This window comes from Oncorhynchus gorbuscha, linkage group LG13, assembly GCF_021184085.1.
Source record: "Oncorhynchus gorbuscha isolate QuinsamMale2020 ecotype Even-year linkage group LG13, OgorEven_v1.0, whole genome shotgun sequence".
NCBI classification, from domain to species: domain Eukaryota; kingdom Metazoa; phylum Chordata; class Actinopteri; order Salmoniformes; family Salmonidae; genus Oncorhynchus; species Oncorhynchus gorbuscha.
The window spans coordinates 12,331,398-12,391,397 of record NC_060185.1 but is presented as its reverse complement, the minus strand read 5'-3'; the positions used below and the strand labels follow the sequence as shown (position 1 = coordinate 12,391,397).

Genomic DNA, 60,000 nt, shown 5'->3' with positions numbered 1-60,000 from the left:
AACCCCAATCCATCCACCCCCACAATCCCTACACCTCCACCCCATTCCTCCACTCCTCCAGCTCCATATCCCTCCACCTCTACCCCTCCACCCCATCTCAACCCCTCCACCCCTACACCCCAATCCCTCCACCCCACCCCACCGTCTCTACACCTCCATCCCCACCTTTGTCCCTCCATCTTCACCTTTGTCCCTCCATCTTCACCTCTGTCCCTCCATCTTTACCTCCATGTCTCCATCTTCACCTCTATCCCTCCATCTTCACCTCCACGTCTCCATCTTCACCTCCACGCCTCCATCTTCACCTCCACGCCTCCATCTTCACCTCCACGCCTCCATCTTCACCTCCACGCCTCCATCTTCACCTCTATCCCTCCATCTTCACCTCTATCCCTCCATCTTCACCTCTATCCCTCCATCTTCACCTCTATCCCTCCATCTTCATCTCTATCCCTCCATGTCTCCATCTCTATCCCTCCATGTCTCCATCTCTATCCCTCCATGTCTCCATCTTCACCTCCATGTCTCCATCTTCACCTCCATGTCTCCATCTTCACCTCCATGTCTCCATCTTCACCTCCATGTCTCCATCTTCACCTCCATGTCTCAATCTTCACCTCCATGTCTCAATCTTCACCTCCATGTCTCCATGTCTACATCTTCACCTCCATGTCTATATCTTCACCTCCATGTCTCCATCTTCACCTCCATGTCTCCATCTTCACCTCCATGTCTCCATCTTCACCTCCATGTCTCCATCTTCACCTCCATGTCTCCATCTTCACCTCCATGTCTCCATCTTCACCTCTATCCCTCCATCTTCACCTCTATCCCTCCATCTTCACCTCTATCCCTCCATCTTCACCTCTATCCCTCCATCTTCACCTCTATCCCTCCATCTTCACCTCTATCCCTCCATCTTCACCTCCATGTCTCCATCTTCACCTCCATGTCTCCATGTCTATATCTTCACCTCCATGTCTCCATGTCTATATCTTCACCTCCATGTCTCCATCTTCACCTCCATGTCTCCATCTTCACCTCCATGTCTCCATCTTCACCTCCATGTCTCCATCTTCACCTCCATGTCTCCATCTTCACCTCCATGTCTCCATCTTCACCTCCATGTCTCCATCTTCACCTCCATGTCTCCATCTTCACCTCTATCCCTCCATCTTCACCTCCATCCCTCCATCTTCACCTCCATCCCTCCATCTTCACCTCCATGTCTCCATCTTCACCTCCATGTCTCCATCTTCACCTCTATCCCTCCATCTTCACCTCTATCCCTCCATCTTCACCTCCATGTCTCCATCTTCACCTCCATGTCTCCATCTTCACCTCCATGTCTCCATCTTCACCTCCATGTCTCCATCTTCACCTCCATGTCTCCATCTTCACCTCCATGTCTCCATCTTCACCTCCATGTCTCCATCTTCACCTCTATCCCTCCATCTTCACCTCTATCCCTCCATCTTCACCTCCATGTCTCCATCTTCACCTCCATGTCTCCATGTCTATATCTTCACCTCCATGTCTCCATCTTCACCTCCATGTCTCCATCTTCACCTCCATGTCTCCATCTTCACCTCCATGTCTCCATCTTTACCTCCATGTCTCCATCTTTACCTCCATGTCGATATCTTCACCTCCATTTCTAAAACTTCACCTCCATGTCTCCATCTTCACCTCTATCCCTCCATCTTCATCTCTATCCCTCCATCTCTCCATATTTCTTCTATTCCTCCAGACAAAACCTGTTCAGACCTACTGAATAATTGAGACTATGTGTTTTAATGAGCTGAAGGCAAACGTCACTTAGTACAGGTGTGTGTGTGTGTGTATATACATGCATATAGTATCATTTGGTTATATGTGTGTGTGTGTATATACATGCATATAGCATCATTTGGTTATATGTTTGTGTGTGTATATACATGCATATAGTATCATTTGGTTATATGTATGTGTGTGTGTATAAACATGTATATAGTATCATTTGGTTATATGTGTGTGTGTGTATATACATGCATATAGTATCATTTGGTTATATGTTTGTGCACAAGTAGAATGAAATGATGTGTTAATATGTATGAGAGATAGAAGGTATGCCGTTCATTGGAGCAACAACAGAATTCTTCATTATTCACTGAACCCTATACTGCAGTCTGACATAACTATCTGCAAACCAGTATGTGAGTTCATATCTCTAGTGCTGCCTGCAGTGTTTAGTACGCCTGAGAGAGGGAGAGAGAAAGAGAGAGGGGGGGGGGGGGGATACAGAGCAGGCTTCCTAAACGATCCACGATCCAGTTTTAATCCAGTCTGGATGGATCAATAAGTCATCAACATTTAGTACAGTATCGCACTTCAGCAGGCCTCAATCGATTAGCCTCCCTTGTCATAATCCTCCTCTCGATCTCTCCTCATCGCTCCTCTCATTCGGTCTTCCCTCCCCCTATCCTCTCTGCAGTGGCTCCAACAGCCTGTGGGCTTAAAAAGGAGTGTTTCTGTGTCCCAGCTATAATTCCTGGAGGGCAGTCAGGCAAACAAACCCAGCCTGCCTGTGCCCGTCGCATGACTTCCATAGCAGAGAGAGGGAAGGGGGAGGAATAGAGAGATGGAGGGGGGAGAGAGAGGAATAGAGAGATGGAGGGGGGAGAGAGAGGAATAGAGAGGATGGAGAGGAATAGAGAGAAGGGTGGGGGAGAGAGAGGAATAGAGAGATGGAGGGGGAGAGAGAGGAATAGAGAGATGGAGAGGAATAGAGAGATGGAGGGGGAGAGAGAGGAATAGAGAGATGGAGGGGGAGAGAGGAATAGGAGATGGAGAGAGGAATAGAGAGATGGAGGGGGGAGAGAGGAATAGAGAGATGGGAGGAGGAATAGAGAGATGGAGGGGGAGAGAGAGGAATAGAGAGATGGAGGGGAGAGAGAGGAATAGAGAGATGGAGGGGGAGAGAGAGGAATAGAGAGATGGAGGGGGAAGGGAATAGAGAGATGGAGGGGAGAGAGAGAGGAATAGAGAGATGGAGGGGAGAGAGAGAGGAATAGAGAAGGGTGGGGGAAGAGAGAGAGGAATAGAGAGATGGAGGGGGGAGAGAGAGGAATAGAGAGATGGAGGGGGAGAAGAGGAATAGAGAGAAGGGTGGGGGTAGAGAGAGAGGAATAGAGAAGGGGTGAGGACAAGGAAGGGAAAGAAGAAAAATAGGGAAGAGAGGAGTCCGAGAATTGAAGAATAGAAAAGTAAGGAGGGAGAATAGGAAGAAAAGGTAGAAGACAGGGAAGGGAAGAGCAGAGGAGAGAGGAAGGATATGAGGACAGAGGAGGAAGGAGACAAGGACAGAGGAGGAGGACAGAGGAAGAAGGGAGGAGGAGAACAGAGGAGAGAGGAAGGAGACAAGGACAGAGGAGGAAGGAGACAAGGACAGAGGAGGAAGGAGACGAGGACAGAGGAGGAAGGAGACGAGGACAGAGGAGGAAGGGAGGAGGAGAGGAGGAAGGGAGGAGGAGAGGAGGAAGGGGAGGAGAACAGAGGAGGAAGGGAGGAGGAGAGGAGGAAGGGGAGTAGAACAGAGGAGGAAGGGGAGGAGAACAGAGGAGGAAGGGAGGAGGAGAGGAGGGGGGAGAAGAGGAGGAAGGGAGGAGGAGAGGAGGGGGGAGAACAGAGGAGGAAGGGAGGAGAGGAGAGGGGAGAAAAAAAGGCAACCTGCACAATCTTGCATGCACACGAGGAGAACAGACACGCAGCTTTAAGGAGGCACGAAGAGAGATAAAATAACTCCTCCCTTAGTTTCTTTCTCCTCCCCCTTTCCAGCCTGAAGAGCAGAGCTCAGCACGACAGACTTACACGACACAGTAACCAGAGACAGAGGAGAGAAAAAACGAAAGATAGCGAGAGGGGGAGATATAGAGGAGCGTGTATAAGGGACAGGCGATGCTACAGCAGAACATGAGCTGTAAAGAAAAATGAACCCGGGGGGGATGTGAGAAACAGAGAGGGTGATGTAAAGAACAAGAGAAAGCGTGATAAATGGAGAGGAATTGCAGGTTTAAATGAGCTGTTAGATAAATCTGATAAAACATCACTACTGAGACTTATGTTTTTTTGTTGTTCAAATAAATCAAGTAGAGGGAAGATTGGCCAAGGAGCTTTTGGTTAGATGGGATCCAGGAGAGGAGAAGAGGCCTGCTGTTGTTCCCTCAGCACGCTGCCTCCAGGCTGGGGAAGGCTGCTTCCTCTGCCTGGCCTGCTCTCTGGAGTTCTGGACTCCATTAACCTCAGAACACAGGCACTCTGGGGAATGGGGGAGAGACGCAAAAGAGGAGGGAAGAGGGAGGGGACAGACGAGGGAAAGAATAGGAAGAGAGAGAAGGGGGATTGGTGTTGAGAGTAAGGCCGGGAAGGGGTTGACAGGGAAATTATTTTGCCTCCACATGCTTCAAATGAGAACAGGGTGACCAGACAGACACATGAAACCATAAATCATGGTTTTCTGCTATAATGTATCAAATATCATGCATAACTATACTATTTTATACAATGGGTGGGTCTTAACCTGGATGCTGATTGGATAAAACTGCTTTCCAGCCAGTGTCTATGCCACAAGGCTATGACATTGAAATGCCCATTTCCTGTTCCATCTCACTGCGCAATACACGGTCTCATCAAACCAACCAGGAAATGTATAAACCTAATCTCCACCGTAAAAGCATCTAGACATCATCTCCCCTTACTGTAAGACTTGCATTTGGTTTTCAACCGTGGAGGTATAGGTATAAACCTTGCTTTCAGAATGAGACAGACAGCTTTTCTCAGCCAGTCAAAATCATGAATCAGCATCATTTTTCTGGATATACTGTATACAAAGATTTTTTTTTTTTTTAAACAGCTCAAATGAAACAAAATGCAGATAGTTTGCAGTCTTTCCAGCTTCAGTTTGAAAGGATTGTGTTAACGTTAGCTGTATAGTCAGCTAGCGCCTTTGAACAGTGTCCTGGCGAGTGAGCACATTTTTTTATGCCAGGTGAAATAGCGTCTGCACTGTTTGACTTGACTGTGTTAGCCGTAGTTGGCTAGCTATCAAGCAAGGGATAAGAACGCTGGCAACAAAACATTTAGAACGTCTGGGTCGAGTCCATAGATATCTAGAACACGACTGGGTCAGGGCTCTGGCAACCTAACCAATAGAACAAACGACCAGCCGCCTTGGGTAGAAACCCTAGATTTGTGTCGGGACTATATCTCGTGGAAAGATGAAATAGTGTGAATAAATTCATTAAATTTCTTATTTTTTAAATGAAAACATGTCAATCACTGTTTTAATATGTCGTTACCCGTAGATTGTCACGATTTACCGGCGCTCTACGAAATGTATCCTCAAAACACCGGCATCTCCGGTATTATCACTAACACCAAATAGCATTACGGCTTTAAATAAAGGTTGCTGAGGCTGTAGAAATAGTGTAGTCAACTGCCAATTAAATATTAAACTTGGCAATAAATCACCCTGGACAGTTCAATGATTTTCTATTTTAGATTCTTTATTTACTCAATGTTACATTAACTAACATAAATAAACATTTTTATGAACAAAAGGCACGCAGTTCAAAAATAAACAAGGAGAACATATGTACAGCTTGTCTCAGAAAACATGTCTGCCCTCAGAGAGAGAGAGAGAGAGAGAGAAAGAGAGAAAGAGAGAGAGAGAAAGAAAGAGAGAGAAAGAGAGAGAGAACGAGAGAGAAAGAGAAAGAGAGAGAGAAAGAGAGAAAGAGAAAGAGAAAGAGAAAGAGAAAGAGAAAGAGAACGAGAGAACGAGAGAGAACGAGAGAGAGAACAAGAGAGAAAGAGAGAGAAAGAGAGAGAGAACGAGAGAACGAGAGAAGAGAGAACGAGAGAACGAGAGAGAGAGAACGAGAGAGAGAGAACGAGAGAGAGAGAACGAGAGAGAGAGAACGAGAGAGAGAGAACGAGAGAGAGAGAGAGAGAACGAGAGAGAGAGAGAGAACGAAGAGAGAGAGAGAGAGAGAGAACGAGAGAGAGAGAGACGAGAGAGAGAGAGAGAGAGAGAGAGAGAGAGAGAGAGAGAGAGAGAGAGAGAGAGAGAGAGAGAGAGAGAGAGAGAGAGAGAGAGAGAGAGAGAGAGAGAGAGAGAGAGAGAGAGAGAGAGAGAGAGAGAGAGAGGGAAAGAGATGGGGGTGTTAGGGGGTTTGGTTTTTAACAGAAACGTTATGTTGTCATGCCAACACTGAGTCTCAGTGACACTGTCCACTGCTCAATTCCAATGTGAATCCCAAAATGTGAATCCAAAACACCAAAGCAAATATCTATTCTGGGTCCAAATGAAACTCCATCTACAGTCCAGTTTAAGAAGCCTCAGAATGGCAGCCCCATAAGCCAGGACTTCAAACCAACAGAATACAGACGGGAGCTGCTGTGGATGCCCGGTGTTGGGAGAAACCACGGTACATATATCCAGAGTCTTGGTTGTTTGGTTCCTGGGCTCAGGTCTCAGATACTGACAGTACTGGTTAATATCTCATACTGATGGTGAAGTACGGGGCGTCTCTGATTTGGTTCAGTCTGGTCTGTTCTCATATAGTCACAGTACTGGGTTTGGTTCAGTCTGGTCTGTTCTCATATAGTTACAGTACTGGGTTTGGTTCAGTCTGGTCTGTTCTCATATAGTCACAGTACTGGGTTTGGTTCAGTCTGGTCTGTTCTCATATAGTTACAGTACTCGGTTTGGTTCAGTCTGGTCTGTTCTCATATAGTTACAGTACTCGGTTTGGTTCAGTCTGGTCTGTTCTCATATAGTTACAGTACTGGGTTTGGTTCAGTCTGGTCTATTCTCATATAGTTACAGTACTGGGTTTGGTTCAGTCTGGTCTCCTGTCAGATAGCCACAGTACTGGGTTTGGTTCAGTCTGGTCTGTTCTCATATAGTTACAGTACTGGGTTTGGTTCAGTCTGGTCTCCTGTCAGATAGCCACAGTACTGGGTTTGGTTCAGTCTGGTCTCCTGTCAGATAGCCACAGTACTGGGTTTGGTTCAGTCTGGTCTGTTCTCATATAGCCACAGTACTGGGTTTGGTTCAGTCTGGTCTCCTGTCAGATAGCCACGGTACTGGGTTTGGTTCAGTCTGGTCTGTGTCAAATAGCCACAGTACTGGGAACCTCTTCGTATTGGATGATAAAGTAGGGGTAGCTCTGGTCGTCGTTGAAAATAACGTAGATCTGGGGGTCTACCCAGTTGTCTACACACGAGTCGTACAGGTCACTGGAGGGGTCCCGGGGGCTGAGTGGGGGCGGCCGGCGCATGGAAGGGTTCCCCACTGTAAACCTGGAGACACAGGAAAGAGGAACAAGAAGTTCTGCCAGTCAGAGTGTTGTTAATGGTGTGATTATGTCTCACCAAATGGATCTATCATGAATGACTAACCAGCAGTGGTCTAGTGTTTATTGGAAGTCTTTTCATTAAACACATTTCTCTGTTTTGTGAAGAGTTACTGTGCTGTGCCCCATAAAGACTACTATCCTGTCAGTGAGGACATAGTAATCCCATAAAGACTACTAACCTGTCAGTGAGGACATAGTAATCCCATAAAGACTGTCAGTGAGGACATAGTAATCCCATAAAGACTGTCAGTGAGGACATAGTAATCCCATAAAGACTGTCAGTGAGGACATAGTAATCCCATAAAGACTGTCAGTGAGGACATAGTAATCCCATAAAGACTGTCAGTGAGGACATAGTAATCCCATAAAGACTGTCTGTGAGGACATAGTAATCCCATAAAGACTGTCTGTGAGGACATAGTAATCCCATAAAGACTACTAACCTGTCAGTGAGGACATAGTAATCCCATAAAGACAAGTAACCTGTCAGTGAGGACATAGTAATCCCATAAAGACTGTCTGTGAGGACATAGTAATCCCATAAAGACTGTCAGTGAGGACATAGTAATCCCATAAAGACTACTAACCTGTCAGTGAGGACATAGTAATCCCATAAAGACTACTAACCTGTCAGTGAGGACATAGTAATCCCATAAAGACTAGTAACCTGTCAGTGAGGACATAGTAATCCCATAAAGACTGTCAGTGAGGACATAGTAATCCCATAAAGACTGTCAGTGAGGACATAGTAATCCCATAAAGACTACTATCCTGTCAGTGAGGACATAGTAATCCCATAAAGACTGTCAGTGAGGACATAGTAATCCCATAAAGACTGTCAGTGAGGACATAGTAATCCCATAAAGACTACTAACCTGTCAGTGAGGACATAGTAATCCCATAAAGACTGTCAGTGAGGACATAGTAATCCCATAAAGACTACTAACCTGTCAGTGAGGACATAGTAATCCCATAAAGACTACTAACCTGTCAGTGAGGACATAGTAATCCCATAAAGACTACTAACCTGTCAGTGAGGACATAGTAATCCCATAAAGACTGTCAGTGAGGACATAGTAATCCCATAAAGACTGTCAGTGAGGACATAGTAATCCCATAAAGACTACTATCCTGTCAGTGAGGACATAGTAATCCCATAAAGACTGTCAGTGAGGACATAGTAATCCCATAAAGACTACTATCCTGTCAGTGAGGACATAGTAATCCCATAAAGACTGTCAGTGAGGACATAGTAATCCCATAAAGACTACTAACCTGTCAGTGAGGACATAGTAATCCCATAAAGACTGTCAGTGAGGACATAGTAATCCCATAAAGACTGTCAGTGAGGACATAGTAATCTCATAAAGACTACTAACCTGTCAGTGAGGACATAGTAATCCCATAAAGACTACTAACCTGTCAGTGAGGACATAGTAATCCCATAAAGACTACTAACCTGTCAGTGAGGACATAGTAATCCCATAAAGACAGTCAGTGAGGACATAGTAATCCCATAAAGACTGTCAGTGAGGACATAGTAATCCCATAAAGACTGTCAGTGAGGACATAGTAATCCCATAAAGACTGTCAGTGAGGACATAGTAATCCCATAAAGACTGTCAGTGAGGACATAGTAATCCCATAAAGACTAATCCCCTGTCAGTGAGGACATAGTAATCCCATAAAGACTGTCAGTGAGGACATAGTAATCCCATAAAGACTACTAACCTGTCAGTGAGGACATAGTAATCCCATAAAGACTGTCAGTGAGGACATAGTAATCCCATAAAGACTACTAACCTGTCAGTGAGGACATAGTAATCCCATAAAGACAGTCAGTGAGGACATAGTAATCCCATAAAGACTGTCAGTGAGGACATAGTAATCCCATAAAGACTGTCAGTGAGGACATAGTAATCCCATAAAGACTGTCAGTGAGGACATAGTAATCCCATAAAGACTGTCAGTGAGGACATAGTAATCCCATAAAGACTACTATCCTGTCAGTGAGGACATAGTAATCCCATAAAGACTGTCAGTGAGGACATAGTAATCCCATAAAGACTACTAACCTGTCAGTGAGGACATAGTAATCCCATAAAGACTGTCAGTGAGGACATAGTAATACCATAAAGACTACTAACCTGTCAGTGAGGACATAGTAATCTCATAAAGACTACTAACCTGTCAGTGAGGACATAGTAATCCCATAAAGACTACTAACCTGTCAGTGAGAACATAGTAATCCCATAAAGACTACTAACCTGTCAGTGAGGACATAGTAATCCCATAAAGACTACTAACCTGTCAGTGAGGACATAGTAATCCCATAAAGACTACTAACCTGTCAGTGAGGACATAGTAATCCCATAAAGACTACTAACCTGTCAGTGAGGACATAGTAATCCCATAAAGACTACTAACCTGTCAGTGAGGACATAGTAATCCCATAAAGACTACTAACCTGTCAGTGAGGACATAGTAATCCCATAAAGAGTCAGTGAGGACATAGTAATCCCATAAAGACTGTCAGTGAGGACATAGTAATCCCATAAAGACTGTCAGTGAGGACATAGTAATCCCATAAAGACTGTCAGTGAGGACATAGTAATCCCATAAAGACTGTCAGTGAGGACATAGTAATACCATAAAGACTGTCAGTGAGGACATAGTAATCCCATAAAGACTGTCAGTGAGGACATAGTAATCCCATAAAGACTACATAGTAACCTGTCAGTGAGGACATAGTAATCCCATAAAGACTGTCAGTAAAGACTGTCAGTGAGGACATAGTAATCCCATAAAGACTGTCAGTGAGGACATAGTAATCCCATAAAGACTACTAACCTGTCAGTGAGGACATAGTAATCCCATAAAGACTGTCAGTGAGGACATAGTAATCCCATAAAGACTACTAACCTGTCAGTGAGGACATAGTAATCCCATAAAGACTACTAACCTGTCAGTGAGGACATAGTAATCCCATAAAGACTACTAACCTGTCAGTGAGGACATAGTAATCCCATAAAGACTACTAACCTGTCAGTGAGGACATAGTAATCCCATAAAGACTACTAACCTGTCAGTGAGGACATAGTAATCCCATAAAGACTACTAACCTGTCAGTGAGGACATAGTAATCCCATAAAGACTACTAACCTGTCAGTGAGGACATAGTAATCCCATAAAGACTACTAACCTGTCAGTGAGGACATAGTAATCCCATAAAGACTACTAACCTGTCAGTGAGGACATAGTAATCCCATAAAGACAGTCAGTGAGGACATAGTAATCCCATAAAGACTGTCAGTGAGGACATAGTAATCCCATAAAGACAGTACATAGTAATCCCATAAAGACTGTCAGTGAGGACATAGTAATCCCATAAAGACTACTAACCTGTCAGTGAGGACATAGTAATCCCATAAAGACTACTAACCTGTCAGTGAGAACATAGTAATCCCATAAAGACTACTAACCTGTCAGTGAGGACATAGTAATCCCATAAAGACTACTAACCTGTCAGTGAGGACATAGTAATCCCATAAAGACTGTCAGTGAGGACATAGTAATCCCATAAAGACAGTCAGTGAGGACATAGTAATCCCATAAAGACTGTCAGTGAGGACACAGTAATCCCATAAAGACTACTAACCTGCCAGTGAGCACTTTGGCCAGGAACATGGAGTGGATCCCTTTAGGAGAGCGCTTGGAGAAGTTATGGGAGTAGACGGCCTTGCGGGCGAAGTAGGATCCTTGTCCGAACATGGTGGCGTGTTTGCCACTGACACGCGGGTCAAAGTTGTGTTTGCAGATGCCCTCTACCACCTCAGTGGAGGTGCCGTGGAACAGGTGACGCTCGCTCAGCATCCTGTCCATCTCCGAGAGACGACGAGACATGTACTCCTTCTTCCTGTTAGGGGGAGCGGAGGGGGGGGGGGGTGATGTCTTTAGGTCTAGTAATTGAATGTTTACACTTTGAACAGGATACAGTGAAACAGATTGAAGGTTTTACTCTATAGTCCAGTCTATATGATTCACTGCTTCTACCAAGTAGGAAACACTCACACCCACCCACACCACCAATCAACACCTTCTCACTAGGTGACTCATCCTCACCTTCTGCCGTATCTATGACAACCGGATGTATAGTGAACCTGTGTAATAACGGTATGATAACTCACCTCTTGTATTTCTCCCATAGGAAGGGATTCTGGACGCGGAGGATCTTAAGGATGCGGAACTTGGTTTCAGACACCGTCTTGTGGAAGAGGGTGTAGACGGTCCGATAACTCCGGTCGTCACAGGATACCGGAACCTGCAGGAAGTCCTGGCTGGTTGTCATGGGTAACCAGGTCTCTGGGAATACGCTGGGAGTGTTGGTGGAGGACGGAGAGAGAGGCAGAGAAAGGGACAGATCCACAGTGGAGGAGGGGGAAAAGGAGGAGAGGCCCCCAAGAGTCCTACAAAAGAGAGGGAGAAACAGATTTAATCCTAGTAAAAATTCCCTTTTTTAGGTCAGTTAGGATCACCACTTTGTTTTAAGAATGTGTGCTGTCAGAATAATAGTATAGAGAATGATTTATTTCAGATTTTATTTCTTCCATCACATTCCCAGTGGGTCAGAAGTTTACATAGACTCAATTAGTATTTGGTAGCATTTTATTTAAATTGTTTACTTGGGTCAAACGTGTCGGGTAGCCTTCCACAAGCTTCCCACAATAAGTTGGCTGAATTTTGGCCCATTGCTCCTGACAGAGCTGGTGTAACTGAGTCGGGTTTGTAGGCCTCCTTGATCGCACACGCTTTTTAAGTTCTGCTCATACATTTTATATAGGATTGAGGTCAGTGCTTTGTGATGGCCACTCCAATACCTTGACTTTGTTGTCTTTAAGCCATTTTGACACAACTTTGGAAGTATTCTTGGGGTCATTGTCCATTTGGAAGACCCATTTGCGACCAAGCTTCAACTTCCCGACTGATGTCTTGAGATATTGCTTCAATATATACACATCATTTTTCCTAACTCATGATGACATCTATTTTGTGAAGTGCACCAGTCCCTCCTGCAGCAAAGCAGCCCCACAACATGATGCTGCCACCACGTGCTTCACGGTTGGGATACTGTTATTTTGCTTGCAAGCCTCCCCCTTTGTCCTCCAAACATAAGTGGCCATTATGGCCAAACAGTTTAATTTTTGTTTCATCAGACCAGAGGACATTTCTCCAAAACGTACAATCTTTGTCCCCATGTGCAGTTGCAAACTGTAGTCTGGCTTTTTATGGCGGTTTTGGAGCAGTGGCTTCTTCCTTGCTGAGCGGCCTTTCAGGTTATGTCGATATAGGACTCGTTTTACTGTGGATATAGATACTTTTGTACCTGTTTCCTCCAGCATCTTCACAAGGTCCTTTGCTGCTGTTCTGGGATGTAGTATGTTCGTCTCTAGGAGACAGAACGCGTCTCCTTCCTGAGCGGTATGACGGCTGTGTGGTCCCATGGTGTTTATACTTTTGAACAGATGAACGTGGTACCTTCAGGCTTTTGGAATTTGCTCCCAACGATGAACCAGACTTATGGAGGTCTACACTGATTTCTTTTGATTTTCCCCACGACTTCAAGCAAGGAGGCACTGAGTTTGAAGGTAGGCCTTGAAATACATCAACAGGTACACCTCCAATTGACTCAAATGACATCAATTAGCGTATCAGAAGCTTCTAAAGCCATGACATTTTCTGGAATTTTCCAAGCTGTTTAAAGGCACAGTCAACTTAGTGTATGTAAACTTCTGACCCACTGGAATTGTGATACAGTGAATTGTAAGTGAAATAATCTGTCTGTAAACAATTGCTGGAAAAATGACTTGTGTCATGCACAAAGTAGATGTCCTAACCGACTTGCCAAAACTACAGTTTGTTAACAAGAAATTTGTGGTGTGGTTTTAATGACTCCAACCTCAGTGTTTGTAAACTTCAGACTTCCAACTGTACATGGGATGTCTTCTAGAATTATAAACCACATCCGGAATCATCCAATAATGTTTCATTTCATAATAACCTATGCTAATGATGAATAACCAATCAAACTGAAGCTCCACCACATCCTGCATTAGAAACAACACGATCCCTGTCACCGATGATGATGTCATAGTGCTAGAAGCAGGCGATACTCTACTGCAGCAGTCAAGGAGAAGCCAACGAGCCAACCTCAGAAATGAGGAGCTGACACAGGATGAGAAAAACACAAAGCAATAGCATATCAGGAGGCTGTCAGAGAACTCACACAGAGAGAAAAGAAAAGCGATGGCCTGTCTGGCATTTTAGTCACTAACTGTAGGATCGCTGTCATGTTATTCTCTCTGGCTCAGACTACATGTCTTAATGGTGTTAGCCTTATCTCGGTGTCTGTGTGTCTGTGTGTGTCATTCTCTGTGGCACAGTGACGGTTTCTTTCTCTCCCTCCTGAGTCTCATCTTTCATCTCAGTTCTGTCTCGCTCTGTTTGAGTGTCAAGCTGAAATCTGTCCCCACAAATCAGAAGCTTTATATGTGTTCTGAGAATATCACAGGGAAGAGAGAGAGAATGTGAAAGAACCAGATTGCACGAGGGAAGATAAAGAGATGGATAGATGCAGGGAAAAAGGACAGCAGATGGGATAGATGCAGGGAAAAAGGACAGCAGATGGATAGATGCAGGGAAAAAGGACAGCAGATGGATAGATGCAGGGAAAAAGGACAGCAGATGGATAGATGCAGGGAAAAAGGACAGCAGATGGATAGATGCAGGGAAAAAGGACAGCAGATGGATAGATGCAGGGGAAAAGGACAGCAGATGGATAGATGCAGGGAAAAAGGACAGCAGATGGAAAGATGCAGGGAAAAAAAAGGATGGAGCAGATGGAAAAATGCAGCAGATGGAAAGATGGAAAAGGACAGCAGATGGAAAGATGCAGGGGAAAAGGACAGCAGATGGATAGATGCAGGGAAAAGGACAGCAGATGGATAGATGCAGGGGAAAAGGACAGTAGATGGATAGATGCAGGGAAAAAGGACAGCAGATGGAAAGCAAGAGGTGAAACATTGAAGGGAGACTGTGTTTAAGACAAGGTGAACGGACGGACGGACGGACGTGAGAGAGATGTATTTGCCCAAGTGAGAAATAACTTGCAAGCAGCTCAAGAGCCACAGTGTCATTCAAGCTAACGACTTCCACCTCTGTGCTCAGAAGCACTCCAACACACAGGCACACACACTGAACTCAAAATAAACACAGTAAGATTGCATGTGTTTTAGTCATATCGTGTTCAACTGTTTACAGCTAGAGAAGAGGAACACACACTCATGACACACACACACACACACACACACACACACACACACGGTGACACACACGGTGACACACACGGTGACACACACACACACACGGTGACACACACACACACACACACACACACACACACACACACACACACACACACACACACGGTGACACACACACACATGGAGACTCATGACAAGGTGCAGAAGGGGATCTCAAGACACACACACGGTGACTAGAGAAGGGGATCTCATGACACGGTGACAAAGAAGAGGATCTCATGACACGGTGACACTCATGACACGGTGACAGCATGACAGTGTCTGAGAATGTGATATGCGGTGACTAGAGAAAGCTCATGACACTGACTCTCATGACACGGTGACTAAAGAAGAAGAGACTCTCTCATGACACGGTGACCAAAGAAGAGAGAGACTCTCTCATGACATGGTGACGGACTCATGACACGGTAGAGAAGAGACTCATGACACGGTCTCATGACACGGTGACTAGATGACGGTGAGAGAAGTCTCATGACACGGTGACCAGAGAAGAAGAGACGGTCTCTCATGACACGGTGACTAGAGAAGGGGAGACTCATGACACGGTGACTAGAGAAGAGGATCACATGACACGGTGACTAGAGAAGAGGATCTCATGACATGACGGTGACTAGAGAAGAGGATCTCATGACACGGTGACTAGAGAAGAGGAGACTCTCTCATGACACGGTGACTAGGGAAGAGGAGTCTCATGACACGGTGACTAGAGAAGAAGAGTCTCAGAAGAGAGGAGTCTCATGACACGGTGACTAGAGAAGAGGAGTCTCATGACACGGTGACTAGAGAAGAGAGAAGTCTCATGACACGGTGACTAGAGAAGAGGATCTCATGACACGTGTGACTAGACACGGTGACTAAGAGATCTCATGACACGGTGACTAGAGAAGAGGAGATCTCATGACACGGTGACTCATGACACGGTGACTAGAGAAGAGGATCTCATGACTCTGACCCATGACACGGTGACTAGAGAAGGGGAGACTCATGACACGGTGACTAGAGAAGAGGATCCGGTGACTAGAGAAGAAGAGACTGACACGGTGACTAGAGAAGAGGAGACTCATGACAAGGTGACTAGAGAAGGGGATCTCATGACGGTGACGGTGACTCTCTCATGACACGGTGAAGAAGGAGACTCATGACACGGTGACTAGAGAAGGGGATCTCATGACACGGTGACTAGAGACGGTGAAGAAGACTCATGACACGGTGACTAGACTCAGAAGAAGAGACTCATGACACGGTGACTAGAGAAGAAGAGACTCATGACACGGTGACTAGAGAAGAAGAGACTCATGACACGGTGACTAGAGAAGAAGAGAATGACAGACTCATGACACGGTGACTAGAGAAGAAGAGACTCATGACATGGTGACGAGAGAAGAAGAGACTCATGACACGGTGACGAGAGAAGAAGAGACTCACGACACGGTGACGAGAGAAGAAGAGACTCATGACACAGTGACGAGAGAAGAAGACTCGACACGGTGACTAGAGAAGGAGAGACTCTCTCATGACACGGTGACTAGAGAAGGGGAGACTCATGACACGGTGACTAGAAGGGGATCTCATGACACGGTGACTAGAGAAGGGGAGACTCATGACACTGTGCAATTAGAAGAGGAGAACAGAACAGTCAAGCAGCAGCCGTAGATGTAAAGAAGGAAAAGGATGAAAAAGCCCAGGGGACAAATCCCTTGCTCGCATTCCAACTCCTCAGTCACATTTCACACTCGTTCAGTCATGCTGCTGCCCCTGTCTGGAAGCCATTTACACCTCTCTTTCCCCATTTTCTTTTCCATCCATTCCCTTTTTCTTCTGTCTCTCCCTCTTCCTTGTTCTCTCTCTCTTCCTCCTCTCTCTCTTTCCATCTGTTTGTTCCAGGTCTGGTTGGAACAGCACAGTCTAGTTCCTCCATCTGGGACTGGAACAGCACAGACTGAGTTCCTAGTAGCAGTAGTACTGGACTGATAGGGGACTGGCAGGGACCGGGCAGCACTGTGTTCTGGTAGTTAGATCAATTTGCCACATTACACTAGGGATAGACTGCTACTAGCAGGGAAGACTGACTGACTGCTACTTCCAGGGAAGACTGACTGACTGCTACTTCCAGGGAAGACTGACTGACTGCTACTTCCAGGGAAGACTGACTGACTGCTACTTCCAGGGAAGACTGACTGACTGCTACTTCCAGGGAAGACTGACTGACTGCTACTTCCAGGGAAGACTGACTGACTGCTACTTCCAGGGAAGACTGACTGACTGCTACTTCCAGGGAAGACTGACTGACTGCTACTTCCAGGGAAGACTGACTACTTCCAGGGAAGACTGCTACTTCCAGGGAAGACTGACTGACTGCTACTTCCAGGGAAGAAGACTGACTTCCAGGGAAGACTGACTGACTTCCAGGGGAAGACTGACTGACTGCTACTTCCAGGGGAAGACTGACTGACTGCTACTTCCAGGGAAGACTGACTGACTGCTACTTCCAGGGAAGACTGACTGACTGCTACTTCCAGGGAAGACTGACTGACTGCTACTTCCAGGGAAGACTGACTGACTGCTACTTCCAGGAAGACTGACTGACTGCTACTTCCAGGGAAGACTGACTGACTGCTACTTCCAGGGAAGACTGACTGACTGCTACTTCCAGGGAAGACTGACTGACTGCTACTTCCAGGGGAAGACTGACTGACTGCTTCTTCCAGTGGAAGACTGACTGACTGGCTCTATGGAACACTGTTTCACAATGACACTAGCTAAGCAAGAGAAGAGAGTGTGTGGTCACTGTGCTGGCACATCATGTCCAACCACAGTGTGCCGTGCCCTGGTACCATCCATACAAGACAAGTTGTTATGGTAGCAGCAGGCTTCGGTGTACTATGCCATGTAAAATGTTAACAAGACAGTTCACCTCACAATCACATTTTGTCAGACTTTTTCAACACTCAAGTGGGAGATTGCTCATGGGGAGCTCTTGATATGAGCGTGTGCTAAATATAATTGACTACATAAGTGGTATAGTATAGTAGTAATGGAGTAGATGAGTGGTATAGTATTGTAGTAATGGAGTAGATGAGTGTTATAGTATAGTAGTAATGGAGTAGATGAGTGTTATAGTATAGTAGTAATGGAGTAGATGAGTGTTATAGTATAGTAGTATATAAGTGTTATAGTATTGTAGTAATGGAGTAGATGAGTGTTATAGTATAGTAGTAATGGAGTAGATGAGTGGTATAGTATTGTAGTAATGGAGTAGATGAGTGGTATAGTATAGTAGTAATGGAGTAGATGAGTGTTATAGTATAGTAGTAATGGAGTAGATGAGTGGTATAGTATTGTAGTATATAAGTGTTATAGTATAGTAGTAATGGAGTAGATGAGTGGTATAGTATTGTAGTAATGGAGTAGATGAGTGGTATAGTATTGTAGTAATGGAGTAGATGAGTGTTATAGTATTGTAGTAATGGAGTAGATGAGTGGTATAGTATTGTAGTAATGGAGTAGATGAGTGTTATAGTATTGTAGTAATGGAGTAGATGAGTGTTATAGTATAGTAGTAATGGAGTAGATGAGTGTTATAGTATTGTAGTAATGGAGTAGATGAGTGTTATAGTATTATAGTAATGGAGTATATGAGTATTCTAGTACAGTAGTAATGGAGTAGATGAGTGTTATAGTATTGTAGTATATAAGTGTTATAGTATTGTAGTAATGGAGTAGATGAGTGGTATAGTATTGTAGTAATGGAGTAGATGAGTGGTATAGTATAGTAGTAATGGAGTAGATGAGTGTTATATTATAGTAGTAATGGAGTAGATGAGTGGTATAGTATTGTAGTATATAGGTGTTATAGTATAGTAGTAATGGAGTAGATGAGTAGTATAGTATTGTAGTAATGGAGTAGATGAGTGGTATAGTATTGTAGTAATGGAGTAGATGAGTGTTATAGTATAGTAGTAATGGAGTAGATGAGTGTTATAGTATTGTAGTATATAAGTGTTATAGTATTGTAGTAATGAAGTAGATGAGTGTTATAGTATTATAGTAATGGAGTATATGAGTATTATAGTACAGTAGTAATGGAGTAGATGAGTGTTATAGTATTGTAGTATATAAGTGTTATAGTATTGTAGTAATGGAGTAGATGAGTGTTATAGTATAGTAGTAATGGAGTAGATGAGTGTTATAGTATTGTAGTATATAAGTGTTATAGTATAGTAGTAATGGAGTAGATGAGTGTTATAGTATTGTAGTATATAAGTGTTATAGTATTGTAGTAATGGAGTAGATGAGTGTTATAGTATTGTAGTATATAAGTGTTATAGTATTGTAGTAATGGAGTAGATGAGTATTCTAGTACAGTAGTAATGGAGTAGATGAGTGTTATAGTATTGTAGTATATAAGTGTTATAGTATTGTAGTAATGGAGTAGATGAGTGGTATAGTATTGTAGTAATGGAGTAGATGAGTGGTATAGTATAGTAGTAATGGAGTAGATGAGTGTTATATTATAGTAGTAATGGAGTAGATGAGTGGTATAGTATTGTAGTATATAGGTGTTATAGTATAGTAGTAATGGAGTAGATGAGTGGTATAGTATTGTAGTAATGGAGTAGATGAGTGGTATAGTATTGTAGTAATGGAGTAGATGAGTGTTATAGTATAGTAGTAATGGAGTAGATGAGTGTTATAGTATTGTAGTATATAAGTGTTATAGTATTGTAGTAATGAAGTAGATGAGTGTTATAGTATTATAGTAATGGAGTATATGAGTATTATAGTACAGTAGTAATGGAGTAGATGAGTGTTATAGTATTGTAGTATATAAGTGTTATAGTATAGTAGTAATGGAGTAGATGAGTGTTATAGTATTGTAGTATATAAGTGTTATAGTATTGTAGTAATGGAGTAGATGAGTGTTATAGTATTGTAGTATATAAGTGTTATAGTATTGTAGTAATGGAGTAGATGAGTGTTATAGTATAGTAGTAATGGAGTAGATGAGTGTTATAGTATTGTAGTATATAAGTGTTATAGTATTGTAGTAATGGAGTAGATGAGTGTTGTAGTATTGTAGTAATGGAGTATATACGTGGTATAGTATTATAGTAATGGAGTATATCTGAAACTAGTATAGAGGTAGTCCTGTACTCACTGTAGATGTGGCGTGAGGACCATGGAGGACAGGAAGAGGGGGCGTTTCTTGATCTGGCGCCTGAAGCCGAACACGGCGTTCTGCTGGAAGCCCTCTCTGATGTTGAGGATGTACTGGTTCTGTAGGGTGATGAAACGGACCTCCTTCAGACCACGACCACTAGCTTCCTCTATCAGACGCACTACCGGCTAGAGGGAGGGGGGGGGGGGAGAAAGAGAGGGGAGGGAGGATCGACGTTTAATTTGAGATATTATTTGTGGTGATTTACTCATCAGGAATAATAATGTGATTCACCTAATATTGTTTCATTAAGTTATTTTACGTTTCTAACCAACAATGCGCCTATGCAAAGTCCTCACTCAGTCACTCAGAAACTTCTTCCAGTGTCAGTCAGCCTGCCAGCATTTCATTTCACGTTGGGTTTGTTGCCAGTGTGTGTTTAGGCTACCTGCCCCTCCCCCCTTCAAACCATAGGCTACTGTACTGACGTTACAAACATGATTCAGAAATTAGCGAGAGATGTTTTATATTACAGAATAATTTATTCACTTCTTCAATGCTAGTTAAGAATACTATACGTAGTTATCACATTTCACGTTGGGTTTGATTAACTACAAAAAGCTAAGACTTGTTTTTATTTGAATTCTGTTGCCGCTCTGCAAACATAAGCTTGTTAGCTAGCTAGCTCTGATCCATCCAACTCTCGGAAGTTCAAAGTTCTTCCATAGAAACCACTCCTAGGCATAATTCTGTGGGCCCAATTCAGATAATACATGTCATATCAAGATGGTCAGAGCTTCTTGAAGCCTCATCCTCCACCAACACCCATGCCCTATATACTTGTCTGTCCATCATGCATCTAAACAACTAGCTTGCCCGCTCCATAGCAAGTTGCTCTATTCCGCGCTGACTGAGGTCATTTAATGAACTAAAATGGAAAAAATGGAAGATTTCACAGGTCAAAAGAGGAAACAGAAAGGAGAGTTCAAAGGTTAAAAGAGGAAACAGAAAGGAGAGTTCAAAGGTTAAAAGAAGAAACAGAAAGGAGAGTTCAAAGGTTAAAAGAGGAAACAGAAAGGAGAGTTCAAAGGTTAAAAGAGGAAACAGAAAGGAGAGTTCAAAGGTTAAAAGAGGAAACAGAGAGTTCAAAGGTCAAAAGAGGAAACAGAAAGGAGAGTTCAAAGGTCAAAAGAGGAAACAGAAAGGAGAGTTCAAAGGTTAAAAGAGGAAACAGAAAGGAGAGTTCAAAGGTTAAAAGAGGAAACAGAAAGGAGAGTTCAAAGGTTAAAAGAGGAAACAGAGAGTTCAAAGGTTAAAAGAGGAAACAGAGAGTTCAAAGGTCAAAAGAGGAAACAGAAAAGAGAGTTCAAAGGTTAAAAGAGGAAACAGAGAGTTCAAAGGTTAAAAGAGGAAACAGAGAGTTCAAAGGTCAAAAGAGGAAACAGAAAGGAACGATATAAACCGATACATTGTTTGGAGTTCGACCGGTTCAGAAATGTATTTTCTTGGTCGGAACAGTGGAACGGAACGAAGATAATCGTGGTTCTGTTCAGAGAAAAACTTTTCGAAAATATTTTTGTTTCCAACCCCTGCTCTGAACACACACTCACCTCAGAGTATTCTCTCCAGCCGAAGTTGTCTCTGCAGTAGTATTTCCACACTGTGTGGCAGTTAGGGGTGGGGTTTGTGTTTGGGGGCGGGGCGGCAGGGCTGGAGGGAGTGGTCAACCGTCTGACACGGTCGAACTCCAGGTCACATACACGCATCGTAGTGAAGTCTAAGGAAAACACACGACCCCTAGGAGAGAAGAGAGCACATGGTCAGTACACACAGCCAATTTCACTTGACGGTCACATTCATCATGCAACATCACATAAAACCGCCAGATATCACACACTGCGGTCAACTGAAAATGTGCTATCTAGGTCAAGATCAGCCTTATATAATGATAGATCACGAGAGAGAGCGAGAGAGAGAGAGCGAGAGAGATCTGGGGTCTGCTCACAAAATGGGACAAACACCAAATTGAGACTGCATTCAGAATTCTGCAAAAATATCCTCGGTGTACACCGTAGAACACCAAATAATGCATTCAGAGCAGAATTACCCTAATTATCAAAATCCTGAAAAGAGCTGTTAAATTCTACAACCACCTAAAAGGAAGCAATTTCCAAACCTTCCCGAACAAAGCCATCACCTACAGAGAGATGAACCTGAAGAAGAGTCCCCTAAGCAAGCTGGTCCTGGGGCTCTGTTCACAAACACACCCCACATTTGAAAAATGTACACAAAAAAAAATGAATTTGAAGACAAATCCAATTTTGATAAACTCCCAGATCTACTGGGAGAAATACCACACCATATTCCATATTGACAACAAAAGGGCAACCAGTGAAGAACAAACACCATTGTAAATAAAACCCATATTTAAGTTTATTTATTTTCCCTTTTGTAATTAAACTATTTGCACATCAATATAACACCGTACATATCCATAATATGTCTTTCTTCTTTGGAGCCTTTTGTGGGTGTAATGTTTACTGTTCATTTTTATTGTTAATTTCACATTTGTTTATTATCTATTTCACTTGCTTTAGCAATGCCAACAAATGTTTCCCATGCCAATAAAGCCCCTTGAAATTAATTGAATTGAGAGAGAGACCTCTGTCTTTGTCTGTGCTAGTCTGGGTCAAATCCTACCACCCCGCCCCCTACCACCAACCCACTAGCACCCCTCGGGGCCCCTGGCAAACTCTTTTCTGGGTCAGACATGCCCCATACACATGCATGAGCAACGCATGCAGGCATACACATAAATATGTCATGCACACACACACTGTAGGCTAGCTGTGCTGTAGGCTAGCTGTGCTGTAGGCTAGCTGTGCTGTAGGCTAGCTGTGCTGTAGGCTAGCTGTGCTGTGGCTGTGTTAATGGGCTGATTGATCGTGGCTGGGAGACTAATGGAATTTGAGGTTAAAGGAGTCTGGACAGGCAGAGACAGAGAGGTGTCACAAGCTGTGTGTGTGTGTGTGTGTGTGTGTGTGTGTGTGTGTGTGTGTGTGTGTGTGTGTGTGTGTGTGTGTGTGTGTGTGTGTGTGTGTGTGTGTGTGTGTGTGGACAGTTAAGGCTCCCGATTTTCGACTGTTCGGGCACACAACATTTGTTCTGGAGGCAAGCCGAAGATCGGAGCCGAAGTCTAAGCCCCTTCGTCTGTGATTGGTCAACAGTAGGGATTCTGTGTTTTCATGCACATTTTCTTATTGAGAAATACTGCCCAAAACATCTTCGTTGGATGTAAAATTGCGTGACTAAGATCTCGTCGGCAAAAACGTCAAAATTAATGACAGATTTGAGTTATTCATTCTGACTATTTTGAGAAAGTGTATACTGGCTATGGTGTCTCAAAATGGACAAACAGTACTATTGCCACGTTTTTCAAGCAAAGGTCTTTTAAGGGAGTACGCAAGCAAATTCAATCGGTTCGGCTAGGGGCCAGCCGAGTTCTGCAGGGGCCAAGTTCTGCAGGGGCCATCGGTTCTGCTAGGGGCCAGCCGAGTTCTGCTAGGGGCCAGCCTAGTTCTGCTAGGGGCCAGCCGAGTTCTGCTAGGGGCCAGCCGAGTTCTGCTAGGGGCCAGCCGAGTTCTGCTAGGGGCCAGCCGAGTTCTGCTAGGGGCCAGCCGAGTTCTGCTAGGGGCCAGCCGAGTTCTGCTAGGGGCCAGCCGAGTTCTGCTAGGGGCCAGCCGAGTTTTGCTAGGGGCCAGCCGAACTGAAGCATGCTGACGCCTTTGGTGTGTGTTTTGGTGACCTGTGTGGGATGTGTAGCATACAAGATAAATTGTCCTTCACAGCTCAGCTAGCCACTAGACTCTAGTCCTCTGTCCAGTACATAGTTCACTGCTCAGCTACCTATGCTAGCCAAAATATCACATTTTAATTATAAACAAAGAGGCAGAAGAATGATCTGTCAAAATGAATACAGAGGCCACGCAAACACACCATCCTATGCCCAGCTCATCCACACATGACTCTACAGTTATGCGTTCAATGACTCACAACAGCTGAGAGAAGTGAAACTCACTTTACCAAAAAGTGTCAAGTCATAGTTTTACCCAATAAACGAATCAGTCAGCGGTTTTCTGAGACACACACACATTGCTACACTGCTCTTGAAAACATAGTCGTTGGTTTTACAGAAATGTGAATACATTTCTCACACACATTTCTCACAGATTGATTACCGTTTCTGTTAACACTAACTAGGAGTGTGGCGGTCCGTGTGAGGAACTGAAATAGGGATCTGTTACTGCTCTCTCATGCTTCACAACCACCAGCCTGCTATCTATCTATTTCTATCATATGGGTAATGCTAAAGTCATTGTAGGTTCTGGTAAAGAATAAATGCTTTTGTTCACTTTTCAAGAACAAAATGGTTTGTTAACGAAAGAGTTGTTACAGGTATTTTGGGAAATATATATATATATTTTTTAATGTTTGGACCAGCAACATACATGATAATACGACTAATGAGAGGTGAGAGAAGGAATCAGGAAAGGAGGAAGAGGAACAGAAAGAGGAAGAAGAAAAATACAGAGAGAGAACAGGAGGGGCAGGAACAGGCTGCATTGTCAAAGTAGAGTATGTTCCGTTCTCTCTGTTCTCTCCTCTTCTCTGTTCTGCTCCCTCGGTTCTCTTTCATTCACTGTCTTCCCTCATTCGACTCCTCTCTCTGTTCTTTCTCTCAGTACAGAACTGTCTCTGCCTGCCACAACACTAACGAGAGAGCATGGCCCTCTTTTTAGGCTCGGGCAGTATACAGATGTGTTCATAGCGTCATACCGTCCTTGTCTCATCCCTGGATTTACGGTATTACCGGCATAGCACACAAGGGGGCGTTAAAATGCAAGAAAAGCCCATTGGGCTTCTATTACCAGAATGCTAACAAAATTTGCACAAACTAATAGCAAAATCACAGATGCTGTTCGCTAAATGCTAACGAGCAAAAATGAACAAACTAATTGCAAAGAAAGGCAAATCCAGCTCATAAAGTTATACAAGCATAGCTAGTAGCACTACCATAGCTAGTAGCACTACCATAGCTAGTAGCACTACCATAGCTAGTATGTCATTTTCGGTGAGTGTGGAAATCTACAAGCAAAAGTGAACAAGAGAAATTATGCAAAAGAACAAAGTTGTGATCCATGCTTTTTGGGAAGGAACAGCAGCATGTGTACATGGACCAGATGGGACAAGAACAGAGGAGAAAAGAACACACTAGTAGGAAGCACAGGGAGGGTAAAGAACACACTAGTAGGAAGCACAGGGAGGGTAAAGAACACACTAGTAAGAAGCACAGGGAGGGTAAAGAACACACTAGTAGGAAGCACAGGGAGGGTAAAGAACACACTAGTAGGAAGCACAGGAGGGTAAAGAACACACTAGTAGGAAGCACAGGGAGGGTAAAGAACACACTAGTAGGAAGCACAGGGAGGGTAAAGAACACACTAGTAGGAAGCACAGGGAGGGTAAAGAACACACTAGTAGGAAGCACAGGGAGGGTAAAGAACACACTAGTAGGAAGCACAGGGAGGGTAAAGAACACACTAGTAGGAAGCACAGGGAGGGTAAAGAACACACTAGTAGGAAGCACAGGGAGGGTAAAGAACACACTAGTAGGAAGCACAGGGAGGAAGAACACACTAGTAGGAAGCACAGGGAGGGTAAAGAACACACTAGTAGGAAGCACAGGGAGGGTAAAGAACACACTAGTAGGAAGCACAGGGAGGGTAAAGAACACACTAGTAGGAAGCACAGGGAGGGTAAAGAACACACTAGTAGGAAGCACAGGGAGGGTAAAGAACACACTAGTAGGAAGCACAGGGAGGGTAAAGAACACATTAGTAGGAAGCACAGGGAGGGTAAAGAACACACTCGTAGGAAGCACAGGGAGGGTAAAGAACACACTAGTAGGAAGCACATGGAGGGTAAAGAACACACTAGTAGGAAGCACAGGGAGGGTAAAGAACACACTAGTAGGAAGCACAGGGAGGGTAAATAACACACTAGTAGGAAGCACAGGGAGGGTAAAGAACACACTAGTAGGAAGCACAGGGAGGGTAAAGAACACACTAGTAGGAAGCACAGGGAGGGTAAAGAACACACTAGTAGGAAGCACAGGGAGGGTAAAGAACACACTAGTAGGAAGCACAGGGAGGGTAAAGAACACACTCGTAGGAAGCACAGGGAGGGTAAAGAACACACTAGTAGGAAGCACAGGGAGGGTAAAGAACACACTAGTAGGAAGCACAGGGAGGGTAAAGAACACACTAGTAGGAAGCACAGGGAGGGTAAAGAACACACTAGTAGGAAGCACAGGGAGGGTAAAGAACACACTAGTAGGAAGCACAGGGAGGGTAAAGAACACACTAGTAGGAAGCACAGGGAGGGTAAAGAACACACTAGTAGGAAGCACAGGGAGGGTAAAGAACACACTAGTAGGAAGCACAGGGAGGGTAAAGAACACACTAGTAGGAAGCACAGGGAGGGTAAAGAACACACTCGTAGGAAGCACAGGGAGGGTAAGGAACACACTAGTAGGAAGCACAGGGAGGGTAAAGAACACACTAGTAGGAAGCACAGGGAGGGTAAAGAACACACTAGTAGGAAGCACAGGGAGGGTAAAGAACACACTAGTAGGAAGCACAGGGAGGGTAAAGAACACACTAGTAGGAAGCACAGGAGGGTAAAGAACACACTAGTAGGAAGCACAGGGAGGGTAAAGAACACACTAGTAGGAAGCACAGGGAGGGTAAAGAACACACTAGTAGGAAGCACAGGGAGGGTAAAGAACACACTAGTAGGAAGCACAGGGAGGGTAAAGAACACACTAGTAGGAAGCACAGGGAGGGTAAAGAACACACTAGTAGGAAGCACAGGGGAGGGTAAAGAACACACTAGTAGGAAGCACAGGGAGGGTAAAGAACACACTAGTAGGAAGCACAGGGAGGGTAAAGAACACACTAGTAGGAAGCACAGGGAGGGTAAAGAACACACTAGTAGGAAGCACAGGGAGGGTAAAGAACACACTAGTAGGAAGCACAGGGAGGGTAAAGAACACACTAGTAGGAAGCACAGGGAGGGTAAAGAACACACTAGTAGGAAGCACAGGGAGGGTAAAGAACACACTAGTAGGAAGCACATTGGGAGGGTAAAGAACACACTAGTAGGAGGTTGAGTGTGTTTGGGAGAAAAAAGTCAGCTGTACAGAACTCATCCAGAGCTCTCTGACTTCTGGCAGAAAAGCCATTATAAGATATTTGATGGCAAACATTTAGTAGTGAATTGCAGACAAGTTTAACTTCATTACCTCGTGAGCCACACAACAGAGACTCGTACTTAGATTTAGAACGTTATGGATTGCAGATATTAACTTAAACATTTGCTACAAATATTAACATTTATTGAAAGAATAAATCGTTTTGACAATAAATTAAAAAAAAAACGTTCTCAAATACTCCAGTATACGGTATAGCGCCCAAGACTAGTGTGTGGACATCTCTGCTCATGCTCTCTGTGTATCGCAGGGAAGGACCCGTCAGCCAGCATTTCATGTTGGTCTACACCTGTTGTTTATCAAGCATGTGACAGATAAAATAGCATTTGATTGAACGATGCTTAAGGGGAATAGAAGTCATTTTGCCAGTCCCTACGAGGAAAAATATTAGGGTTTTGGGTTGGAATTGGAGTTAAGGTTAGGTAAAAATAAGATGTTTAATATGAATCAATTGTGTGTGTCCCCACAAGGTTAGTAAAACAATAAGTATATAAATAAATAAATATATGCCATTTAGCAGACGCTTTTATCCAAAGCGACTTACAGTCATGTGTGCATACATTCTACGTCCATGGGTGGTCCCGGGATCGAACCCACTACCCTGGCGTTACAAGCGCCATGCTCTACCAACTGAGCTACAGGACCACCTGAGGAATGTGTGAACTGTCACATTTATGAGCAGAATGGAACGACAGCCAATCACGCTACACTCCATCTCACCACAAACACACACAACCTCCAACTAGAACACTCCTCTCATTCCAGACATCACACTACCCTTCATTACAGAGCCCCCCCCTTCTGATTATATAACACACCTAGAGCAGCTACAAGCTGAAAACAATGGCTTATAACAAGTTAATTACAATATACCATATATATACTCTCTCTCTCTCCTCCTGTCTCCCTCCAGCCCGTCCCCACTTTCTCTCCCTCCAGCCCTTCCCCTCTCTCTCTCCAGCCCTCTCTCTCCCTCCAGCCCTTCCCCCTCTCTCCCTCCCTCCAGCCCTTCCCCTCTCTCTCCAGCCCTTCTCTCTCCCTCCAGCCCTTCCCCCTCTCTCTCATTCCCTCTCTCTCTAGCCCTTCCCTCTCTCTCTCTCTCTCTCTCTCTCTCTCTCTCTCTCTCTCTCTCCAGCCCTCTCTCTCTCTCTCTCTCTCTCTCTCTCTCTCTCTCTCTCTCTCTCTCTCTCTCTCTCCAGCCCTCTCTCTCTCTCCAGCCCTTCTCTCTCTCTCTCTCTCTCTCTCTCTCTCTCTCTCCCTCCAGCCCTTCCCCCTCTCTCTCCCTCCAGCCCTTCCCTCCAGCCCTTCCCCTCTCTCTCCCTCCAGCCCTTCCCCTCTCTCTCTCCCTCCAGCCCTTCCCCTCTCTGTCTCCCTCCAGCCCTTCCCCTCTCTCTCTCTCTCCAGCCCTCCCCCCTCTCTCTCTCCCTCCAGCCCTTCCCCTCTCTCCCTCTCCCTCCCTCCAGCCCTTCCCCTCTCTCTCTCTCTCCCTCCAGCCCTTCCCCTCTCTCTCTCCTCCAGCCCTCTCTCCTCTCTCTCCCTCCAGCCCTTCCCCTCTCTCTCTCCCTCCAGCCCTTAGCCCTTCCCCTCTCTCCCCTCTCCAGCCCTTCCCCTCTCTCTCTCCCTCCAGCCCTTCCCCTCTCTGTCTCTCCCTCCAGCCCCCTTCCCCCTCTCTGTCCTCTCAGCCCTTCCCCCTCTCTGTCTCTCTCCCTCCAGCCCTTCCCCTCTCTCTCTCTCCCTCCAGCCCTTCCCTCTCTCTCTCTCCCTCCAGCCCTTCCCCCCTCTCTCTCTCCCCAGCCCTTCCCCTCTCTCTCTCCAGCCCTTCCCCTCTCTCCCCAGCCCTTCCCCTCTCTCTCTCCAGCCCTTCCCCTCTCTCTCTAGCCCTTCCCCTCTCTCCCTCCAGCCCTTCCCCTCTCTGTCTCTCTCCAGCCCTTCCCCTCTCTGTCTCCCTCCCTCCAGCCCTTCCCCCTCTCTCTCTCTCTCTCCCTCCAGCCCTTCCCCCTCTCTCTCTCTCTCTCTCTCTCTCCCTCCAGCCCTTCCCCTGCCCTTCTCTCTCCCTCCAGCCCTTCCCCTCTCTCTCTCCCTCCAGCCCTTCCCCTCTCTGTCTCTCCCTCCAGCCCTTCCCCTCTCTGTCTCCCTCCCTCCAGCCCTTCCCCTCTCTGTCTCCCTCCCTCCAGCCCTTCCCCCCCTCTCTCTCTCTCTCCCTCCAGCCCTTCCCCTCTCTCTCTCTCCAGCCCTCCCCTCTCTCCCTAGCCCCCCTCTCTCTCTCCAGCCTCTCTCCAGCCCTTCTCTCTCTCCAGCCCTTCCCCCTCTCTCTCTCCAGCCCTTCCCCTCTCTCTCTCCCTCCAGCCCTTCCCCCTCTCTCTCCCTCCAGCCCTTCCCCCTCTCTCTCCCTCCAGCCCTTCCCCCCCTCTCTCTCCCTCCAGCCCTTCCCCCCTCTCTCTCTCCCTCCAGCCCTTCCCCCCTCTCTCTCTCCCTCCAGCTCCTCCCTCCAGCCCTTCCCTCTCTCTCTCTCCCTCCAGCCCTTCCCCTCTCTCTCTCTCTCCCTCCAGCCCTTCCCCCCTCTCTCTCTCTCCCTCCAGCCCTTTCTCCTCTCTCTCTCTCTCTCTCTCTCCCTCCAGCCCTTCCCCTCTCTCTCTCTCTCTCTCTCTCTCTCCCTCCAGCCCTTCCCCCTCTCTCTCTCTCTCCCTCCAGCCCTTCCCCTCTCTCTCTCCCTCCAGCCCTTCCCCTCTCTCTCCCTCCAGCCCTTCCCCCCTCTCTCTCCCTCCAGCCCTTCCCCCCTCTCTCTCCCTCCAGCCCTTCCCCCTCTCTCTCCCTCCAGCCCTTCCCCAGCCCTTCCTCCAGCCCTCTCTCTCTCTCCCTCCAGCCCTTCCCCTCTCTCTCCCTCCAGCCCTTCCCCTCTCTCTCTCTCTCTCCCTCCAGCCCTTCCCCTCTCTCTCTCTCCCTCCAGCCCTTCCCCTCTCTCTCTCTCTCTCTCTCCCTCCAGCCCTTCCCCTCTCTCTCTCTCTCTCTCTCTCTCCCTCCAGCCCTTCCCTCTCTCTCTCTCTCCCTCCAGCCCTTCCAGCCCCTCCCCTCTCTCTCTCCCTCCAGCCCTTCCCCTCTCTCCCTCCAGCCCTTCTCTCTCTCCCTCCAGCCCTTCCCCCCTCTCTCTCTCTCCCTCCAGCCCTTCTCTCTCCCTCCAGCCCCCTCTCTCTCTCTCTCCCTCCAGCCCTTCCCCCCTCTCTCTCTCCCTCCAGCCCTTCTGTCCCTCCAGCCCTTCCCCTCTCTCTCTCCCTCCAGCCCTTCCCCTCTCTCTCTCTCTCTCCCTCCAGCCCTTCCCCTCTCTCTCTCTCTCTCCCTCCAGCTCTTCCCCTCTCCCTCCAGCCCTTCCCCTCTCCCTCTAGCCCTTCCCCTCTCTCTCTAGCCCTTCCCCCTCTCTCTAGCCCTTCCCCTCTCTCTCTAGCCCTTCTCCCTCTCTCTCTCTCTCCCTCCAGCCCTTCCCCCTCTCCTCTCTCTCTCCAGCCCTTCCCTCTCTCTCTCTCCCTCCAGCCCTTCCCCCTCTCTGTCTCTCCCTCCAGCCCTTCCCCCCTCTCTGTCTCTCTCCAGCCCTTCCCCTCTCTCTCTCTCTCCCTCCAGCCCTTCCCCTCTCTCTCTCTCTCCCTCCAGCCCTTCCCCTCTCTCTCCCTCCAGCCCTCTCTCCCTCCAGCCCTTCCCTCTCTCTCTCCAGCCCTTTCCCTCTCTCTCTCTCCCTCCAGCTCCTCCCTCCAGCCCCCCTCTCTCTCTCTCTCTCCCTCCAGCCCTTCCCCTCTCTCTCTCTCTCTCCCTCCAGCCCTTCCCCTCTCCCTCCAGCCCTTCCCCCCTCTCTCTCTAGCCCTTCCCCTCTCTCTCTAGCCCTTCCCCTCTCTCTCTAGCCCTTCCCCTCTCTCTCTAGCCCTTCCCCTCTCTCTCTCTCTCTCCCCTCCAGCCCTTCCCCTCTCTCTCTCTCTCCCTCCAGCCCTTCCCCCTCTCTCTCTCTCTCCCTCCAGCCCTTCCCCTCTCTCTCTCTCTCTCAGCCCTCCAGCCCTTCCAGCCCTTCTCTCTCTCTCTCCCTCCAGCCCTTCCCCTCTCTCCCTCTCTCTCTCTCTCCCTCCAGCCCTTCCCTCTCTCTCTCCAGCCCTTCCCCTCTCTCTCTCTAGCCCTTCCCCTCTCTCTCCCTAGCCCTTCCCCTCTCCCTCTCTCCCTCCAGCCCTTCCTCATTATCCTCCTCTTCCTGTCTCACTTCCAGTCCCCCCCCTTCCCTCTCTCTCTCTCTCTCTCCAGCCCTCTGTCTCCCTCCAGCCCTTCCCCTGTCTCTCCCTCCCTCCAGCCCTTCCCCTGTCTCTCTCCCTCCAGCCCTTCCCTCCATTCTCTCTCCCTCCAGCCCTTCCCTCCAGCCCTTCTCTCTCCCTCCAGCCCTTCCCCTGTCTCTCTCCCTCCAGCCCTTCCCTGGCTCTGTCTCCCTCCAGCCCTTCCCTCCAGGCTCTCTCCCTCCAGCCCTTCCACTGGCTCCCTCCCTCCAGCCCTTCCCTGTCTCCCTCCCTCCAGCCCTTCCCCTGTCTCCCTCCCTCCAGCCCTTCCCCTGTCTCCCTCCCTCCAGCCCTTCCCCTGTCTCCCTGTCTCTCCCTCCAGCTCTTTCCCCCTCTCCCCTCCAGTCTCCCTCCAGCTCTTCCCCTGTCTCCCTCCAGCTCTTCCCCTGTCTCCCTCCAGCTCTTCCCCTGTCTCCCTCCCTCCAGCCCTTCCCCTGTCTCCCTCCCTCCAGCCCTTCCCCTGTCTCCCTCCAGCTCTTCCCCTGTCTCCCTCCAGCTCTTCCCCTGTCTCCCTCCCTCCAGCCCTTCCCCTGTCTCCCTCCCTCCAGCTCTTCCCCTGTCTCCCTCCCTCCAGCCCTTCCCCTGTCTCTCTCCCTCCAGCCCTTCCCCTGTCTCCCTCCAGCCCTTCCCCTGTCTCCCTCCAGCCCTTCCCCTGTCTCCCTCCAGCCCTTCCCCTGTCTCCCTCCAGCCCTTCCCCTGTCTCCCTCCAGCCCTTCCCCTGTCTCCCTCCAGCTCTTCCACTCTCTCTCTCTCCTCCGTCTCTCTCCAGCCCTCACCATTTCTCTCTGGGCCAGATACGTAGCTTCATTCTAAAAATAAAATTCCGCTGGTTAAATGAAGTGCAATGAGTGAGTCTGGGAGTTCATTAAGAGAGCCAATCAAATGCCAGACACAGTCCAAAGACACACCCCTTTTTGGTAGAGACAGCACTCAAAGCATGGCTTAAAATGTGGCCTTTCCAGAGGTGCAAAGACACACCCTAACTGAACAGTCACACACACACACACACACAAATTCATTTCAGGTCATACCCTGAGAACAGTGAGAGTGGCTGAGAACTGTTTGTTCATTTGAGAAGACTAAAAAGTAATTTAGCCCTGGGGTGAGAGAAGAACAGAAAGAGTGAGAGAGAGATGGGGTTGAAAAGAGGAGTGTGAGAACAAGAGATGGAGGGAGGTAGGGAGGTACAGAGTGAGTAGGAGGAGTTTGAGTCAGTTGGAGATGTGACATCTTGGAGGAAGGTCATGGTTACAACACCCTTTGATGTCCCAACGGACCAATCACAGAGCAGTACTGGAATCACCACGGTAATGGGCAACGCCTAGCCAACTATGGAGATGCATTATTGTCAGGTGAAACGATTAGCTCACACACACACACACGCGCGCACGCTCACACACACACGATACACAGACGACCTTGAATGCAGGGCACAGTCAACTGAAGTTAGGATTGACACAGCCAGACACCCACAACAGACAGACAGAAAGACACTGTAGTTGAAATGACAGATGTATTGAGTTCAAGCCTGGAGTGTGACAAAGAGACAGAGGGTGGCCTCTAGATCCAGCCCTATACCAAACCCTCTCTCACCCACAGACATCAGCACAATTTAAGGCAGCTCACACTCGCTTGTACACACCCCATGACTTACTTACAGTCACACCTGCATGCCCACATCAGTCACGCTCCCGAGAGCGTCACTGACTAGAACCAGATAAATTCACACGCAGTCACACACACACAAGCCAGTGAACCGACCTTACTGAGGTTGATGTGGGCTCCAATAGTTACACCATGACACACATACATAGAAGAAGTCCCTTTGGTGAGGAGGACAAGGTGGACACACTGGGTCATCCTCCCTTCCTTATCTAGAGAGATTAAACACTGTTCCTTCTCCTGTATTTGGTTCAGTTTCCCAGACACCACAACACACTCACTTCACTTCCCTCCATCACTCAGTTTGTGGGGAGAGGTTGATGAGAGGTAAAATTTGAGAGAAAACAAGAGATGAGGATAGGTAGAGAGAAAACAAGAGATGAGGATAGGGAGAGAGAAAACAAGAGATGAGGATAGAGAGAGAGAAAACAAGAGATGAGGATAGGGAGAGAGAAAACAAGAGATGAGGATAGGGAGAGAGAAAACAAGAGATGAGGATAGGTAGAGAGAAAACAAGAGATGAGGATAGGGAGAGAGAAAACAAGAGATGAGGATAGGGAGAGAGAAAACAAGAGATGAGGATAGGGAGAGAGAAAACAAGAGATGAGGATAGGAGAGAGAAAACAAGAGATGAGGATAGGGAGAGAGAAAACAAGAGATGAGGATAGGGAGAGAGAAAACAAGAGATGAGGATAGGGAGAGAGAAAACAAGAGATGAGGATAGGTAGAGAGAAAACAAGAGATGAGGATAGGGAGAGAGAAAACAAGAGATGAGGATAGAGAGAGAGAAAACAAGAGATGAGGATAGGAGAGAGAAAACAAGAGATGAGGATAGAGAGAGAGAAAACAAGAGATGAGGATAGAGAGAGAGAGAAAACAAGAGATGAGGATAGAGAGAGAGAGAAAACAAGAGATGAGGATAGGGAGAGAGAAAACAAGAGATGAGGATAGGGAGAGAGAAAACAAGAGATGAGGATAGAGAGAGAGAAAACAAGAGATGAGGATAGGGAGAGAGAAAACAAGAGATGAGGATAGAGAGAGAGAAAACAAGAGATGAGGATAGAGAGAGAGAAAACAAGAGATGAGGATAGAGAGAGAGAAAACAAGAGATGAGGATAGAGAGAGAGAAAACAAGAGATGAGGATAGAGAGAGAGAAAACAAGAGATGAGGATAGGGAGAGAGAAAACAAGAGATGAGGATAGGGAGAGAGAAAACAAGAGATGAGGATAGGGAGAGAGAAAACAAGAGATGAGGATAGGGAGAGAGAAAACAAGAGATGAGGATAGGGAGAGAGAAAACAAGAGATGCTGGAGGGAGAGAGAAAACAAGAGATGCTGGAGGGAGAGAGAAAACAAGAGATGAGGATAGGGAGAGAGAAAACAAGAGATGAGGATAGGGAGAGGGAGAGAGAAAACAAGAGATGAGGATAGAGAGAGAGAAAACAAGAGATGAGGATAGAGAGAGAAAACAAGAGATGAGGATAGAGAGAGAGAAAACAAGAGATGAGGATAGGGAGAGAGAAAACAAGAGATGAGGATAGGGAGAGAGAAAACAAGAGATGAGGATAGGGAGAGAGAAAACAAGAGATGAGGATAGGGAGAGAGAAAACAAGAGATGAGGATAGGGAGAGAGAAAACAAGAGATGCAGGAGGGAGAGAGAAAACAAGAGATGCTGGAGGGAGAGAGAAAACAAGAGATGCTGGAGGGAGAGAGAAAACAAGAGATGAGGATAGGGAGAGAGAAAACAAGAGATGAGGATAGGGAGAGAGAAAACAAGAGATGAGGATAGAGAGAGAGAAAACAAGAGATGAGGATAGGGAGAGAGAAAACAAGAGATGAGGATAGGGAGAGAGAAAACAAGAGATGAGGATAGAGAGAGAGAAAACAAGAGATGATGATAGAGAGAGAGAAAACAAGAGATGAGGATAGGGAGAGAGAAAACAAGAGATGAGGATAGAGAGAGAGAAAACAAGAGATGAGGATAGAGAGAGAGAAAACAAGAGATGAGGATAGAGAGAGAGAAAACAAGAGATGAGGATAGGGAGAGAGAAAACAAGAGATGAGGATAGGGAGAGAGAAAACAAGAGATGAGGATAGGGAGAGAGAAAACAAGAGATGAGGATAGGGAGAGAGAAAACAAGAGATGAGGATAGGGAGAGAGAAAACAAGAGATGAGGATGGGGAGAGAGAAAACAAGAGATGAGGATGGGGAGAGAGAAAACAAGAGATGAGGATAGGGAGAGAGAAAACAAGAGATGAGGATGGGGAGAGAGAAAACAAGAGATGAGGATAGGGAGAGAGAAAACAAGAGATGAGGATAGGGAGAGAGAAAACAAGAGATGAGGATAGGGAGAGAGAAAACAAGAGATGAGGAGAGAGAAAACAAGAGATGAGGATAGGGAGAGAGAAAACAAGAGATGAGGATAGGGAGAGAGAAAACAAGAGATGCTGGAGGGATAGGAGAGGAAATTGCTTCAGAATAGGCGTACGGAAGCCTGCAGGCACGAACACTCACAGGCCACAAAGAAAGAGAGTGAGAGAAGGTAGAGACTGAGTAATGAAAGGCAGGGCAACACAGACCTCGCCCCAGTGAATCATTTCATAGGCAGTCTGACACGTTATCTCCTCACACACGTACACACACACACACGCAAGTAGCACACACACATAAGCAAGGAAGCACACACACACACGCAAGAAAACATTCACACACACGCACAAAGGTAACACACACACACAGGTCAGGCTACACATTGTCTGAGAAATTATATATTCTGACAAACAGTGGCACAAGGACACACACACAGGCAGTTGTGCACATGGACAGAAGCAAATCACACACCTGGTGTCAGGTCACTCTGTCCTTGGTGCTCAGTGACTCTGTCAGTTAATGACGTGTGAACCATTTACTGTCTGTCCAACAAAAGGCTCTCACACACACACACACACACACACACACACACACACACACACACACACACTACATAAAATATTCCTGTCACGTAGATGAGGGTAAAAAGCAGATCACACACTAACTCTGCTAGATCAACTGGACATTTTTGCTATACATATCAAAAACGCCTCCCTGCAGTTTATGTCTGAATTCAAATCAAAACCAGTCATTCTCCAGTGCCACTTTGTTTAGATTGGGGATCCAGTGGCCTGGATAAGATTATGCTTCTTTTTCAGAATGAGAACGAGTTGACAATTCCTTATATAAATGTGTATTTTTATGCTCAATGTACATTTATAAAACACAGACTCGACAGCTAGCATTTAAATCTGTGGCTACAATGCTAGCAGTATGTGGTACCTACCATGCTGCTAGCGGTATGTGGTACCTACCATGCTGCTAGCGGTATGTGGTACCTACCATGCAGATAGCGGTTTGTGGTACCTACCATGCTGCTAGCGGTTTGTGGTACCTACCATGCTGCTAGCGGTTTGTGGTACCTACCATGCTGCTAGCGGTTTGTGGTACCTACCATGCTGCTAGCGGTTTGTGGTACCTACCATGCTGCTAGCGGTTTGTGGTACCTACCATGCTGCTAGCGGTATGTGGTACCTACCATGCTGTGCATGACAGAAACTGATAGTTACATTATCCACAATCGTATTTCTTGATACTCCCATTTTAGAACGGTCTCTGGTCTACATTTCAAGAGTCGTGACATAAAAACGGGGAGGTATCATTAGAAAGGATATTTGGGATGTTGGCAAAGAAGCCCTTTATCTACTTCCCCAGAGTCAGATAAACTCCAGGAAACCATTTGTATGTCTTTGTGTCCAATATGAAGGAAGTTAAGTGGTAGTTTTGCGGGCAAATGCTAACTTGCGTTAGCACAATGACAAAGTCAATCAATCAATCAAACGTATTTAATAAGGCCCCTTTTTTACATCAGCTGATATCTCAAAGTGCTGTACAGAAACTCAGCCTAAAACCCCAAACAGCAAGCAATGCAGGTGTAGAAGCACGGTGGCTAGAAAAACTCCTTAGAAAGGCAGGAACCTTGGAAGAAATCTAGAGAGGAACCAGGCTCTGAGGGGTGGCCAGTCCTCTTCTGGCTGTGCCGGGTAGAGAGGAACCAGGCTCTGAGGGGTGGCCAGTCCTCTCCTGGCTGTGCCGGGTAGAGAGGAACCAGGCTCTGAGGGGTGGCCAGTCCTCTTCTGGCTGTGCCGGGTGGAGATGAAAGTAATGAAATAGCATTCTTAGCAGTATCCCTTTAAGTGTTCCTCTGTTATATCACACACACAGAGATATCTGACTGCTGATGGCTCACTGTCACAGCACGAGGAACAAAAGACACCCCTGCTGTGTACCGACAAACTGGCCATTTCTACTTGTAGAATCACAATGCTCGTCACCGGCTGAGAACATGACTTTGAGACAATTAAAGGGCAACGAACCTTGACGCTGGGGAGACGACAGAAGTCAAATCAAATTTTATTGGTCACATACACACGTTTAGCAGATGTTAATGCGAGTGTAGTGAAATGCTTGTGCTTCTAGTTCCGACCGTGCAGTAATATCTAAGTGACAACAAAAAAGATGTCACCTTTCCTGGTGTAAACCACTCCCCCTCGAGTCACAATTGTTATAACTAAAACAATAAAACATAAATTGTAATTCATTTGATATGTCGCCCAGCCCTACTGGAGGAGTGGAGGTGAGGAATGGGACTTGGTGAACACTTTTACAGCCCAACCTCTGGTCACTAGTCCTGCATCACACGCACTGACTGACTGACAGTCAGACTCCAATCCTTCACATACTGTATCGGACATAGAAACATGTTAAGATGGTAAACACAGACACACATACAGAAGGAATGATTAACTCCCTCTCCCATGTTCACAGTCACACACATGCATGCCCTCTCTCACACCAGACAGGTCACCCGCGACACAAGTCATTCTTCGACGTCCATCCATGTCTGAGGACTTCGGGAGATGACGTGGAAATCGTCCACTAAGCCAACAACGTGCGCTGTTACCTCCAAGATGGTTCCAGGTTTGCTCGGGCGTTGTGGACAGGGACAGCAGATGGCTGTGGTTCAAAAGTTTGCATGTTCGAATCCAGCGACCGGAAGTTGTTTTTGATATTTTTGTCTTTAGCCTATAGCAAACCCTAACCCTTAAACCATTCAGAGTTAATGCCTTACCTTAACCATTCAGAATGCCTATAGCAAACCCTAACCCTTAAACCATTCAGAGTTAATGCCTTACCTTAACCATTCAGAATGCCTATAGCAAACCCTAACCCTTAAACCATTCAGAGTTAATGCCTTACCTTAACCATTCAGAATGCCTATAGCAAACCCTAACCCTTAAACCATTCAGAATGCCTATAGCAAACCCTAACCCTTAAACCATTCAGAGTTAATGCCTTACCTTAACCATTCAGAATGCCTATAGCAAACCCTAACCCTTAAACCATTCAGAGTTAATGCCTTACCTTAACCATTCAGAAATGCAAACCCTAACCCTTAAACCATTCAGAGTTAATGCCTTACCTTAACCATTCAGAATGCCTATAGCAAACCCTAACCCTTAAACCATTCAGAGTTAATGCCTTACCTTAACCATTCAGAATGCCTATAGCAAACCCTAACCCTTAAACCATTCAGAGTTAATGCCTTACCTTAACCATTCAGAATGCCTATAGCAAACCCTAACCCTTAAACCATTCAGAGTTAATGCCTTACCTTAACCATTCAGAATGCCTACCCTTAACGATTCAGAGTTAATGCCAAACTTAACATTAAACACTTTGAAATTTGGCATGTGAGAAACATGGATGAACGTTTAATTCTCCCGTGAGACTGAGATCTTGTTCCACACACACAAATACTGACACATGCCAGCCAACTTTCACTCCATCACACACACACACACACACACACACACACACACACACACACACACACACACACACACACACACACACACACACACACACACACACACACACACACACACACACACACACACACACACACACACACACACACACACACACACACACGGCTGCCAAATAAGTCTGTTGCCATATTGACGGCCTGGCTTGTTTTGTCCTCTGCTGCTCTTCAGATAACAGCTGTTATCAACTGCATTCAGTTACTATGGCAACACAACATCACCCAGGGTGTGTGTGTTTAATGGTGGGGGGGGGGGGGGAGATCTTCCAGATCCACATCTGATAAGACTGGAAATTAAGTACCGTTTTACTTGATTAAATGTGAATATAAATTCCGAGCATGTCGGGACCATGTCGGGACCATGCCGGGACCATGCCGGGAGCGTATTGGGGGCCGTTGTTGGAAATGGGATGGTCACAACAGTAAGTAATAAAGAAGAAAACAAAAACCCGTAAAAAAGACTAATGGGACGTATTTGAAACTTAAAAACAAGTCCAGCAGTCTGTCTATATACTGGACTGTTACAATGTCTACTTTGGTTTTCTGAGAGAAAGTAAGAAAAGGTTTCTTAACTGTATTTACTAGTCTGGTACACAGCCATTCTATAGGGGATTAGACTGGTACACAGCCATTCTATAGGGGATTAGACTGGTACACAGCCATTCTACAGGTGATTACCCTGGTACACAGCCATTCTATAGGTGATTAGACTGGTACACAGCCATTCTATAGGTGATTAGACTGGTACACAACCATTCTATAGGTGATTAGACTGGTACACAGCCATTCTATAGGTGATTACCCTGGTACACAGCCATTCTATAGGTGATTAGACTGGTACACAGCCATTCTATAGGTGATTAGACTGGTACACATCCATTCTATAGGTGATTAGACTGGTACACATCCATTCTATAGGTGATTAGACTGGTACACATCCATTCTATAGGTGATTAGACTGGTACACATCCATTCTATAGGTGATTAGACTGGTACACAACCATTCTATAGGTGATTACACTGGTACACAGCCATTCTACAGGTGATTACCCTGGTACACAGCTATAGGTGATTCTACAGGTGATTAGACTGGTACACAGCCATTCTATAGGTGATTAGACTGGTACACATCCATTCTATAGGTGATTAGACTGGTACACAACCATTCTATAGGTGATTACACTGGTACACAGCCATTCTACAGGTGATTACCCTGGTACACAGCCATTCTATAGGTGATTAGACTGGTACACAGCCATTCTCTAGGTGATTAGACTGGTACACAGCCATTCTCTAGGTGATTACACTGGTACACAGCCATTCTCTAGGTGATTACCCTGGTACACAGCCATTCTACAGGTGATTACCCTGGTACACAGCCATTCTATAGGTGATTACCCTGGTACCCAGCCATTCTATAGGTGATTACCCTGGTACACAGCCATTCTATAGGTGAATACCCTGGTACACAGCCATTCTACAGGTGATTACCCTGGTACACAGCCATTCTACAGGTGATTACCCTGGTACACAGCCATTCTACAGTTGATTACCCTGGTACACAGCCACTATATAGGTGATTACCCTGGTAGTTACTGTGGTATTTTGGCTTTGTGTACAGACTGGCCATTTATAATGTTTGGAAACGGACACTACTAAGTTACTATCACCAACACCGAATACAGTAACTTTAGACTCATGTGAGTGTGTTGCATATTCAAATAAGAGCTCGACTTCATTTGGGTTCTCATGGACAGGTGCATATCCTGTGGGTGGGAAGGTTTGCATGTAGTTTCACTTTAAAACCTAAAATCAACAACACACACACGCAGTGACACAGACGCAGTCACACACAGAGACACGTACACGGACCCCTCAGTTCCCTGAATAACTTGCGAGGTGTGTGTGGTGACATAGCTAACTGTGTCATTGTGTGAATTTGGGGTGTATAGCTTGAATCAGAGCACACTTTGTATGCCTGTCTGCTAGTGCCTGCCAAGTGCTTGTGTGTGTGTGTGTGTGTGTGTGTGTGTTCGTGAGAGAGACAGACAGTGCGTGTGTGTCAGTGACCGAGCCAGGCAGCAGTAGGTCATGCAAGTTCCCAGCTCTAAGCTGCCATGGGTACAGCACTTCCTGGTTTGAGCTGTTCAACCAATGAGAAGGCTGGGTTTGGGAGCAGAAAGAGCACACACGCTATTGCAGGAAGTCAATGTGCCATAAGAATGACACCCAAATAAGAACTGAGATAGGGGAAGTCGGGAACCAAAAACGCCTCAGTCAGTTAATCATTACAACACACACACCACCTGCACACACCTACTGAAACTGAGATATCAAACACCATACCTTTCTCATATCAAAGCACTCCTGTCTTAAAACTGTAAATGCAATCTCAGCTCTATTAGGCTACATTCATATAGAACATAAAACAGGAGGAACCACTGTAACTAAATAACAGCACTTACTGAAACTTGAGCCTGACTTGTTCATTGTCCGGATTGCAATAAAGCCTCTCCAACTGATCCTGTGAATCATCCGCCAGGCTTTGCCAGTTTTCAGTATCACTCCTGCAGACCTGCCAGTGGTAGGGCAGCACAGTATGATGGTAAGCGCAGTCACTCCCGTACACACACAACCCCTGCAGGAAATCCACGCAGATGGAAACCGAGTCGGCTTGGTGCGTGTGATACTGGAGCTGGGTTAGCAGATCAAAAACTAGATCCAGGGAGGCCTCTTCGCTTTTATCCTGAAATATCTCTCCTTTGTCGGCCTGAAGACTGGGGGTTTTCTTACCGGCTTTAATGGTGAGGCAATTTGCCCCCCCGCAAGGCTTTAGAAGCAAATAGGTCAATCATCGTGTTGCCCCCCTGGCTCGGAGGGGATACTAGAGGGGTATCGGGTGTGGGGGGTGTCGCCGCCACTTCGCGCGCCCGCGGGTGAAGTTTGAGCTGGAATCTGCGTTCGTTAGAGTCTATTGTCACGCGCTGGAGATCTACTGGTGCCTTGGTTACCCCCCCCCCTCTGTCTCCTCCAACTCGGCGGAGGCATCCACCATTTCCGTGTCGCCGGTAATCATAGCCGTTACACCGGTAGCTGACGATTCTTTCCGGCACACAGGCCCACCAATCCGCGCCTGTTTGACCACCACAGCAGTGCACAGGTTCCCAGCTGTCCTTGGCGGAGGGTTCCTGGGGACAAACACTCCGTCTCCGGTAACAAGAGCATCCGTACTCAGTAATGTGGTCAGGATTGGGTCCTGGAGCGCACGGAGGCATTTTGAGTCCAGTTTCCTCTGTCCGTGCTTCTTTTTGAAATAGGGCTTCACTAAGGGGATTTTATTGCTAAGTCTAATAGATTGTTCTGTGAATTCCCGGTCTCCTATACTCATATCCAGAGCTATTCCCGTTCCACCGCCAAGGACCTTGTCGGTTGAGTCTGTCGGTTTCTGTAGGATATGCAAAGCTTTATCCATGGTCCCCAGGGGCACTCCTAAAACCCGGCAGTCCTGAAAGATAGATAGAGAAATGAGAAGAGAGACAGACAGAGTGCGAGAGAAATAACCATAGATGGAAAATAATACCTAAAATGTATGCCTCATATGTCCAAAGTCCTGGACATGTGTCATTTGATCAACTGTTAGTCAGCCCCTTGACGGTGTCAATAATCATTGCATTATATTGGGTGTAAAACAATAAGCTTAATCTTGGAAAACCCATAGTTTACTTTCCTGGGTAACGTTAAACTGATAGTTTCTGTTTCACCAGTTTTATCATGTTTACCATTGATAGCCCTTCAATCTAGAAGATTGGGAGACTTTTTCCAAACCTATCTATTCAAACTTAGAAATAGTTCTATTATATTGTTGTTCAGACAATGACGAGCGTCAATATTCAATTACGGTGTGTATAAGCTACTGTACAGCGCGATACAATCATTGTCGCACGATAACAAAACATTCTCGAGAGAGTATTTTGATCACCGGAGGTAGATACACGGGGTCTACGGCATTACGTGCCAGTTACAAATCGCTGCTCGAGCAAGTTTGCACGTAGGCCTACAGACACACACAGAGACGAGGGGGACTGCGTCGAACAGCACAAAGACTCGATCCTGACACTGCATTTTCCCGTTGTAACGCACATCAAAAAGCCTACATCTTCTATATACATCGTATAGGTCCTAGCCTACGATGTTAATACCCGCATTTCGGTAGGTTTTATCCGCGAAAACACGGTGGATGTTTGAGATGAACTACACTAATGCCGACCTGCAGAACGTAGTAGACTGCTATATCATTTATAAAATGTAAAACATTCCCTTCCAGCAATCATGAAGATCTGGTGTGCTGCGCAAAAGAACTAGGCTACGATATAGTCGATCTCCAACACATACTGCTGCATAGACGTCCCGGCTGGGTGATTTATTACAGCGTTGCTTTCACAGAGCCCGTTTAGAATACAAAGCGTCCAGACACACACGTATCATATTCCTACCTGCGTAAAATCCGTTCAATCTCTTCTGTGAAATTGTCTCCTTCGCCACGTAATCCCTGTCCGGTCATGAATGTAGCGATATGTCGATCTACGTTTGGGCTGCTGGTCCGGGGCTGGGGCAATGCGTGACAAAGCCGCTGTTCGTCGTTCTGCACTGAGCTCAGTTCCGCCAACTCCTGTGTTGGATAGAGGCAACTCGCAGCTGTTGCAAGGAACGCTCAGTCCTCTCAGCCACTCACGGCGCTCCTCACCCGGTCGAGGGATGGGATTTGGCATCAAAGGAGAGAGAGAGAGAGAGAGGAGGAAAAAACGAAACTGGTGTGTCATAGGGGGAGGAAAAGCAGGAAGTTGTGCTGTGTTCGTCAGGCGCCTGACCAGTAGGATAAATATGTCTACTAAGTGCAGGGAGTTGGGTGGTCTCCCCCCTCCTTGTTTTTGTGATACTGACTGACTGGAAAGGTTTCTGGTTGTTCGCATATTCAAACAGCATTTCCAGTAGACCTACAGGACAAAGGGGATTATCGTAGGACAAACACAGCCAATAGGCCTGTGAAGGACACAGAGCCAGAGGCATCAAGCCAGTAGGGGGGGGACGTGGCCCCTCAGATCTGTCTTGTTTAAAAAATAAATAACCATGAAACTAATGAAACTAACTATATTTTTTCTTCTTCTGTAATACTACTAGCTACCTAGCAATTGTATGAAGTAGGCTTTAGCTTGTCCAGATAGGTTTCCAACCTCATAACAAACTACACAGAAGACATTTCAGGCTATTAGTGAAGTTAGAGTAGCTGTCTTGCCTAACTATTTTAGCAGACATGCATGCTGGAAAGGTCGATAGACTTTAGAAAAGCAAGCCATTACTAAATGTACTTAATAAGTCACATTACTTTCAATCTTTTACTCAGATTTTAGCAGGCATGCAGAGAAGCATATTTAGTTTATAATAAAAAAATAAATAAAACACCAGTCAGGAGGATACAGACATCTGAAGAGATATGCAGAACTATACACTTTTTTTTTTACATAGAAATAAGAATACTATTTATGGCTCTAGATTACAGGAAAAAAAGCTATTTCAGGTGCTTGAAAAATGCTAAATTCTAGCCCCCTCTCCAGACCAACCCCAAACCATATTCACATACTTAGTTCCCCTACACAGTCACCATGATCCTACCGAAACCTACGGGTTCCCTATAGAACTAATACACAAAAATACAATACTAGCCTAATAGGTAAAACATTGGTTGTTTATCTATGCAACAGACATTCTGAGGTAAGTCTATAGGCCAGTAAAGCAGTAGATGTCTGTAGGCCTGTGGCTTTTATCTACACAATCAATGTTTTATCATGTGGAAGTCTCATGTGCATTGATGGCTGAACTTCCTGGACTGTGCAGTGGTAAGGATGGGATGTGATCGTTGCACCCCAGTCCCCTGGTAAACATAAATGACAAAGGGTGAAAGGGCAATCCTGGCTTTGATGCTTGGCACATATTTTTTTAAATGTGAACCTTGTTTACTCCAAAACGCCACACACACACACACACACACACACACACACACACACACACACACACACACACACACACACACACACACACACACACACACACACACACACACACACACACACGCCACAGCTTAACTCGACCCCCCCCCTTCCACACACATACTACAGACACACACTATCTCTCTCTCTCTCCTCTCTCTCTCTCTCTCTCTCTCTCTCTCTCTCTCTCTCTCTCTCTCTCTGTCTGTCTGTCTGTCTGTCTGTCTGTCTGTCTGTCTGTCTGTCTGTCTGTCTGTCTGTCTGTCTGTCTGTCTGTCTGTCTGTCTGTCTGTCTGTCTGTCTGTCTGTCTGTCTGTCTGTCTGTCTGTCTGTCTGTCTGTCTGTCTGTCTGTCTGTCTGTCTGTCTGTCTGTCTGTCTGTCTGTCTGTCTGTCTGTCTGTCTGTCTGTCTGTCTGTCTGTCTGTCTGTCTGTCTGTCTGTCTGTCTGTCTGTCTGTCTGTCTGTCTGTCTGTCTGTCTGTCTGTCTGTCCTTCACTCACTCTCTCTCTCCCTCTCTCCGTCTGTCTGTCCCTCTCGCTGTCTGTCTCTCCCTCTCTCCGTCTGTCTGTCTGTCCCTCACTCTGTCTGTCTGTTTGTCTGTCTTGCTCTCCCTCTCTTGCGCTCTCTCTCTCTCTCTCTCTCTCTCTCTCTCTCTCTCTCTCTCTCTCTCTCTCTCTCTCTCTCTCTCTCTCTCTCTCTCTCTCTCTCTCTCACACACACTACACACACACTTCAGACTGGAATTCATCGACCTTGCACTTAACAGGGCAACAATTAACCGAGCGTGTAAAACAACCGCCCAGATAAACGATGCCTTCAATGCTTTCAACAGATTCCATAATACATAAATTACAGCTCTGTCTCAACGTTGAACTGCGTGGAGCTGACGCAAGTGAATGATTGACTGGTTACACTCCCAGGCACGTGTCCAGCATTCCACCCAAACCAACATGCTTAACCTCCTGTTGTACGTGTTCTGACATGTCTATATGAGGCTTATGAAAAAAAATTACGTGCAGATATGATTTCCATATAGACGGCCTACACATCTGGAAATACCAGGTGTTCCCTGTCATGGGCAGGTCTGGGATCATCCAACGCCCACCGATCTTGCATTTTACATCTACAGGGCTTTAGGAAAGTATTCAGACCCCTTGATTTTTCCCACATTTTGTTACGTTACAACCTTTATTCTAAAATTGATTCAATAAAAAACATTCCTCAGCAATCTACACACAATACCCCCATAATCACAAAGCGAAAAACAGTTTTTTTTTACAATTTTGCAAATGTATAAAAAATTCAAAACAGAAATAGTATACAGACCCTTTGCTATAAGACTCGACATTGGGCTCAGGTGAATCCTGTTTCCATTGATCATCCTTGAGATGTTTCAACAACTTGATTGGAGTCCACTTGTGGTAAATTCAATTAATTGGACATGATTTGGAAAGGTACACACCTGTCTATATAAGGTCCCACAGTTGACAGTGCATGTCAGAGCAAAAAACAAGCCTTGAGGTAGAAAGAATTGTCAGTAGAGCTCTGAGACAGAATTGTGTCGAGGCACAGATCTGGGGAAGGGTAGCAAAACATGTCTGCAGCATTGAAGGTCCCCAAGAACACAGTGGCCTCCATCATTCTTAAATGGAAGAAGTTTGTAACCACCAAGACTCTTGCTAGAGCAGGCTGCCCAGCCAAACTGAGCAATCGGGGGAGAAGGGTTTTGGTCAGGGAGGTGACCAAGAACCCAATGGTCACTCTGACAGAGCTGTAGAGTTCCACTGTGGAGATGGGAGAACCTTCCAGAAGGACAACCATCTCTGCAGCACTCCACCAATAAGGCATTTATGGTAGAGTGACCAGACGGAAGCCACTCCTCAGTAAAAGTCACATGACAGCCTGCTTGGAGGGACTGGGAGAATAGTCAGGATCGCGGCAAAGATGAACAGAGCAAATTAGAGAGAGATCCTTGATGAAAACCTCCAGAGCGCTCAGGATCTCAGACTGGGGCGAAGGTTCATCTTCCAATAGGACCACGACCCTAAGCACACAGCCAAGACAACGCAGGAGTGGCTTCAGGACAAGTCTCTGAATGTTCTTGAGTGGCCCAGCCAGAGCCCGGACTTGAATCCTATCGAACATCTCTGGAGAGACCTGAAAATAGCTGTGCAGCAACGCTCCCCATCCAACCTGACAGAGCTTGAGAGGATCTGCAGAGAAGAATGGGAGAAACTCCAAAAATACTGGTGTGCCAAGCTTGTAGCGTCATACCCAAGAAGACTCGAAGCTGTAATCGCTGCCAAAGGTTCTTCAACAAAGTACTGAGTAAAGGGTCTGAATACTTATGTAAATGTGATATTTCAGTCATTATTTTTAAATATAAATTAGCAAACTTTATTTTTTTTAAACAAAGTTTTTTGCTTTGTCATTATGGGGTATTGTGATGTCATTATGGGGTATTGTGATGTCATTATGGGGTATTGTGATGTGACTATGGGGTATTGTGTGTAGACTTATGAGGAAAATAATACATTTTAGAATAATGTTGTAACCTAAAAGAAATGTGGAAAAAGTCAACGGGTCTGAATTAATTCCCGAAGGCACTGATGCTCTTATCCAGAACGAATACACTGTTATTGGGGTAATGTGTTTTCGTGCGGAAGTCTTGCTGTCATTAAGATGAAACACTTTTGTTATAATGTACTGTAATTTCCCTTCGCATAGCCTACCTTTTATTTAACTTAGAATGGTATAATCTGATTTGAGAAGCCTCGAGTTGCATGCAGTGGTCCATAACTCTTTAGGTGGATGGGTGTCCTTGTCTCACCCAGGATACTGCTGTTTGTTTCGACAGTGTTTACACTAGTAACAGTCATGGCAGGTGGTAACATTATCTTACCTCGAGTCATTGTGAACTTTGTCACGCAGGTTGTGAGCAATAAGCAATGGTTGAAAAGCAGAGTTGCTATGAAAAAGCCATATCTCAGACTGGCCAATAAAAATAAAAGATTAAGATGGGCAAAAGAACACAGACACCGGACAGAGCAATTCTGCCTAGAAGGCCAGCATCCCGGAGTCGCTTCTTCACTGTTTACGTTGAGACTTTGGTTTTGCGGGTACTATTTAATGAAGCTGCCAGTTGAAGACTTGTAAGGCGTCTGTTTCTCAAACTAGACACTCTAATGTACTTGTCCTCTTGCTCAGTTGTGCACCGGGGCCTCCCACTCTTTCTATTCTGTTTAGAGCCAGTCTGCGCTGTTCTGTGAAGGGAGTAGTACACAGAGTTGTACGAGATCTTCAGTTTCTTGGCAATTTCTCACATGGAATAGCCTTCATTTCTCAGAACAAGAATAGACTGACGAGTTTCAGAAGAAAGTTATTTGTTTCTGGACATTTTATGCCTTTAATCGAACCCACAAATGCTGATGCTCCAGATACTCAACTAGTCCAAAGAAGGACAGTGTTATTGCTACTGTCACAACCTGACCTTAGATATCTCTGTTTTTCTAAATATTTTGGTTAGGTCAGGGTGTGACTAGAGTGGGTACTCTAGTTTTTGTATGTCTATGTTGGCCGGATATGGTTCCCAATCAGAGACAGCTGTTTATCATTGTCTCTGATTGGGATCATATTTAGGTAGCCATTTTCCCCATTGTTAGTTGTGGGATCTTGACTATGTTTAGTTGCCTGTCTGCACTATTTTGTATATTTTCACGTTTAGTTTGTTCTATGTAGTTGGTTTGTTCGGTATTCATTTCTTAAAAGAATATGTACACATACCAATCTGCGCCTTGGTCCGATCCTTTCAACGGACATGACGAACAGTTTTCAGCTGTGCTAACATAATTGCAAAACGGTTTTCTAATGATCAATTAACCTTTAAAATAATACATTTGGAATAGCTAACACAACGTGCCATTGGTGCACAGGAGTGATGGTTGCTGATAATGGGCCTCTGTACACCTATCTAGATATTACACAAAAAAATCTGCCGTTTCCAGCTACAATAGTCATTTACAAGATTAACAATGTCTACACTGTATTTCTGATCAATTTTATGTTATTTTAATGGACAAAAAATGTGCTTTTCTTTAAAAAACAAGGACATTTCTAAGTGACCCCAAACTGTTGTGTATATTGTTAACCTTCCCCTTTAGAGACTTCCAGTTCATGGAAGTCACTTTTTGCTTCAACCCAAGGTGACACTGACCTGCTCTGAAGTTGTAGGGGTAGCCAGATCTCTCTCTTTCACCCCAAGGTGACACTGACCTGCTCTGAAGTTGTAGGGGTAGCCAGATCTCTCTCTTTCACCCCAAGGTGACACTGACCTTCTGACCTCTAGGGGTAGCCAGATCTCTCTCTTTCACCCCAAGGTGACACTGACCTTCTGACCTCTAGGGGTAGCCAGGTCTCTCTCTTTCACCCCAAGGTGACACTGACCTGCTGACCTCTAGGGGTAGCCAGATCTCTCTCTTTCACCCCAAGGTGACACTAGGGGTAGCCAGACTCTTTCACCCCAAGGTGACACTGACCTTCTCTGAAGTTCTAGGGGTAGCCAGATTTCTCTCTTTCACCCCAAGGTGACACTGACCTTCTCTGAAGTTCTAGGGGTAGCCAGATCTCTCTCTTTCACCCCAAGGTGACACTGACCTTCTGACCTCTAGGGGTAGCCAGATCTCTCTCTTTCACCCCAAGGTGACACTGACCTGCTGACCTCTAGGGGTAGCCAGATCTCTCTCTTTCACCCCAAGGTGACACTGACCTTCTCTGAAGTTCTAGGGGTAGCCAGATCTCCCTCTTTCACCCCAAGGTGACACTGACCCGCTGACCTCTAGGGGTAGCCAGATTTCTCTCTTTCACCCCAGGGTTACACTGACCTTCTCTGAAGTTCTAGGGGTAGCCAGATCTCTCTCTTTCACCCCAAGGTGACACTGACCTGCTGACCTCTAGGGGTAGCCAGATCTCTCTCTTTCACCCCAAGGTGACACTGACCTGCTCTGAAGTTGTAGGGGTAGCCAGATCTCTCTCTTTCACCCCAAGGTGACACTGACCTTCTGACCTCTAGGGGTAGCCAGGTCTCTCTCTTTCACCCCAAGGTGACACTGACCTTCTCTGAAGTTCTAGGGGTAGCCAGATCTCTCTCTTTCACCCCAAGGTGACACTGACCTTCTCTGAAGTTCTAGGGGTAGCCAGATCTCTCTCTTTCACCCCAAGGTGACACTGACCTTCTCTGAAGTTCTAGGGGTAGCCAGGTCTCTCTCTTTCACCCCAAGGTGACACTGACCTGCTGACCTCTAGGGGTAGCCAGATCTCTCTCTTTCACCCCAAGGTGACACTGACCTTCTCTGACCTCTAGGGGTAGCCAGATCTCTCTCTTTCACCCCAAGGTGACACTGACCTTCTGACCTCTAGGGGTAGCCAGATTTCTCTCTTTCACCCCAAGGTGACACTGACCTTCTCTGAAGTTCTAGTGGTAGCCAGATCTCTCTCTTTCACCCCAAGGTGACACTGACCTTCTGACCTCTAGGGGTAGCCAGATCTCTCTCTTTCACCCCAAGGTGACACTGACCTGCTGACCTCTAGGGGTAGCCAGATCTCTCTCTTTCACCCCAAGGTGACACTGACCTGCTGACCTCTAGGGGTAGCCAGATCTCTCTCTTTCACCCCAAGGTGACACTGACCTTCTCTGAAGTTCTAGGGGTAGCCAGATCTCTCTCTTTCACCCCAAGGTGACACTGACCTGCTGACCTCTAGGGGTAGCCAGATTTCTCTCTTTCACCCCAGGGTGACACTGACCTTCTCTGAAGTTCTAGGGGTAGCCAGATCTCTCTCTTTCACCCCAAGGTGACACTGACCCACTGACCTCTAGGGGTAGCCAGGTCTCTCTCTTTCACCCCAAGGTGACACTGACCCGCTGACCTCTAGGGGAAGCCAGGTCTCTCTCTTTCACCCCAAGGTGACACTGACCCACTGACCTCTAGGGGTAGCCAGGTCTCTCTCTTTCACCCCAAGGTGACACTGACCTTCACTCAGCCAGACCTTTCACCCCAAGGTGACACTGACCCTCTAGGGGTAGCCAGATCTCTCTCTTTCACCCCAAGGTGACACTGACCTGCTGACCTCTAGGGGTAGCCAGATCTCCCTCTTTCACCCCAAGGTTTGACCCCTAAGTTCTAGGGGTAGCCAGACCCCACTGACCTTCTCTGAAGTTCTAGGGGTAGCCAGATCTCTCTTTCACCCCAAGGTGACACTGACCCTGACCTCTAGGGGTAGCCAGGTCTCCTCTTTCACCCCAAGGTGACACTGACCTGCTCTGAAGTTGTAGGGGTAGCCAGATCCTCTCTTTCACCCCAAGGTGACACTGACCTGCTGACCTCTAGGGGTAGCCAGATCTCTCTTTCACCCCAAGGTGACACTGACCTGCTGACCTCTAGGGGTAGCCAGATCTCTCTCTTTCACCCCAAGGTGACACTGACCTTCTGACCTCTAGGGGTAGCCAGATCTCTCTCTTTCACCCCAAGGTGACACTGACCTTCTGACCTCTAGGGGTAGCCAGGTCTCTCTCTTTCACCCCAAGGTGACACTGACCTTCTCTGAAGTTCTAGGGGTAGCCAGATCTCTCTCTTTCACCCCAAGGTGACACTGACCTTCTCTGAAGTTCTAGGGGTAGCCAGATCTCTCTCTTTCACCCCAAGGTGACACTGACCTTCTCTGAAGTTCTAGGGGTAGCCAGGTCTCTCACTTTCACCCCAAGGTGACACTGACCTGCTGACCTCTAGGGGTAGCCAGATCTCTCTCTTTCACCCCAAGGTGACACTGACCTTCTCTGACCTCTAGGGGTAGCCAGATCTCTCTCTTTCACCCCAAGGTGACACTGACCTTCTGACCTCTAGGGGTAGCCAGATTTCTCTCTTTCACCCCAAGGTGACACTGACCTTCTCTGAAGTTCTAGGGGTAGCCAGATCTCCCTCTTTCACCCCAAGGTGACACTGACCCGCTGACCTCTAGGGGTAGCCAGATTTCTCTCTTTCACCCCAGGGTTACACTGACCTTCTCTGAAGTTCTAGGGGTAGCCAGATCTCTCTCTTTCACCCCAAGGTGACACTGACCTGCTGACCTCTAGGGGTAGCCAGGTCTCTCTCTTTCACCCCAAGGTGACACTGACCTGCTCTGAAGTTGTAGGGGTAGCCAGATCTCTCTCTTTCACCCCAAGGTGACACTGACCTGCTGACCTCTAGGGGTAGCCAGATCTCTATCTTTCACCCCAAGGTGACACTGACCTGCTGACCTCTAGGGGTAGCCAGATCTCTCTCTTTCACCCCAAGGTGACACTGACCTTCTGACCTCTAGGGGTAGCCAGATCTCTCTCTTTCACCCCAAGGTGACACTGACCTTCTGACCTCTAGGGGTAGCCAGGTCTCTCTCTTTCACCCCAAGGTGACACTGACCTTCTCTGAAGTTCTAGGGGTGAGTGGTCTCTCTTTCAAGGGAAGGTGACACTGACCTTCTCTGAAGTTCTAGGGGTAGCCAGATCTCTCTCTTTCAGGAAGGTGACACTGACCTTCTCTGAAGTTCTAGTGGTAGCCAGATCTCTCTCTTTCACCCCAAGGTGACACTGACCTTCTGACCTCTAGGGGTAGCCAGATCTCTCTCTTTCACCAAGGTGACACTGACCTGCTGACCTCTAGGGGTAGCCAGATCTCTCTTTCACCCCAAGGTGACACTGACCTTCTCTGAAGTTCTAGGGGTAGCCAGATCTCTCTTTCACCCCAAGGTGACACTGACCTGCTGACCTCTAGGGGTAGCCAGATCTCTCTCTTTCACCCCAAGGTGACACTGACCTTCTCTGAAGTTCTAGGGGTAGCCAGATCTCTCTCTTTCACCCCAAGGTGACACTGACCTGCTGACCTCTAGGGGTAGCCAGATTTCTCTCTTTCACCCCAGGGTGACACTGACCTTCTCTGAAGTTCTAGGGGTAGCCAGATCTCTCTCTTTCACCCCAAGGTGACACTGACCCACTGACCTCTAGGGGTAGCCAGGTCTCTCTCTTTCACCCCAAGGTGACACTGACCCGCTGACCTCTAGGGGAAGCCAGGTCTCTCTCTTTCACCCCAAGGTGACACTGACCCACTGACCTCTAGGGGTAGCCAGGTCTCTCTCTTTCACCCCAAGGTGACACTAACCTGCTGACCTCTAGGGGTAGCCAGAACATACTGTACTCTTTTGTAATGTCAGTACACTATACCTCTTCTTATGAGATCAGTCAGGATTTGTTGTCATGTCTATGGCAAACCATTTTGTAATATTTAATATATGTGAGTGTGATGTGTTTTCATGTGGCCTGTTGAGAGAGGTAATGGTTAAGGCTGGAGGGAGAAACATAACAAATAATAATAATGCAGAGCAGAATTAGGCCAAAACCGGCTAATTATCAAAATCCAGAAAAGAGACGTTCAATTCTACAAACACCTAAAAGGAAGCAATTCCCAAACCTTCTATAACAAAGCCATCACCTACAGAGAGATGAACCTGGAGAAGAGTCCCCTAAGCAAGCTGGTCCTGGGGCTCTGTTCACAAACAGACCCCACAGAGCCATCACCTACAGAGAGATGAACCTGCAGAAGAGTCCCCTAAGCAAGCTGGTCCTGGGGCTCTGTTCACAAACACAAACAGACCCCACAGAGCCATCACCTACAGAGAGATGAACCTGCAGAAGAGTCCCCTAAGCAAACTGGTCCTGGGGCTCTGTTCACAAACACAAACAGACCCCACAGAGCCCCAGGACAGCAGCACAATGAGACCCAACCAAATCATGAGAAAACAAAAAGATAATTAATTGACACATTGGAAAGAATTTACAAAAAAAAACAGAGCAAACTGGAATGCTATTTGGCCCTAAACACAGTACACACTGGCAAAATACCTGACCACTGTGACTGACCCAAACTTAAGGAAAGCTTTGACTATGTACAGAAAAGCATAGCCTTTCTATTGAGAGAGTCCGGCGTAGGCAGACATGTACAGACTCAGTGAGCATAGCCTTTCTATTGAGAGAGGCCGCCGTAGGCAGACATGTACAGACTCAGTGAGCATAGCCTTTCTATTGAGAGAGGCCGCCATAGGCAGACCTGGCTCTCAAGAGAAGACAGGCTATGTGCTCACTGCCCACAAAATGAGGTGGAAACCAAGCTGCACTTCCTAACCTGCTGTCCAATGTATGACCATATTAGAGAGACATATTTCCCTCTGATTAAACAGATCCACAAAGAATTAGAAAACAAATCCAATTTTCATAAACTCCCATATCTACTGGGTTAAATACCACAGTGTGACCTGTTGCCACAAGACAAATGGGCAAGCAGTGAAGAACAAAGACCAATAAATACAACCTATATTTATTTATTTTCCCTTCGCACTATTAGCACATCATTACCACACAGTATATATACATAATATGACATTTGAAATGTCTTTATTGCTTTGAAAGTTTTGTGAGTGTAATGTTTACTGTTAATTTCTGATTATTTATTTCACTTTTATTTATTATCTATTTAACTTGCTTTGGCAATGTGAACATATGTTTCCCATGCCAATAAAGCCATTTGATTTGAGAGATAGAGAGCGAGAGAGAGGAAGGAGAGAGAGGGAGATTCAATTGAATTGAATTGCAAGGAAGGAAGGAGAGAGAGGAGAGGAGAGAGAAGGAGAGAAATGGAGAGAGAGATGGAGAGAGAGAGATGGAGAGAGAATTAAATTGAAAAGCTAAATGGGTAAGGGGGGGTAGAGGGGGATGAGAGGTGGGGTGAGTGGTAGAAAGGTTAAAGGGAGAGATGGGGGATGAGGGTCACCCTAAACAAAAGGACAAGGCTTAAGAGGGCAGGAAGTAAGGAACAATGTCTTGCTCTTGAACTAGAATACACACACACACACACACACACACACACACACACACACACACACACACACACACACACACACACACACACACACACACACACACACACACACACACACACACACACACACACACACACACACAGGGTGAGTGTGGTAATGAAAGGGTCATTCAAGGAGGTGAGGGTCATTCAAGACCTCTTCAAAGCCAACCAAACATTCCTCTCCACTCCACTAGCTACAGAGACTTCAGGTAGCCATGGCTGCCTGCAGAGGGATGTTGTTCTTTAGTAAAATGGTGTTGTGAGGAGTACAGACAGGTTTGACTTTTTTCTGTTTGTTTCTCAGATATTTAAATGAAGGGGACATCTGTAGAGACAAGAGAACCTCAGTGGACAACGAGAAAAAAACAGAAAAAGAAAGTGTGAGATAAAGACTAGGTTGAGGAAGTGAGAGAGAGAGACATAAAGACTAGGTTGAGGAAGCGAGAGAGAGAGAGATAAAGACTAGGTTGAGGAATCGAGAGAGAGAGACATAAAGACTAGGTTGAGGAAGCGAGAGAGAGAGAGATAAAGACTAGGTTGAGGAAGCGAGAGAGAGACATAAAGACTAGGTTGAGGAAGCGAGAGAGAGAGAGATAAAGACTAGGTTGGTGAATAGAGAGAGAGAGAGATAAAGACTAGGTTGAGGAAGAGAGAGAGAGAGAGAGAGATAAAGACTAGGTTGAGGAATAGAGAGAGAGAGAGAGATAAAGACTAGGTTGAGGAGAGAGAGAGAGAGAGAGATAAAGACTAGGTTGGTGAATAGAGAGAGAGAGAGATAAAGACTAGGTTGAGGAATAGAGAGAGAGAGATAAAGACTAGGTTGAGGAAGAGAGAGAGAGAGATAAAGACTAGGTTGGGGAATAGAGAGAGAGAGAGATAAAGACTAGGTTGAGGAATAGAGAGAGAGAGATAAAGACTAGGTTGAGGAATAGAGAGAGAGAGAGATAAAGACTAGGTTGAGGAAGCGAGAGAGAGAGACATAAAGACTAGGTTGAGGAAGCGAGAGAGAGAGAGATAAAGACTAGGTTGGTGAATAGAGAGAGAGAGAGAGATAAAGACTAGGTTGGGAAGAGAGAGAGAGAGAGATAAAGACTAGGTTGAGGAAGCGAGAGAGAGAGACATAAAGACTAGGTTGAGGAATAGAGAGAGAGAGAGATAAAGACTAGGTTGAGGAAGCGAGAGAGAGAGAGATAAAGACTAGGTTGGGGAATAGAGAGAGAGAGAGATAAAGACTAGGTTGAGGAATAGAGAGAGAGAGAGAGATAAAGACTAGGTTGAGGAATAGAGAGAGAGAGAGAGAGAGAGAGAGAGAGAGAGATAAAGACTAGGTTGGCGAATAGAGAGAGAGAGAGAGATAAAGACTAGGTTGAGGATAAAGACTAGGTTGAGGAGAGAGAGAGAGATAAAGACTAGGTTGAGGAAGCTAGGTTGGGAGAGAGAGAGAGATAAAGACTAGGTTGAGGAATAGAGAGAGAGAGAGATAAAGACTAGGTTGAGAGAAGCGAGAGAGAGAGAGATAAAGACTAGGTTGGGAAAGCGAGAGAGAGAGACATAAAGACTAGGTTGAGGAATAGAGAGAGAGAGAGAGATAAAGACTAGGTTGAGGAATAGAGAGAGAGAGAGAGATAAAGACTAGGTTGGTGAATAGAGAGAGAGAGAGAGATAAAGACTAGGTTGGGGAATAGAGAGAGAGAGAGAGATAAAGACTAGGTTGGGGAATAGAGAGAGAGAGAGAGAGAGAGAGAGATAAAGACTAGGTTGGGGAATAGAGAGAGAGAGAGAGATAAAGACTAGGTTGGGGAATAGAGAGAGAGAGAGAGAGAGAGAGAGAGAGAGAGAGAGAGAGAGAGAGAGAGAGAGAGAGAGAGAGATAAAGACTAGGTTGGGGAATAGAGAGAGAGAGAGATTAAGACTAGGTTGGAGAAGAGAGAGATAAAGAGATAAAGACTAGTTTGGGGAATAGATAGATAAAGAGATAAAGACTAGGTTGGGGGATAGGGAGATAAAGACTAGTTTGGGGAATAGAGAGATAAAGAGATAAAGACTAGTTTGGGGAATAGAGGGAGAAAGAGATAAAGACTAGGTTGGGGGATAGAGAGATAAAGACTAGGTTGGGGGATAGAGAGATAAAGACTAGGTTGGGGGATAGAGAGATAAAGACTAGGTTGGGGGATAGAGAGATAAAGACTAGGTTGGGGGATAGAGAGATAAAGACTAGGTTGGGGGATAGAGAGATAAAGAGGTTGGGGGAAGAGATAAAGACTAGGTTGGGGGATAGAGAGATAAAGACTAGGTTGGGGGATAGAGAGATAAAGACTAGGTTGGGGGATAGAGAGATAACGACTAGGTTGAGGGAAAGACAGATAGAGTGAGGCAGAGAGAGACGGGTCAGGAAATGAGAGAGATTAACAGAAAAGTGACAAAGAGAGTGAAAGACAAACAGGGAGAAAGCTAAATTGAATATGAGAGAAAGAGAGTGGGATTATACATAGAAAGTGAGCTGAGTTTTGAGAGAGGGAGGGAGAAAGAGAGACAGAAGCAGAGAGAGGCGGCTCGTGGACAAGAGCCAACATGTAGCTGTGAGCTGTAGCTGTGGTGAAGGTGGAGGTGCAGAAGGGAGCTGGAATTTTAATGACCCCACAAAAACCAGCCCAGCAGGTCTCAGTGAACAGCAGAATGCCACATACACCACTTCTCCTCTCTGGTCTGCTCTGCTGGGCCAAGGGAAGGGATTCTCTCTCTCTCTCTGTCTGTGTCAATTTAATTCAATTCAAAGGGCTTTATTGGCATGGGAAACATATGTTTATATTGTGAATAAGTGAATAAGATAATAAACAAAAGTGAAAAAAAATATTTAAAAAATTAACAGTAAACATTACACGAAGTTTCATATATAGACATTTTGAATGTCATATTATGGATATGTACGGTGTTATATTGATGTGCAAATAGTTTAATTACAAAAGGGAAAATAAATAAACATAAATATGTGTTGTATTTGCAATGGTGTTTGTTCTTCATCGGTTGCCCTTTTCTCGTGGCAACAGGTCACAGGTTCTTTTGGCAACTCTCTCTCTCTCTCTCTCTCTCTCTCTCTCTCTCTCTCTCTTTCTCCCTCTCTCTCTCTCTCTCTCTCTCTCTCTCTCTCTCTCTCTCTCTCTCTCTCTCTCTCTCTCTCTCTCTCTCTCTCTCTCTCTCTCTCTCTCTCTCTCTCTCTCTCTCTCTCTCTTACCTCACAGCAGATCGGGGGACAAGTCTCTCTGCTCTCCTCTGGTTCAATCTAACCTGTCATGGCAATGTTTACAAAAGCACTTGTGGGGGGGAGTCAGAGGGTTATTACAATACCACAGCCCATTCTGTGATTTTTTTAAAGCAATGAGGAAAAGAGTTACAGGGTGCTGTTCACCGTGGGTTAACCATGACCGAAGGGAAGGGCGGGATGACATCATCACTATGGAGATAGACTCCGCCCTTGCCTTAGGACCTTTAGTGAGCAGGAAATTGAGATTCCCAGGAAGCACACTCTGAAAAGGAAATAACAGTCACATTTACATGTCATCAAACTGACCTGCTCTCTCTCTCTCTTTATATATATATCTGACTGACAACCTGTTAGACTCTTCTCCCTTTCTACTTATTGGTTCCTCTCTGTTTCCTTGTTCTCATTTGTTGCTGTCGCCCCGTCAACCTCAAAGGAAGGAGACACAAGGAGAACAGATGACTGTCAGGCGTACAAGGGGATTCGCTAAAGGAAAGGAGGGAGAGATGGGGTGGGTGAGTTTATAGATAGCAGGTAGTCAAAGAAAAAAAGAGAGAGGGAAAGAAGGAGGGAGGGGGAGACAAAAGATAGAATGACAACACTCCTTCTGTTCCTGAGTGGAACACAGAACCTTATAATGATGAGTAGAACTCCTTCTGTTCCTGAGTGGAACACAGAACCTTATAATGATGAGTAGAACTCCTTCTGTTCCTGAGTGGAACACAGAACCTTATAATGATGAGTAGAACTCCTTCTGTTCCTGAGTGGAACACAGAACCTTATATTGATGAGTAGAACTCCTTCTGTTCCTGAGTGGAACACAGAACTTTATAATGATGAGTAGAACTCCTTCTGTTCCTGAGTGGAACACAGAACTTTATAATGATGAGTAGAACTCCTTCTGTTCCTGAGTGGAACACAGAACCTTATAATGATGAGTAGAACTCCTTCTGTTCCTGAGTGGAACACAGAACCTTATAATGATGAGTAGAACTCCTTCTGTTCCTGAGTGGAACACAGAACCTTATAATGGTGAGTAGAACTCCTTCTGTTCCTGAGTGGAACACAGAACTTTATAATGATGAGTAGAACTACTTTTTTTCCTGAGTGGAACACAGAACGTTATAATGATGAGTAGAACTCCTTCTGTTCCTGAGTGGAACACAGAACCTTATAATGATGAATAGAACTCCTTTTTTCCTGAGTGGAACACAGAACCTTATAATGATGAGGAGAACTCCTTCTGGTTCGAGAGTGGAACACAGAACCTTATAATGGTGAGTAGAACTCCTTCTGTTTCCTAAGTGGAACACAGAATCCTATAACGATGAGTAGAACAAGGAGAAACAGGATGAATGGTGTGATATGTATACTGAATGACAAGTGTCTACCTCGTCCTTTCTTCTCATTGGGGCAGCAGGTAGCCTAGTGGTTTGGGAGTTGTGCCAGTAACTGAAAGGTTGCTGGATCAAATCCCTGAGCTGACAAGGTAAATATCTGTCGTTCTGCCCCTGAACAAGGCAGTTAACCCACTGTTCCCAGGCCGTCATTGTAAATAAGAATTTGTTCTTAACTGACTTGCCTCGTTAAATACAACAACAAAATAA

General features: G+C 46.0%; 1 protein-coding gene across 1 annotated transcript; it reads right to left on the bottom strand.

Moving 5' to 3' along the window:
- Positions 1-6,079: 6,079 nt before the first annotated feature.
- Positions 6,080-43,948, bottom strand: LOC123993852 (protein mono-ADP-ribosyltransferase TIPARP-like). Its single transcript, XM_046296316.1, has 8 exons — positions 43,643-43,948; positions 42,161-42,654; positions 41,615-41,998; positions 21,548-21,734; positions 19,938-20,125; positions 11,588-11,866; positions 11,059-11,316; positions 6,080-7,344 (listed from the first exon to the last, which is right to left on the bottom strand). Exons 2-8 carry the CDS (start codon positions 42,619-42,621, stop codon positions 7,155-7,157), a joined length of 1,947 nt encoding a protein of 648 aa, XP_046152272.1. The 5' UTR covers positions 42,622-42,654; positions 43,643-43,948; the 3' UTR covers positions 6,080-7,154.
- Between the last annotated feature and the right edge of the window lie 16,052 nt (positions 43,949-60,000).

Coding starts and splice junctions, on each gene's coding strand:
- LOC123993852 (XM_046296316.1), bottom strand. CDS start 42,621: ATGGATAAAGCTTTGCATATCCTACAGAAACCGACAGACTCAACCGAC. Junction 41,999..42,160: donor GAGGAGACAGAGGGGGGGGG/GTAACCAAGGCA, acceptor AACACGATGATT/GACCTATTTGCTTCTAAAGC. Junction 7,345..11,058: donor GCCAAAGTGCTCACTGGCAG/GTTAGTAGTCTT, acceptor CTGTGTCTCCAG/GTTTACAGTGGGGAACCCTT.